The following is a 70,961-nucleotide window of genomic DNA, read 5'->3' on the forward strand; positions in this document are numbered from 1 at the left end:
ATCCATTTTACAGATTGAAAAACCCTAAAAAAATTGACATCCTAACTTATACTGCTAAACATTAGGGAAGTTGGATTTTGTACACTTAATGCTCCTTTCCCCGCCTTTTCTTTGTAGTGGTGTGGCTCAGACTCAGGGCCTTGAACATGCTAGGCAAGTGCTTTATCACTGAGCTATGCCTCCCCTACCCCAAGCCCTGGTGCTGGAGATTAACGCAAGGGTGCTTTACATTGAGCCACATCTCTATCCCTTTCTGCTTTTTACTTTTTTTTTTTTTTTTTTTTGGTGGTACTGGGGATGGAACCCAGGGGCCCTCTACCTCTGGGCTACACTTCCAGACCTATTTTATATTTTATTTGGAGACAGGGTCTCTTAAGCCAGCTGAGGCTGGCTTCGAACCTGCATGATCCTCCTGTCTCAGCCTCCCAGGCGCCGAGGATTACAAGCGTGCACCACCACGCCCGGCTTTTTTTTTTTTTTTTTTTTTTTTTTTTTTTTTTTTTTTTTTAGTTTTTCTGATACTGGGGGTTGAACCCAGGGACATTCTACCTTTTTATTTTGAAACAGGGTCTCACTAAATTGCAGAGGTCCTCACTAAGTAGCTGAGGCTGTACATGAACCTGCAATCTTCCTCTCTGAGCCTCTCAAGTACTGGGATTAAAAGTGTGCACTCTCACACCCAGCTCTTACTTTCTTTTTGGTGCTGGATATTGAACCCAGTGCAACTTAGTGAAACTCTTAACCACTTAGGGAGACCTGTTTCCAAATAAAAACAAACAGGGCTGGGGTACAGCTCAGAGATAGAATGAGTCTGGGTTCAATCCCTGAAATGACAAAAACAAAATAATAAAACAGTATATTCTACTTCTAAGCTATACTACAGCCCACGTTGAGTATCTTTTCATATACTGACCTCAAAACCAGTTTTAATAGAAGCAAACATATTAAACTGCCCATGTGTAATTTGTGTAAACTATCATATATTTATACATACATACATACACAATTTACTAAAGAAAAAAAATTTTTTTTTTTTTTGGTGGTACTGGGGGTTGGAACTCAGAGGCTTTCTACCTCCAGGCTATACTTCCAGACCTTTTTTATATTTTATTTGGAAACAGGGTCTCACTAAGTTGCTGAAAGCCTCACTCAGTAGCTGAGGCTGGCTTTGAACTCGTGCAATCCTCCTGTCTCAGCCTCCCAAGCGCGGGGATAACAAGCGTGCGCCACCAAGCCCGGCTTAAAGAAAAAAAATTTAAGGGCCAACTACTGTGTACTACTATGTACAAGATATTGAAAGATAAACATTAAAGAACAAATCACTACTAAAAAGTACAAAATCAAGCCAGGCCTGGTGGCGCACGCTTGTAATCCCATCATTCGGGAGGCTGAGACCAGAGGATCACAGTTCAGGACAGCCTCAGCTACTTAGTGAGGCTCTCTGCAACTTAGTGAGACCCTGTTTCAAAATAAAGAATAAAAAACAGGGCAAGGGGTGAAGCTTGGAGGTCAAATATCCCTGGGTTCCATCCTCAGACCTGCAAAAAAAATTAAAAACACAAAATCAGGCTAGGTGGCGGTGCACTTACCTGTGCATTAAGTTACTCCGGTGCCTGAGGCAGGAAGGTCACAAGGTTGGAGTTAGCCTTGGCAACTTAGACCCTAAGTCTCAAAAGAAAAAAAAGGAGCTGGGTGGCATACACCTATAATCCCAGTACTTGGGAAGCTGAGACAGGAGGATCACAGGTTGAAGGCCAGTCTCAGCAACTTAGCAAGACCCTGTTTCAAAATAAAAAATAAATAGAACAGGGCTGGTGATGTAGCTCAGAGGTGGAATGCCCTTGGATTCAATCCCTAGTGCCACAAAAAATAAACAAAAAGTTAAATAGGGCTGGGGGTATAGCTTAGAGCTTGAATACTCCTGGGTTCAATCACCAGTAGCACAAATAGATAATAAAGGGGCTGGGTGCAGTGGCACACACCTGTAATCCCAGTACTCTGGAAGCTGACACAGGAGATAGGGAGTAGATTGGCAGAGCGGCTGTGGTGATGCATGCTTACGATCCCAGTACGTGAGGGGCTGAGACAAGAGGATTATAGTTTTGTAGCCAGGCTCACCAACCTTATGAGGCCCTCAACAACTTTGGAACCCTGTTTCCAAATAAAAAATAAAATAGGGAAGGGTGTATGGCTCACAGGTAGAACTCTCTGGGTTTAATCCTCAACACCCCACACACAGTATGTAGAATGGTGGTAGCCAGCTGCCAGGAGGAGGCGAAGTTAGGGGTTTATTTATTAATTTATTTTTTGCGGTATTGGGGATGGGAACCAGGGGCATTCTACCTCCAAGCTACACCCCCCCGGCCCTATTTTTTATTCTTTATTTTGAAACAGGGTCTTCACTGAGTTGAAAAGGGCCTAAGTAGTAGTTGAGGTAGTCCATGAACCGAGATCCTCCTGTCTTTAGCCTCTCAAATGCTGTGATCACAAGTGTGTGCCACCCTGCCTGGTTCAGGATTTTTTTTGTGTGTGTGTGGTACTGGGGGTGAAAGCCCAGGGGCTTTTCTACCTCCGGGCTATACTCCCAGGTCTATTTTATATTTTATTTGGAAACAAGGTCTCACTAAGTTGCTGAGGCTGGCTTCAGACCTATGCAATTTTCTCTCAGCCTTCCAAGCACTGGGATTATAAGTGTGTGCCACCAGGCCCGGTTTATTCTCTATTTTGAAACAGGGTTTCACTGGGTTGCAAAGGGCCTCTCCAAGTAGCTGAGGCTGTCCTTGAATCTCGATCCTCCCATTACAGCCTCCCAAATGCTGGGATTACAAGCGTGCGCCACCACTCCTGGCTAGGGATTTACTTTCAATAGAGTTCAGTTAAAAAAGAAATGAAGCCAGGCTTGGTGGCACGTGCTTGTAATCCTAGCATTAGGGAGGCTGAGATGGGAGGATCAAGGTTCAAGGACAGCCTCAGCTCCTTAGCAAGGCCCTTTGCAACTCAGTGAGACCCTGTTTCAAAATAAAGAATAAAACAAAGTCGGGCGTGGTGGCACACACTTGTAATCCCAGCATTTGGAAGGCTGAGACCAGAGGATCATGGTTCGCAGACAGCCTCAGCTACTTAGTGAGGCCCTCTGCAACTCAGTGAGACCCTTTTTCAAAATAAAGAATAAAAAATTGGGCAGGGGGTGTAGCTCGGAGGTATGCCTCTGGGTTCCATCCCCAGATCCGCCCCCCCAAAAAAAAGAATAAAGAATAAAACATAGGGCTGGGGGTGTCACTCAAAGGTAGAATGCCCCTGGGTTCCATCCCCATCATAAAAAAAAAAAAAAGAGCTGGGCATGGTGGCACACATCTGTAATCATAGTACTTAGGAGGCTGAAACAGGAGAATCGAAGGCTCGAGGGAAGCCTCAGCAATTTTTCCATTTTTGTTGCTTTACTGAGGATTTAACCCAGGAGGATTCTACTTCAGAGTACACCCCAGTCTGATTTCAGTTTTGTTTTTTCTCCCCCCCAGTACTGGGGATGGAACCCAGGGGCATTCTAGCTCTGAGTGACACCTCTAGTTCTATTTATTTTGGAACAGGATCTCACTAGGGCCTCACTAAGTAGCTGAGGCTGTCCACGAACTGCTATCCTCCTGTTTCAGCCTCTTGAATGCTGGTACTACAAGTGTGCGCCACCACGCCCAGCTTCAGTTTTTGTTTTGAAACATAGTCTTGCTAGGTTGTTGAGAGTCTTATGTTGCTGAGGCTGTCCTCAATTCTGCAATCCTCCTGTCTCAGCTTCCCAAGTATTGGGATTATAGGTATGTGCCACCATGCCTAGCTAGCCTTAGCAATTTTGTGAGACTATTTCAATTATTTGTAGCTAAGCCAGGTGTGGTGGCTCACCCTTGTAATCCCAGCATTTGGAAGGCTGAGACACTAAGATCAGGGTTTGCATATAGCCTCAGCTATTTAGTGAAGCCCTTTGCAACTCAGTGGGACCCTGTTTCAAAATAAAGAATAAAACAAGCCAGGCGTGGTTGTGCATGCTTGTAATCCCAGCATTTGGGAAGCTGAGAGAGGAGGATCGCGGTTCACAACCAGACTCAGCTGCTTAGTGAGGCCCTTTGCAACTGAGACCCTGTTTCAAAATAAAGAGTAAAAAATGAGGTTGAGGGTATAGCTTGGAGGTAGAATACCCCTGGGTTCCATCCTCAGTATCGCAAAAAAAAAATTATAGCTATGTCAGCATTTTGAATAGTACCTGGCTAAGTTGATAGTGTATAAATATCTGTTGAATTAGTATATAATATCAATATCACTATGATGGGAGGTTCAAGATTGTGTGAGGATGAAAAGAACAGATTTGTGTGGTGACAGGCTTATCCAGAGAAGGCTTGCAGGAAATGATGAGTAAGTTCTAAAGGAAGAATGAGAGATGAAAAAAGTGATAGTTGAGCCGGGTGGTGGCACACGCCTGTAATCCCAGCATTTGGGAGGCAGATATGGGAGGATCCCAGTTCATGGACAGCCTCAGCTACTTAGTGAGGCCCTTTGGGGTGTAGCGCAGAGGTAGAATGTCCCTGGATTCCATCCCCAGTACCACACACACAAAAAAAGAGTTGTTGCTAAATTGAGGTGACAAGGCTGTCACTGTGGCTTAAGTGCAGGAAGGGGAGGGTTAGAAGGGAGACAGGACCAGGTCATGAAGGACCCATGAGCCATGCTGATAAAGCTGCCTGTTGATGGCATTTTGTTCTTTTCCCCATCTAGGTGGCCCATAAGCTTTTTAATAGCTTGAAGTAAATGTGAAGACTCATTCACTGCAGCCTTCATCGCTGAGCAAAAGGATATTTCCTTGTTTTCAACATGTCATTTGTTTTTAATTTGTGTAACTATAACGTGTGAACCTCATGGATTTTGTCTATAGGCAAGTAACCTAAAGCTACTAAAGTAATTGGCAGTGATTCTATCTTAATAAAGTCCTAGATGATCTTCAGACCTGCCTCCTGTCCTTTTGTGTGTGTGTGTGTGTGTGTGTGTGTGTGTGTGTGTGTGTGTGTGTGTGTGTGTGTGTTACTAGGAATTAAACCCAGGGGTGTTTCTGAGCTACACCCTCAGCCCTATTTTATTTATTTTGAAACAGGATTTCTAGGCCGGGCGTGGTGGCGCATGCTTGTAATCCCCGCGCTTGGGAGGCAGAGACAGGAGGATCGCACAGGTTCGAAGCCAGCCACGTGCGCTGGCTTATGAGACCCTGTTTCCAAATAAAAAAGTATAAAAAATAGGTCTGGGAGTGTAGCCCGGAGGTAGAAGGGCTTCCAGGAACCCCAGTACCACAAAAAAAAAAAAAAGAAAGAAACAGGATTTCACTAGGTTTTGGAGAGTTTAAGTGCATTGAGGCTGTCCTTGAGTCTGTGATTATCTGTCTCACCCTCCCAAGGGTTGAGGTTAAAAAGTTTGCACCACTATGCCTGATCTGGCATTTTTTAATTTAGGAAAAATCTTTTTTCTCTCTTTTTTTTTTTCAGTGCTGGGGACCCTTACCTTGTTTTGTTATTGTTTTCTTTCCATGCTGGGGGATTGAACCCAGGACTTCTTGAATGCTAGGCAATCCCTCTACCAATGAGCTACATTCCTAGACCCTAATTTAGCTTTTGTTTTTTGTTTTGTTGTGGTGCTGGGGATGGAACCCAGGGGCTTTTCTACCTCTAGGCTATACTCCCAGATCTATTTTATACTTATTTGGAAACAGGGTCTCCCTAAGTTGCTGAGAGCCTCACTAAATAGCTGAGGTTGGCTTTGAACCCGTGCAATCCTGTTTTCGGCCTCCCAAGCACTGGGATTACAAACGTGGCCCACCACCACTGGCTGGAACAAAGATTTCTATTTGCTATTCTTAGGAATGTTGACATTTCAGGCTGGACAATTCTTTGTTGTAAGTTGTCCTGTGTTGTTTAGCAGTATCTGTGGCTTCTGCCCTCTTAGATGCCAGAAATACAAAGCAGTTATAACCCAAAATGTTTCCAGCTGTTAAAATGTCCCCTGAGGGATTGATAAATTCACCTCTCCTTAAGAACCACTGCGGGAGCGGGCCCGCGGGGGCGCGACGGGGCTGCGGGCTGGGGCGCCGGGCGAGCGCGGCCACCGGCCGCCGCGGGTCACAGAGACGCAGCGAAGGCGGCAGCGGCCGGGTGGAGATGAGGAAATTGAGGCACAGATTATCTGAACCAGACAGAACATTAAATGGTAGAATTGGGATGCAAACTTGGAAGTCTGGCTCCAGAATCTACACTCTAACCACTATATTTTACTAGCCCTTCAGTAAGTTCCAAAAGATGAGTCGTGGTTATTCAGAAAACAATAATTTCCTGAACAATAACAACCAAATGGTATTGGACATGATCCTTTATCCATTAATTGGAATCCCTCAGACCATCAACTGGGAAACTGTGGCAAGGCTTGTGCCTGGATTAACACCCAAAGAAGTGAAACTATCATATATTTATTTTTCAGAAAAAAAATCTATCCTGATATGGAGTATGGACTCTAGATACCCAAAACGATCTCGAAAAAGAACAAAGCTAGAAGATGTATATTTTCTGATTTCAAACCATATAAAGCTACAATAATTGAAACAATGTAGTACTGTTCTAAAGGCAGATATATAAACCATTGGAGTTAAATAAAAGCCTAGAGCTAAAAAAAAAAAAAAAAAAAGAACCACTGCCCTACCTCAAGAAATTAAATAATCAAAACTTTCCCTGGTATTTACTCCATTCTCTTCACAAAGAAAAACAAAATGCCTAATTCCAGGCCCAATGACTTTAATATCAAATTCTGTTAATCATTTAAGGAAGAAATAATACCAGTCCTATACAAATTCTTTCATAAAAACTGGGACACTTCACAATTTTCTTTTTTAATTTTTACTTTTGTAGTACTGGGGATTAATCCCAGAGGCATTTTGCCTCAGTCCCCCCACCCACCCCCAGCTCTATTTTAAGGGTCATGTTAAGTTGCTGAGGTTAGCTGTAAAACTGACCTTCCTGTCTCAGCTTCCCAAGTACTAGGTTTATAGGCAGGTGCCACTGCACCTGGCTCCAAATTCATTTTATTTTATCCTGTTGACGAAACCAAAGACAAGATGAGAAAATTTAGCCAGGCATGGTGGCGCACACTTGTAATCCCAGCATTTGGGAGACTGAGACAGGAGGATCCGGGTTTGCAGACAGCCTCAGCTACTTAGTGAGACCCTTTACAACTCAGTGAGACCCTGTTTCAAAATAAAGAATAAAAAATGGGGCTGGGGGTGTATCTCGGAGGTAGAATGCCCCTAGGCTCCATCCCCAGTACAAAAAAAAAAAAAGAGAAAACTTAAGGCCAGTACTCTTCATGAACACATGCAAAACTGAATAAGCCAAGCATGTTGGTACACACTTGTAATCCCAGTACTTGGGAGGCTGAGACGGGATCCTGGTTCATGGCCAGGAGGACATAAGCCTCAGCTGCTTATGTCCTCCACAACCTAGAGAAACCCTGTTTCAAAATAAATTTAAAAAATAGGGCTGGGGGTTGGGAGCTCGGAAGTAGAATGCCCCTGGGTTCAATCTCCAGCACTGAAAATAAATAAATAAATAAATAAATAAATAAATAAATAAATAAATAAATAAATAAATAAATATGGGAGCTGGGCATGGTGGTGCACACTTATAATCTCCGCATTTGGGAGGCTGAGACTGAAGGACCGCGGTTTGCAGACAGCCTCAGCTACTTAGTGAGACCCTTTGCAACTCAGTGAGACCCTGTTTTCAAATAAAGAATAAAAAATAGGGCTGGGGGTATTCTTGGAGGGAGAATGCCCCTGGGTTCCATCCCCAGTACTGCAAAAAAAATAAAGTAGGGATGGGTGTGAAGCTTAGAGATAGAATGTCTCTGGGGTCCATCCCCAGTACTGCCAAAAAAAATAAAAAATAGGGCTGGGGCGTGTGTGTGTGTGTGTGTGTGTGTGTGTGTGTGTGTGTGTGTGTGTGTGTGTGTGGTTTTTTTGGGCAGTACTGGGGTTCCTAGAAACCCTTCTACCTCCGGGTTACACCCCCAGACCTATTTTTATATTTTTTTATTTGGAAAACGGGTCTCTTAAGCCAGTAAGGCTGGCTTTGAACCTGCGCGATCCTCCAGTCTCTGCCTCCCAAGCATGGGGATTACAAGCATGTGCCACCATGCCCGGCTCATGGTGCATGCTTTTAATCGCAGTACTTGGGGAGGCTGAGACAGGTTCTCAGCCAGTTTCAGCTACTTAAGGCCCTTAGCAACTTAGTGAGATCCTCTTTGAAAATAGAGAAAATTGGGTTGAAGGTGTAGCTTGGAAGTAGAAAAAAAGGGCTGGAGGTGAATCTCTGAGGTAGAATGCCCTTGGGTTCAATCTCTAGGATTCCCCATACACACACACAAAAGAATTAAACAGTATATAAATATATCATGAGCTAGTGTGTATGTTTATTTTTTAATTAATTAATTTATCTTTGTGGTACTGGGCGTGGAACCCAGGGGCCTTCTACCTATAGGCTACACCCCCAGTCCTACTTTTTATTTATTTGGAAACAGGGTCTGACTAAATTGCTTAGAGTCTAAATTGCTAAGGCTGACTTTGAACCTGCTGTTTCAGCCTCCCAAGTACTGGGAAGGATTACAGGCTTGCACCACCATGCCCAGCTTTAGTATTTTTGTTGTTGTTGGTGGTGGTGGTGGTACTGAGGATTGAACCCAGAGGCTATCTATCTCTAAGCTATACCCTCAGCCTGATTTTTTTCTTATTTGGAAATAAATACAGGTCTCACTACGTTGCTAAACGCCTCGCTAAATTGCCAAGGCTGGCTCTGAACCTGTGACCCTCCTGTCTTTTTTTTTTTTTTTTTTTACAGGAATGCACGATGGTTCCTCATTCAAAAATCAGCCAATATAGCCAGGCATGGTGGCACATGCTTGTAATCCCAGCATTCGGGAGGCTGAGACAGGAGGATTGCAGTTCGTGGACAGCCTCAGCTACTTAGGCCTTCTGCAAACTCAATGAGACCCTGTTTCAAAATAAAGAATAAAAAATTGGGCAGGGGGTGTAGCTCAGAGGTCGAATGCTCCTGGGTTTCATCCCCAGACCCCCCCCCCCACACACACACAAATCAACCAATATGATGCCTGGCATGGTGGCACGCAAGAGGCTGAGGCAGAGCCGGGTGTGGTGGTATACTGGAATCATGGGTTTGAGGCCAGTTTCAGCAACTTAGTGAGGCTCTCAGCAACTTAACAAGATCTGTTTCCAAATATAAAATAGGGCTAAGGGTATAGCTCAGAAGTTGAATAACTCTGGGTTTAATCCCAAGTACTATAAAAATACAATTAAATTGTGAAGTGTCACAGTTTTTTGGGTTTTTTTTTGTTTTTTTTTGTTGTTTTGTTTGTTTTTTGTGGTACTGGGGATGGAACCAGAAGCGTTTTACCTCCGAGCTACACCCCTAGCCCTATTTTTTAGTCTTTTTTTTTGGGGGGGGGTTGGTGGTACTGGGGGTGGAACCTAGAGGCTTTCTACCTCCGGGCTATACTCCCAGACCCATTTATATTTAATTTTGGAAACAGGGTCTCACTAAATTTCTGAGAGCCTTACTAAGTAGCTGAGGCTGGCTTCGAACCTGTGCGATCCTCCTGTCTCGGCCTCCCAAGCACGGGGATTACAAGCGTGCACCACCACGCCCGGCTTTTAGTCTTTATTTTGAAACAGGGTCTCACTGAGTTGCAAAGGGCCTCACTAAGTAGTAGGCTGAGGCTGTCTGTGAACCCGGATCCTCCTGTTTCAGCCTCCTGAATGCTGGGATTACAAGCATGTGCCACCACGCCCAGCTAGTGTCCCAGTTTTTATGAAAGAATTTGTATAGGATTGGTGCTTTTTCTTTCTTAAATGATTGATACAATTCAACATTAAAGTCATTGAACCTGGAATTAAGCATTTTGGTTTTTTCTTTATGGGGAGGATGGAATACAAAGGAATGAAAATATCTTAACTATTGTTCAATTTCTTCAATTGAGATGGCCCAGTGGTTCTCAACCAGAGGTAATTTTCTCTTTGTCTTAGGGGACATTTGTAACATCTAGAGACATTTTGGGTTAATTTAACTGCTCAGTAGCCAGGTGTGGTGGTACACGCTTGTAAACCCAGTACTTATTTGGCTAAGATGGAGGATCGCAGGTTTGAGGCCAGCCTCAGCAACTTAGTGAGGCTCCCAGCAACTTAGTGAGACTGTTTCAAGATAAAAAAATGAAAGAGGACTGGGAGTATAGCTCAGAGGTTGAATGGCCCTGGGTTCAATTCCTAGTACCATATACACACACAAAACAAAAACCTGCTTGATGCTTCTGGCATCTAGTGGGTAGAGGCCAGGGATACTGCTAAACACAACAACACAGGACAGTCCTCCCAACAAGGAATTACCCATTCTGAAATATCCAGCACCATGAAAATATATATATATATACCCACCTCTGAGATCTTAAAAGTTTGATAAGATCAGTAGTTAACCAGGTATAGAGGTACACACCTAGGATCCCAGTACTTGAGAGGCTAAATTGAGGATTATAGGTTTGAGGCCAGCCTCAGTAATTTAGTGAGACCCTCAGCAGTTTAGAGGCCCTGATTAAAAACAAAACATAGGGCTGAAGATACAGCTCAGAGGTGGAATGCCCCTGGGTTTGATCCCCAGGACCTAGAAACAAACAAACAAAAACCAATAACTGGGCATGGTGGTGCATGCCTGTAACCTCAGCACTTGGGCAGCTAAAACAGGAGGATTGCAGGTTCAAGACCAGCCCCAGAAGATTAGGAATACCTTGTTTCAAAATAATAAGATAGAGCTGGGGTGTAGCTCAGTGGTAGAATGTCCTTAAATTCAATCCCCAGCATAAAAATAAAGAGATCCTGTCTCAAAAATAAAAATAAATCACTGAGTGTGGTGATGCATGTCTGTAATCCCAGTACTTGGGAGGCTGAGACAGGAGGACCACAGGTTCAAGGCCAGCCTTAGCAACTTAGTGAGGCCCTCCACAATTTAGTGAGACTCTGTTTCCAAATAAAAATAAAATAGGGCTGGGGGTATAGCTCAGAGGTAGAATGTCCCTGGGTTCAATCCCCAGTACCACAATAAAATAAGATTAAGGGGTGGAGCTAAGAGGTAGAAATTACCTTGGGTTCAATCCCCAGTCCCCTCCCCCCAGAAAAAGATCAGCAGTGATAATAACAAATGTGACTTTGGGGGAGATTGAGGAGGAGATGGTATCTCTGTGTTGTTCAGGTTCATCTGCAACAAGTGTGGGCTCATTCACAGTCCTCCAGCCTCAGCCTCTCAAGTTAGCTGGGACTATAGGCATGTGCCATCATGCCCCACCAAATGGGATTTTTTCTGTAATGGGATTCAACCCAGGTCCTTACACTTGCATTCTTGCCCACTGAGCTACATTTCCAGTCCCCTCCCTTGTTTCTTTTGATTCGGGGCTGTACTGGAGATTGAACCCAGATGGGGTTCTACCTCTTAGCTACACCCTATTTATTTGTTTATTGGTATTGGGGACTGAATCCAGAGGCATTCAACCTCTGATCTACACCCTCAGCCCTATTTTATTTTTATTTGGAAACAGGGCCTTGCTAAATAGCTGAGGCTCGCCTCCCAAGTACTGGGATTATAGGCGAGTGCCACCCACATGGTTTTATTTACTTTTCAGATTTATTTTGAAACAGGATCTCTCTAAATTTAACCTGTTTTCACCTCCACTTGTCATATTTCTGTCAGTCTCCCATACTGGGTTAACAGATGGCTGCCACTGTGCCGGGCTCCAACCCTTTCTTTGTTGGGTACAAGGGATTGGACCCAGGGCTTCATGCAAACTAGGCAAATTATCAACTGAGCCATACCCACAGCCTTTTTCTTTTCTTTTTTTGTACTCGTGATCAAACCCAGGGGCTCTCTACAATTGAGCAATACCCCTAACTTTTTATTTTGAAACAGGGTCTTGCTAAATTGCCCATGCTGGCCTCCAATCTACAATCCTTCTGTCTCAGCTTCTCAAGTACTGGGATTAGAGGACTGTGCCACCATCCACCATGCCCAGCTCCTTTTCCCCTAGTTAATTCCTTCAGTGCTCAACTACCAGCTCCCAGTGCTCTCTGATCCCCCTTTTTCTGTGATAGGGGCTCCCTCAGTTGCCTAGCCTGGTCTCCAACCTGCAGTCCTCCTGCATCAGCTTCCTAAATCGCTGGGATTAATGGCCAGCCCTTTTTTTCTAGTTAACTCCTTCAGAATTTGACTACCAGCTGCCAGTGCTCTCAGATCCTGTAAAAGGATCAGGAGCCTTTTCAGAGTCTTTTTTCTTTCTTTCTTTCTTTTTCTTTTTTCTTTTTTTCAGTACTTGGGATTGAACCCAGGGGCATTCTACCTCTGAGCTACACCCACTGCGCCCTATTTTATTTTTTTAAATTTTGAAACAGGGTCTCACTAAGTTGCAAAGGGCCTCAGTAAATTGCTGAGGCTCGCCTGGAACTTGGCGATCCTCCTGTGACAGCTTCCAAAGTACTGGGTTTACAAACCAGTGCCTCCACGCCCTTTTCAGGGTATTTTTGCAGTGTTCCAAGCATTTAGCCAGAGCCACCATTCCTCTCCTCTCTTCCTCTAGCTTTTTTCAGTACATATCTGGCGGGACTGAGTTTGCACCTGGCGTATGGAAGGGGCGGAGCCCTAGGGAAGTCGGAATGCAGTCTCCTCCCCCTTTCTCTCTCCTGCTCTCCGAAGTGGCGCGCGCTACCTCCCGGAACCCGCGGATCTGCAGCTGTGGTTCCGGTCGGAATTACCCGGCAGCGCACACCGCCATGGCTGCGCCGATACTGAGGCGTGTTAGGGAGCTGCTGAAGCGTGTGGACCTCGCGCGAGTCCCGCAGAGACATCGCCATAAAAAGAAATGGGTAAGGTCTAGCTGGGGACTCAGGTGAGAAGCTCCTCCAGCCTTTGGATTTCCTTTAGGACGCCTCACCCCTCAGGGAGCGTGGCCCCTCGCCTCTGTTACCGCACCCCCTTTGTCCGCCCTTTTTTCGTCATAGGTCTTCAGTTCCTCTTCCTGTTGCGTAAGCACCCTGGCTCCGCCCCCTAAGTTACGTCACCGTCCCTGCATTCTTTCAGCTGTGTCACCACCTTTGTTCTCTCTGGCTCACCTTTTCCTTGGACCCCACTATTCCTTCTTCCTTTCTTCTCCCTCTTTCCCCTCCCTTCCTCCTCCCCTTCCCCTCCCCCTTTTGCCTTTCCCTTCCCTTTCCCCTGCCCCATGGCCTCTTCCCCTTTCCTCCTTGAACTTTCAACCCATTTGCCTTCACGCCGCCCTGAAAAATGCCCTAGCAATCATTCCTTTCCTTCTGGGTCTTCGTCGCCCTGTGAAAAACAATTCAACCCTTTCCTCACTTTCCAGCTGCCTCCTGCGCCCAGCAAAGGCTACAGGGACCAACCTAGTCGTACTGCTGGCCTTTCCCCAAATGCAGGCAAAAGGTGCTCCGACCCCCCAAACCCTGTCGACCCTTTCTCATGCCTCATGGGCAAATCCCCGTGTCTGTCCCCACAAATCCCTTCCCCGCCCCCCCCACCGCCTTCCCCACCCCCAAGAGGGAGGTGTTCTTTTGAACCTTGTTCTCCCTCACTGGGAAGGCCCTACAGCCAGGGGCCCAGACTCTGTGGGTCATCCCCTCCAAGCCCGTGTCTTGACCGGTTGTACCCTGCAGGGTCACCCTCACTCCGTCAGCGGAGTGCTTACTGCAGTTGGATCAGTCCCCCAAGAAGGCAGCGTGTTTGTCCTCCAGTCCCTCACGTGGACCAACACAATTACCGCTCCTACTGTAGTCCAGTAACCTCTTCTACCGGTACTCATCAGACCCCAGCAACCAGTCCAGTGACTTCCTCTCAGGTCACTCATGTGCCCTTGGAAACTGACCCCGTGATTTCACCTCCCCTGAGTCAGGAGTCCCAGAGAACTTGCCCCATGATGTCACCTCCTCTAACTCATAGGCCTCAGGGAACTGGCCTCACATTTTCACCTCTCCTTGTTCACCGGCTAATGGAAACTAGACCTCTGTTTTCCCCTGTCCTTTCTCACAGGGTTTTGGAAACTAGGCCCATGGTTGCCCCTATGTTCTCTAACTGGTCTTCAGGGAGAAGTTATAATGACCCTCCTCTTTCTCCAACTTTTTCCTCACATACTGACAGTTCTTACCAAGGCCACCCTAAGGTTCCAGACTCTTGTGAAGCCAAGCCACAGCCTGACCTGTCCCTTGGGAAAAATTGTGGCTCCCCACTTTCTTATCAGACAGGCACGTCTAGTGATCCCAGCTCAACTCAGGAGAACTCTTTTAGTTATTCTTATCTTTCCTCAGAGGCCCGCATATCTGCTCCTGGAAACCTGTATTGTGCCATCCCTCTAACCCCTGAGAATACTAGCTCATTCCAGTCCCAGGCTTCCAGGACGACTCGCTTTGAGTCCCTTCTCTCCTGGGAGACTGGTCAGCACTCTTACTTACTCATAAACCCAGATACTGTAATTTCTGGACCACCTGGTCCTCCCGAACCACCTCTTCCCCATAATCCTTATTCTACCCTGTATTACCCTTCACCCCTGGGCAACCAGTATATAGGGTCACCTCAGTCAGCTTCCCGCAGAAGTTATAATGAACCAGCTCTTCCTACTCCTCAAGTGAAGTCCCCCAAATCCTCAGAGTTAAGGCAGCCACGTACTCTTCACAGGTGTCGCTCCCTAGTCAATACTCCCCAGCAGACTCCTGCTGGCCAGCCCCAAGCCGCTAAGGTTAGCACCTCTCCTCTTCCTCCCTCCCGCCCCTCTGGCCTCCGTGGTCCATCTTGTATGGAGCCATCCAGCACAGCTTCAAATTCCTGCCCCAAGGAGCTTCCCCCAGGAACTGTCTTACCCACGGTGGGTCCTGGAATCATCAAAACTGTTGCCCCTACTTCTCATCCTCTCTACCTTCCTTGTGATCCCGTCTCACCTAATAGTCATGCAAAGAGCAGTCCCCAAGGAGCCACAATGGCAGCTCCCTGCAATACCCACTTATACTCTGTGCTTCCCCCGACCTCCTATCCTTGCCCACTTTCTTGTTCTTTTAATCATCCTGCAAGCCCTCCCTGTGGCACCTATGGTGCTCCAAGGGGCCCACCTGCACCCCAGTGCAAGCCTGTAGCGCCTCCTTGTTCTACTCACATCTATTCTTTTATACCTCTAAGAACACCCTTTGACCCCCAGTCTTTACCTATTATTCCTCGAACTCGACCCTGCCCTCATACTATCCCTTGTGGCCATCATATCTTCTCTGTGGCTGCTCAAGGCCCTGCCAAAGAGCCACCCCAGATTCCCTATAGCTGCCCTTTGCCTTCATCCAAGAGCTCCAGTAGCAGTCATGGCACCTGTAGTTCAACCATTATTATCAGTCACTGCCAGAGCAGTGAAAGCCAGAGCAAGAGTACCGAAGAAAATGAGAGTCAGAGCAAGAGTCCCAACCGTAGTAGAAGTCGAAGCCAGAGCCAGAGTCCCTCCAGCGGCAGAAGACAGAGCACCAGCCCTCGTCGAAACAAAGTTCAGGTTCAGAGTGAGTGTGCCCGGTCTGACAGAAGTCGGAAACGGAGCAAGAGTCCCCGTGGTCCCCGTGATGACAGAAGTCAGAATAAGAACAAGAATCTCCATCTTGACAAAGATCAGAATAAGAGCAAGAGTCCCCACCATAACAAAAGACATAGCTGGAACAAGAGTCCCCCCAGCAACAAGAAGTGAAGGCCAGAGCACAAGTTCCGACTAGACCAGAATCCTGACCAGAGCAAAAGACAGTAACAAAACAGCCACCATAATGAACATCCTATCTGTGGCAAGTAGGAACAACTTGTGGACTCATCTGAGGTTTTCATTTCTCTTTTAATCTGCCGTTATGCTCTTCAAACCTGACTGGTCCCCATAGCAGTCATCCTAGAAACCTGTTTTGGTTCATGATTCCACCTTCTGTGAACAGTCTTTATTCCACCTTCCTAGGGTCTAGGAACTCTCCCCAAACAACCCTCAACCCTATGATTTTGAGTATTTTGGTACCAGTCACTGCAAGATCTCAGGTAAGTTACCTGCATTTTTCTATCAAATGTGGAAAGTTTATTTATTTTTGTATCCCATGGAGTTCTAATGTTGTAGCATTCACATAACTCAGTAGGCAAGAACAGTTTCTGGAAAATAGCAGAGCTATTTAAAGGAAACAAGTGTTTTTTTTGTTGTTGTTTTTGTTTTTTAACCCAACGTTTTCTCAGAGCCTCCATAGTTTTTTCCACTTTTCTGCAGATTCTCCTCAAGAGTTCTCGCTCTCCTTTTTTTTTTTTTTTTTTTTTTTTTGGCATATGGTACTTGGATTGAATCCAGGGGCATTCTATCTCTAAGCTACATCTTAAGCCCTATTTAAATTTTTGTTTTGAAACAGAATCTTGTTAAGTTAACCGAGTCTTACTACTTGTTGAGGTTGTCCTTGAACTTGTGATCTTCCTGTCTCAGCCTCCTAAGTACTGGGATTACAGGCATGTACCACCATACTCTGATAAGAGACCTCTTTTGAGTGCCCATTCTCTTAAATTTCTCTGACTTCATTCCCCCCCATTCCTGGCAATGTTGGGACTTGAGCCCAGATATGCATGCTGGGCACCCCCTCTAATACTGAGCTACACTCTAGTCCAAGTCCCCCTGCCTTTTTGTGTGTGTGATGTTGGAGATTAAACAAGAGACATTCTACTTCTGAGCTACATCTCCAGCTCTATTTTATTTTTTATTTTGAAACAGTGTCTCACTAAGTTGCAGAGGGCCTCACTAAATTGCTAAGGCCATGAACCTATGATCCTCCTGTCTCAGCCTCCTAAGTACTAGGATTACAGGCATGTACCACCACACCCAGTTTCAAGGCTTCCCTTCTTGATGATCCACACATGGTTACTGTGAGAGTCACAGCTTTCTTTCACAGTCCTGAGATGAGAAGGCTAATTCTTCTCTATTTTTCTTTCCCATACCTATTCTCAAACAGGCAGAGACAGAATGCAAAGGCAGGAGTAGATAGTAGCTGAGTCCAGTTTGTCCCTGGGCTCTGAGTTATTGGTGGGGTCTATCATCCCCTGATAGAAGCGAGATTGAGAAGACTGCCCTTTCTCTTTTAGGCAACCACGGAGCCCAAATTCCCTGCCAGTCGACTGGCTCTGCAGAATTTTGACATGACATACAGTGTGCAGTTTGGAGATCTGTGGCCATCGATCCGTGTCAGTCTCCTTTCAGAGCAGAAGTATGGTGCACTGGTCAATAATTTTGCTGCTTGGGATCATGTGAGTGCCAGACTGGAACAGCTGAATGCCAGGGACTTTGTGAATGAAGCCATCTCCCACTGGCAACTAGAGTCTGAGGGTGGCCACTCAGCAACCCCCTCCCCAGCCTGTAGTCCGAACCTTCGATGCTTCACTTTTGCCAGAGGGGATGTCAGCTGCTTTCCTCCTGCCAGGTAGGATCTGGAGCCATGGCTGAGGTGCCTACCAAGAGTAGAATGAGGATGCTCAGCTCCTGCCCTCTATAACAAGGATCATAATATTGCAAATTTTCTGGTGTGCTTTATAGGCTAGGCCTTTATCTAAGTGTTGTACACATGTTATCACTTTTTGTTCTGTCCAAGAGCCTGATGAAATTTTACTTCTGAGGCACAGAGAAGTAAGATCCTTCAGATAGTAAGTGGTGTAGTTGGTATTTAGTCCCAGGTAGTCTGACCCCAGAACTTGAACTTTGAACCTGTTCTGCTCTGCTGCCTCCTGTAGAAAACAGTTCTCTGATATTTTTAATTAATTAATTAATTAATTTTGTGGTACTGTGGGTAGAACCCAGAGGCTTCCTACCTCCAGGCTATACTCCCAGACCTATTTTCCATTTTATTTGGAAACAGGGTCTCACTAAGTTGCTGATAGCCTCACTAAGTTGCTGAGGCTGGCTTCGAACCTGTGTGATTCTCCTGTATCAGCCTCCCAAACACTGGGATTACAAGCGTGAGCCACCGTGCCGACTAGCTCTTGGATTTGAGCATTCTTTCACTCTCTCCAGTTAAAATGATTCTTATTCACAGCTGTTTTTTTCCATTTCCCCCTCATAGCTACCTATCAAGTAAATAGGACAAGTAAACTCACTGTACTAAAAAAGAAAGTAATCTTTCCTAAGAAATGGGCCTTGCCGACAGGCACAAGTTAATAGCAGCCCTCAAAAAAGATCTCCCGGCATTCAAGAGGCTGAGACCAGAGGATTGTGGTTCGCAGACAGCCTCAGCTATTTAGTGAGGCCCTCCACAACTTCGTGAGACTCTGATTCAAAATAAATAATAAAAATAGGGCAAGTGATATAGCTTGGAGGTCAAATACCCCTGGGTTCCATATTCAGACCAGCAAAAAACAAACAAAAAACTGGGTGTGGTGGTACACCCTTTTAATCTTGGTACTTGGGAGGCTGAGACTGGAGGATAGCAGGTTCGCAGCCAGCCTCAGCAATTTATGAGGCCCTCTGCAACTTAGTGAGACCCAGTTTCAAAATAAAGAATAGCTGGGCATGGTGGTGCAGGCTTGTAATCCCAGTTCTTGGGAGGCTGAGACAGGAGGATTGCAAGTTTGTAGCCAGCCTCATCTATTTAGGCCCTCTAGCAATTTAGTGAAATACTGTTTCAAAATAAAGAATAAAAAATAGGGCTGAGGGTGTAGCTTGAAGGTAGAATGCTCCTGGGTTCAATCTCTAGTACCACACATAATAATAATAATAATAATAATAATAATAATAATAATAATATAAAGTAGGAGTCAGGCGTGGTGGCACACACTTGTAATCCCAGCATTTGAGATGCTGAGACATGAGGATCACAGTTCTCTGACAGCCTCAGTTACTCAGTGCAATTTTGCAACTCAGATGCTGTTTCAAAAAATAGGGCTGGGGGTGTAGCTCAGAGGTAGAATGCCCCTGAATTCCATCCCCAATACTGCAAAAATAAAATAAAAGTAGGACTAAGGGTGTAGCTTGGAGGTTGAATGTCCATGAGTTCAGTCCCCAGTACTACAAATAAAATAGGGCTGGGAAGTGCAGCTCAGAGGCTTGGGCAAGAGGATCCTAAGTTCAAGGACAGCCTGGGCAATTTAGTGAGACACTGTCTCAAAATTTAAAAATGGCCTGAGGCCTGGTGTGGTGGGACATGCTTGTAATTCCAATACTAGGGAGGCTAAGTTAGACAGGAGGATCACAGGTTCAAAGCCAGCTTTGGCTTTTTTTTTTTTTTTTTGCCGGTCTGGGGATGGAATCCAGGGGCATTTGACCTCAGAGCTACATCCACTGCCCTATTTTTTTATTCTTTTTTTGAAACCAGGTCTCATTGAGTTGCAAAGGGCCTCATTAAGTAGCTGAGGCTGTCTGAGGACTGCCTCTGGTCTCAGCCTCCCAAATGCTGGGTTTACAAGCGTGCGCCACCACGCCCGGCTCAGCGTTGGCAATTTAAAGAGGTTTTCAGCAAACTAGTGTGACCTTGTTTCCAAATAAATCAAATCAAACTGGAGGGTGTAGCTTGGAGGTAGAATGTCTCTAGATTCAATCCCTAGTACAAAAAAAAAAAAAAAAAGAGGGGGGCGCCTGGGAGAGGCCCAGTGGCACATGCTTGTAATCTCAGTATTTAGGTGACAGAAACAGGAGGATCACAAGTTTGAGGCCAGTTGGCAGTACTTTAGGAGGCCCTCCGCAATTTAGTAAGATCCTGTTACAAAATAAAAAGGGCTGGTAGAGAATCCCTGAGGTCAATCCCCACTGCCATCAAAAACAAAAACAAAGCCGGTCGTGGTGGATCCCGGTTCACGGAGGATCGGGGTTCGCAGACAGCCTCAGCTACTTAGTGAGGCCCTCTGCAACTCAGTGCGACCCGGTTTCAAAATAAAGAATAAAAAATAGGGCAGGGGGTGTAGCTCAGAGGTCATATGTCCCTGGGTTCCATCCCCAGACCCGTAAACAAACAAACAAACAAAACAAAACAAAACAAAACAAAAAACAAGTGGTGTGATAGCAGTGGTACATGCCTATAATCCCAGTACTTGGGAGGCTAAGATAGGAGGATCCCAGGTTTGAAGACAATCTCAGCAAGTAGAAAGACTCTCTTCAACCTATCGAGACCCTGTTTTCCAAATAAAAATAAAATAGGGCAGAGGGTATAAGTCAAAGGTAGATGACCTCTGGGTTCAGTTCCCAGTGCCCCCCCCACAGCAGGGGGCGCTGGGGATGTAACTCAGTGCAATAACTATAATTATGTTAGGTGCAACATAGGAAAAGTATGAGATGCTGTGAGGTCTTTTTAGGAGTTCTGATCTAGTCTTTTTTTTTTTTTTTTTCAGTTGGGAATGAATTTTTATTTTTGCGGTACTGGGGATGGAACTCGGGGCATTCTACCTCCGAGCTACACTCCCAGCCCTATTTTTTCTTCTTTATTTTGAAACAGGGTCTCATTAAGTTGTAAAGAGTTGTAAAGTAGTAGCTGAGGCTGTCCTCGAACCGTGATCCTCCCGTCTCAGCCTCCCAAATGCTGGGATTACAAGCGTGCACCACTACTCGCAGCAATTTTTTTTTTTAACTAGGTATGAACTCAGGAACATTCTACCTCCGAGCCATACCCTCAGCCCTTTTTATTATTTGTTCTGTTCTGGGATGTTTTGATACTGGGAACTGAAGCCAGGGGTCTTTCAGAGTTACACCCCTAGTTCTTGTGTGTGTGTGTGTGTGTGTGTGTGTGTGTGTGTGTGTGGTACTGGGGTTCCTGGAAGCCTTTCTACCTCTGGGCTACACTCCCAGACCTATTTTATACTTTTTTATTTTTGGAAACAGGGTCTCTTAAGCCAGCTTGGCTGGCTTCGAACCTGCCCGATCCTCTTGTCTCTGTCTCTCAAGCGCGGGGATTACAGGCATGCGCCACCATGCCAGGCTCCCGGCTTTTTTTTTTTTTTTTTTTTTGCTTGCAGTGCTAGAGATTGAACACCCAGGAGCATTCTACCTCTGAGCTACACCTCCAGCCTTATTTTTTATTCTTTATTTTGAAATAGGGATTTACTAAGTTGCAGAGGGCCTCACTAAGTAGCCACGGCCTGTCACAAACCTGCGATCCTCCTGTCTCAACCTCCCAAGTACTGGGATTACAAGCATGCACTACCATACCCAGCTTTTTCTTTTCTTTTTTTTTTTTTTATGGTACTAGGAATTGAACCTAGGGTTGTTCCATCTTTGTCACATCCCAGCCCTATTTTATTTAAGAAACAGGGTCTCACAAAGTTGTTGAGGCTGGCTGCAGACTTGCAATCTTCCTGTTTTAGTCTCTAAGTACTGGGATTACAAGTGTGCATCACCATACTCAGCTTTCATATCTTTTTATTTATTAACTTATTTTTGTGTGGTACTGGGGATTGAAACCAGGGGCATTCTACCTCTGAGCCCCTTGAAACAAGCCTAACTAGATTGATGAGAGTCTTACTTCTCATCAACCTGCTATTCTCAACCTTGCTGAAACTGTCCTCAAACCTGTGATCCTTTTATCTCAGCCTCCCAAGTACAGGGATTACAATCATGCACCACTACACTGGGCTTTGTAATTATTTTAAAATAGGCTCTCACTAAGTTGCTGAGGGTCTTGCTGAATTGCTGAGGCTTACCTCAAACCTACAATCCTTTTGTCTCAGCCTCTCGAGTACCACCGTGCCTGGCTCCTTTTTATTTATTTTTTGAAATGGTCTTGCTAAATTGATAAGGGCCTTGCTAAATTGCTGGGGCTGGCCTCAAACCTACAGTCTTTCTCTTTCAAACTCCTAACTACTGGGATTGCAGGTATGTGCCCAGAAGGTTTTATACTAGGAAATGACACGATGAGATTTGAATTTTTTTTTTCTTTCTGCAGTACTGGGGAATGAACCATGAACCCAGGGGCATTCTACCTCCAAGCTACACCCTTGGCCCTATTTTTATTCTTTCTCTCTCTCTTTTTTGTGCAGTACCAGGGATGGAACTCAGAGGCATTCTACCTCCAAGTGACACCCCTAGCCCTATATTTTTTATTCTTTATTTTGAAACAGGGTCTCACTGAGTTACAAAGGGCCTCACTAAGTAGCTGAGGCTGTCCATGAACCGCAATCCTCCTGTCTCAGCCTCCCCAAGTGCTGGAATTTCAAGTGTGCACCACCACGTATGGCTTTTATTCTTTTGAAATAAGGCCTCACTAAGTTGCAGAGGGCTTTACTGAGTAGCTGAGGCTGGCTGTGAACCTGCAATCCTCCTGACTCAGTTTCCCAAATACTGCGATTACAAGCATGCGCCACCATACCTGGCTCAGTTTTGAAATTTTAAAATATTACTCTGAGCCAGGCTTGGTGCCTCCCTCTTGTGGTCTCAGTATGTATTTGACAGGAGGATCACAGATTTGAGGCCAGGCTCAGTAATTTAGTGAGACCATTAGCAACCTAGTGAGACTTTGTTTTAATAAAATAGGCCATAGGTGTACCTCAGAGGTAGAATGCCCTTGGGTTCAGTACCCCCCCAAAATAAATAAATAAATAAATAAATAAATAAATAAATAAAATTAGACTGTAGTATTGAAAACAGATTAAGCTAGGCATGGTGGTACATGCCTGTAATCCTAGTATTTGGTGCTTGTAATTCTGGTACTTGGGAGGCTTAGACAGAAGGATCACGGGTTCACAGCCAGCCGTAGCTACTTTGAAGGGCTCTTCACAATTTTGTGAGACCCTGATACAAAAAAAAATTTTGGTGGGGGGGGTTGCAGTGTTGAAAATATTAAACCAGGTATTGTGGTGTATACCTGTAATCCCAGTACTTGGGAGGTTGAGACAGGAGAATACAGGTTCCCAGCCCTTTTTTCTTTATTTCTTTATTTCTTTTTTATTTTTTTGTGTGTAGGGGGTGCTGAGGATTGAACCTAGAGATATTCTACATTTGAGCTACTTTCTTATCCTATTTTATTTTTATTTTATTTATTTATTTATTTATTTATTTATTTATTTATTTATTTATTTATTTTTGCGTGTCTGGGGATGGAACCCAGAGGCATTTGACCTCCGAGCTACACCCCCTGCCCAATTTTTTAATCTTTATTTTGAAACAGGGTCTCACTGAGTTGCAGAGGGCCTCACTAAGTAGCTGAGGCTGTCCGTGAACCACGTTCCTCTGGTCTCAGCCTCCTAAATGCTGGGATTACAAGTGTGCACCACCACGTCTGGCTTCTACCCCTATTTTATTTTTTATTTTGAAACAGGGTCTCATTAATTGTGGAGGGCCTCATGAGGTTGCTGAGGCTGGCTGCAAACTTGCATTCCCCCTGTTTCAGCCTCCCAAGTACTGGGATTACAGATATGCACCACCATACCTGGCTGCCTCTTTTTCAGTTTTTAATTTTGAAGTGGGTCTCACCAAATTGCTGAGGCTGGCCTTGAACCTGTGATCCTGCACCACTGACCTTCATCCCCAGCCCCTTGTGGAGTTTGTTCTTTTTTCTTTTTTAATTCTTAATGCATTTGGAAGAGGGTGTGTGTGTGTGTGTGTGTGTGTGTGTGTGTGTGTGTGTGTGTGTTACTGGAGATTGAACCCAGGGCTTTCTACCTCTGACCTATACTCTCAGCCCTATTTTATTTTTATTTTTATTTATTTATTTATTTTTTATTATTTGGTGGTACTGGGGTTCCTGGAAGCCCTTCTACCTTTGGGCTACACTCCCAGACCTATTTTTACATTTTTTTTTTTTTTAATTTGGAAACAGAGTATCCTAAGCCAGTGCACGCGGCTGGCTTCGAACCAGCGCGATCCTCCTGTCTCTGCCTCCCAAGCGCGGGGATTACAAGCATGCACCACCACGCCCAGCTTTATTTTTATTTTGAAGCAGGGTCTTGCTCTCACTACTTCCTGAGGCTGTCCTCAAACCTGCGATCCTCCTGTCTCAGCCTCCCAAGTACTGGGATTACAGGTGTGTGCTACCATATCCAGCTGAGGAATTAGTTTTTTTCTTTTTACTGAGTGAAGGTCAGTGGCCCCTGAAGACATGGACTTAGTAGCCTTGACTAGAGGGAGTCCTGACCTGGAATTTGATAATAAAGTTTTCTCCTCTTTTCTAGACTTGGCAGTCTGGGTCTCATGGACTACTACCTGATGGATGCTGCCTCCTTGCTGCCTGTCCTGGCTCTTGGCCTGCAGCCGGGGGACACTGTGCTTGACCTATGTGCAGCTCCTGGAGGAAAGACACTTGCATTGCTTCAGACTGGCTGTTGTTGTAAGTGAGGAAGGTGATGTCTTGGGTAGGGAGGGCTCCCTGCCTTATCTAGTCAGGGCACACTGAATGTGGTAAAGCTTTTGGCCCCCAAATCAGAGAGGAGATTTTTTTTTTTTTTTTTTTTTTTTGGGCAGTACTGGGGATGGAACCCATGAGCATTCTACCTCCGAGCTACACCCTATTTTTTATTCTTTATTTTGAAACAGGGTCTCACTAAGTTGCAGAGGGCCTCACTAAGTAGCTGAGTCTACAAAGCTGTGATCCTTCCTGTCTTAGCCTCCTGAATACAGGGATTATAAGTGTACGCCACCACACCCAACTCGGGGAGATGGTACTTGCTTGCTAAACTTGTGTATTTTTTGTTTGTGATTATTTCTAGTCTTTCAGTTGGTCAAGGAAGATTGCTAAGACCTCTGAAGGCAGATTAAAGCAAGGTCCAGACAAATCAGTCCTGTAGCATTTGCACCCCTCTGCATCTCTTCCCTTCATCTCCAAGATTAAGGCTCATTTTCTTGGCCTGCCATCGAAATCAGTAAGATTTATAGCTTTATATATCATTCTTCCCAGGCTTTATGTGCCTTAGTCACATTCTGCTACTCTTTGTTTTCCAAAATAAACCTTTGCTGAAGTTACATTGTCTTTAGAATTACCTACACCAAGCTGGATACAGATGCCTAGACCTGTTATCCCAGTACTTGGGAAGCTGAGACAGGAGGATTGCAAGTTTGTGTCTAGCCTCAGCAACTTAGATCTTCTGCAACTTAGTGAGACCCTATTTCAAAATAAATTAAAAATGTGGCTAGGGGTATAGCTTAGAGGTAGAATGCCCCTGGGCTCAATCCCTAGTAACAGACACACACACAGACACAAACACACACACACACACACACACACACACACACACACACACATACACACACACACACACACACACATACACACACAGTCTAAATCCTTTTCCTTTTCAATACACACAAACACACACACACATACATACATACATACATACATACATAATACACACACACACACACACACACACACACACACACACACACACCTGAATTGTCTAAATCCTTTTGATTTCCAATCCTCAACTCAGGTGTGCCAATTCCAGGTCTTCTTTCCTAACTGCTGCTGGCCAATTGAGAAGTGCTTCCTTCCTGCGTTCTCCTATCATGAGCTTCACCCCCCACAACCATTAACATTTTAGCTTTACCTCAGAACTACACTGACTGTGTAGCTTTTCCCTCTTCAAGAGTATGAATTCCAGCTGGGTGTGGTTGCACAGACTTGTCATCCCAGCATTCAGGAGGCTGAGACAGGAAGATTGCAGTTCACTGCCAGCCTCAGCTACTTAGTGAGGTCCTGTGCAACTCAGTGAGACCTTGTTTCAAAATAAAGAATAAACTGGGCAGGCGTGGTGGTGCATGCTTGTAATCCCAGCATTTGGGAGGCTGAAACAGGAGGATCACAGTTCATGGACAGCCTCAGCTACTTAGGCCCTTTGCAACTCAGTGAGACCCTTTTTCAAAATAAAGAATAAAAATAGGGCTGAGGGTATAGCTTGGAGGTAGAATGTCCCTGGATTCCATCCCTAGTATCACACACACACACACACAAAAAAAAAAAAAAAAAAAAAAAAAAGAGAGAGAGAGAGAGAGAATAAAAAATAGGCCTGGGGGTTTAGCTCAGAGGTAGAATGCCCCAGGGTTCAATCCCCAGTACCATAAAAAAATTCAATCAAAATAAAGAATAAAAACTAGGGCTGGCTGTGTAGCTAGGAGGTAGAATGCCCCTGGGTTCAATACCCAGAAAAAAAAAGAATATGAATTCCTTGGAGACAGACCCACATCTTATTTTTCTCAGGAGCATAGGCCAGCCTGACCTTGTGGACTGGCTGATATCCTGTCTTAAAACAGACAGTATTGGTTGGGCATGGTGGCCATGTAATACCAGCATTTGGGAGGCTGAGACAGGAGGATCACAGTTCATTGACAGCCTCAGCTACTTAGTGAGGGCCTTTACAACTCAGTGAGATCCTGTTTCAAAATAAAAAGTAAAGCCAGGCATGGTGGCACATGTTATAATCCCAGCACTTGGGAGGCTGAGACAGGAGGATTGCACAAATTCTAAGCCAGCCTCAGCTACTTAGTGAGGCTGTCAGCAACTTAGTGAGACCCTGTTTCCAAATAAAGTATAAAATAGGTCTGGGAGTATAGCTCAGGTAGGAAAGCCCCTGGGTTCCACCTCCAGTAAGACACACACACACACACACACACACACACACACACACACTAAAAAAAAAAAATAGGGCTGTGTATATAGCTCAAAGACAGAATGCCCCTGAGTTCTATCTCTAGTACCATAAAAATAAATAAATAAATAAATAAATAAATAAATAAATAAAAATAGACAGTATTGCTGTGCATGGTGGCATATACCTGTAATCTCAGTACTTGGAAGGCTCAGTCAGGAGGATCAGAGGTTTGAGGTCAGCCTCAGAACTTTAGGAAGACTGTGTTTCAAAATAAAAAATAAAAATGGCCATCTTCAGTACCCCCCCCAAAAAAAATTGGGCAAATTAGGTATTTTTGCTGGGTATGGTGGCACATACCTATAATCCCAGTACAAGAGGTTCACAGGTTTGAGGACAGCCTCAGCAAGTGGTAAGATTTTCATCAACCTAGGGAGACCCTGTTTCAAAAATAAAAATTAAGCCGGGTGTGGTGGCACACGCTTGTAATCCTTGTGCTTGGGAGGCAGAGAAGGGAGGATCGCACTGGTTTGAACCTAGTCTTGCTGTCTTAAAGAGACCCTGTTTCCAAATAAAAATATAAAATAGGTCTGGGAGTGTAGCCCGGAGAAGGGTTTCCAGGAACCCCAGTACCAACAAAACAAAACAAAACAAAACAAAAATTAAAATTAAAAAATGGCCGGGCGTGGTGGCGCACACTTGTAATCCCCGCGCTTGGGAGGCAGAGACAGGAGGATCGCGCAGGTTCGAAGCCAGCCGCATGCGCTGGCTTAGGAGACCCTGTTTCCAAATAAAAATGTAAAAATAGGTCTGGGAGTGTAGCCCGGAGATAGAAGGGCTTCCAGGAACCCCAGTACCACCAAAAAAAAAATAATAATAATAAAATTAAATTAAATTAAATTAAAAAATGGGACTGGGAGTATAGTTTAGGTGTAGAACACTTTCTGGGTTCAGTCCCCAGTACCACACACACATATATACACACACACACACACACACACACTATCTATCTATATCTATATATAGATATAGATATATTTTTTTTTCCTCTCTTCTGTGGTGCCCTGAAAAATCACCATAAGAGGCTGCAATTCTCACCCCCAACCTGGAGCTCAGCCAAGCTTTTTTGTTGGTGGTGTAATGGGGTATTATTAATAACCCATGGTATTATTCTATTTCTGTGCTATAGCCCCAACTAATTTTTTTTTTAAGGTACTGGGGATGGAATTTAGGAGCATTCTATCTCTGAGCTACACCTCAACCATTTTTTTTAATGCTTTATTTTGAAATGGGGTCTTACTGAATTGCAAAGTACCTCACTAAGTAGCTGGGGCTGTCCACGACCCACAATCCTCCTGTCTCAGCCTCCCAAGTGCGGAGATTACAAGCGTGTGCTACCACGCCTGACTCTTTTTTTTTTTTTTTTTTTTTTTAAGAAAGTCTTGCAGAGTGCAGTGATGCACGCTTGACATCCCAGTACTTGGGAGGCTGAGACAGAAGGCTCGCGCAGGTTTGAAGCCAGCCTCAGCTACTTAGTGAAACCCTCCGCAACTTAGTGAAACCCTGTTTCAAAATAATAAAAAATAGGGCAGGGGGTGTAGCTTGAAGGTCAAATGTCCCTGGGTTTCATCCACAGACCCACAAAAAAAGTAAAAATAAGTAAATAAATAAATATATCTTAAGCCAGGTATGGTAGCACACATTTCTTTCTTTTTTTTTTTTTTTTTTTTTTGGTGTTACTGGGGGTGGAACCCAGAGGCTTTCTACCTCCGGGCTATACTCCCAGACCTATTTTATTTGGAAACAGGGTCTCACTAAGTTGCTGAGAACCTCAATAAGTTGCTGAGGCTGACTTCGAACCTGTACAATCCTCCTGTCTCAGCCTCCCAAGCACAGGGATTACAAGCATGCGCCACCACGCCCGGCAGTGGCACACATTTCTTTTTCTTTCCTTTTTTTTTTTTTTTGGGGGTACTGAGGTTCCTGGAAGCCCTTCTACCTCTGGGCTATACTGTCAGACCTATTTTTTATATTTTTTAATTTAGAAACCGGGTCTCCTAAGCCAGCGCGCGAGGCTGGCTTCGAACCTACGCGATCCTCCTGTCTCCACCTCCCAAGTGCGGGGATTACAAGCGTGCGCCACCACACCCAGCGGTGGCACACATTTCTAATCACATTATTTGGGAGGCTGAGACAGGAGGATCCAGGTTCTCAGCCAGCCTCAGCTACTTAGAGGCTCTCTGCAACTTATTGAGACCCTGTTTCAAAATAAAGAATAAAATATTTGGGTTTGGGGTATAGCTCTGAGGTAGAATGCCCCTGGGTTCAATCCCCAGCACCACACACACACAAAAATAAAATAAATAAAACACATCTAGCTAGGCACATGCCTATAATCCCAGTACTTGGGAGGCTGAGACAGGAGGATCACAGGTTTGGGGCCATCCTCAGCAATATAGCAAGACTAAGCAATTTAGCAAGACCCTGTTTCAGAACTAAGGGTATATTCTGGAGGTAGACTGCCACTGTGTTAAATCCCCAGTACCACAAAAGAGATAAACACATCTTTCCATGCTAAGCATGGTGGTACATGCCTGTAATCCAGGTATTTGGGAGGCTAAGACAGGAGGATTCTAGGTTCAGGGCCGGCCTCACCAACTTAATGAGACCTACAGTAATAAAAAGAGCTGGAGATAGAATCTCCCAGGTTTAATCTCTGGTAACAAACAAACAACCTCCAAAACCCCTACATCTTCCCAGAAATCTCACAGGGTCCTTCTTGCAGCTCATTTAGTTAACTTAGTCATTTAGCTGTATTTAGTTGTAAAAATTATGGCTAGAAAGTTTATTTGCTGGAGACATTTTGTCTCCTCCCGATAAAATTGGGGTTCTATTACTAAGAAATAAGATACCAAGTTTTGGGTGAACACTCTGTAGTATCTACCAAAGATGAAGAGAGCCATGTATGTTAGAACAGTGAATAGCTGGAGGATGCCTGTAGTCCCAGTTATATGGGAGGTTGAAGCGGGAAGGCTGCTTGAAGGTGTGAATTTCAGACCAGGTTAGTGGAAAAGAATAACAGGAAAGAGCATATTTCTTTTTTTTTTCTTTTTTTTTTTTTTTGCAGGTCTGGGGATGGAACCCAGGGGCATTCGACCTTTGAGCTACACTCCGGCCCTATTTTTTTTTATTCTTTATTTTGAAACAGGGTCTCACTAAGTTGCAGAGGGCCTCACTAAGTAGCTGAGGCTGTCTGAGCGCGGTCCTCCAGTCTCAGCCTCCTGAATGCTGGGATTGCAAGCACGAGGCACCACACCCGGCCAGCATATCTCTTTAGAAATAAATATTTTCACTTGGTCTGCTTAATTTTTTACTTAACCTTCTGGCATATGTAGGTGTTAGTCCTTGCAGCCTCCACTCCGAAGCGACTTATGTGGTACCATATACGTAATAAATGTCTTGTTGCTGGGGTTGCATTGATTGGCTGTACCTGGAAATTGGTCAGATTCCATCAGCACCATTGCTGATGTGATGTTTTGTTGGGCCATGGCCTCTGAAGTATCTTTATTTTTACAGGCAACCTTGCTGCCAATGATCTGTCTACTTCCCGAACAGGCAGACTACAGAAGGTCCTTCACAACTATGTGCCTCAAGATATCAGAGAAAGGATTCAAGTCCGAGTCACCTCATTGGATGGCAGAAAGTGGGGAGAACTGGAGGGGGACACTTATGACCGGGTGAGTGATTCCTGTCTTAGGACATCTATTGAGCTAAATCTGGTCTCAGGCTGTGAGAAGGTAGGTCCAGCCCCTATGTTTGAACATTTAAGGCTGTTTCTGGACCCAGTGAGTTCTCCATGGGTGATTTGGAGAAAAAAGGCATCCATAGAGATGTGAGTCTGGCTTCGATGATACACTGCTGTCTTCATTAGAGAGAGTAGGCATCAAAAAGAATTTGAACCAAGGGCCAGGCATGGTGGCACATGCTTGTAATCTCAGCATTTGGGAGGCTGAGACAGGAGAATCATGGGTTTGCGGACAGCCTCAGCTACTTAGTGAGGCTCTTTGCAACTCAATGAGACCCTTTTTCAAATAAAGAATAAAAAATAGGGCTGGGGGTATAGCTCAGAAGTAGAATGCCCCTAGGTTACATCCCCAGTACTGAAAAAAAAAAAAAAAAAAAAAACTTGAACCTAGGCTGGGCGTAGTGGCATACACTTATAATCTCAGTACTTGGGAGGCTGAGACAGGAGGATTGCACATGTTCAAAGCCAGCCACAGCTACTTAGGCACTCAGTAACTTAGTGAGACCCTGTTTCCAAATAAAATATAAAATAGGTCTGTAAGTGTAGCCCAGAGGTAGAAGGCCCCTGAATTCTATCCCTAGTACAAAAGAAAAAAGAAAAAAAAAAAAAAGAATTTGAACCTGACTAGGGAATGTTATTAGACTCATTTTATTTATGAAGTCACTTGGTTGCTCAGACCTCATGAAGGTAAGTATGAATGAGTTTATTTTCCTTCTTTCTTTCTCTCTATCTCTCTCTCTCTCTCTCTCTCTCTCTCTCTCTCTTTTTTTTTTTTTTTTGGTACTGGGGATTGAACCCAGGAGCATTCTACCTCCAAGCTACACTCCCCTATTTTTTTTTTTTTATTCTTTATTTTGAAACAGGGTCTCATTAAGTTGCAGAGGACCTCACTAAGTAGCTGAGGTTGGCAGTGAACCTGCGATCCTCCTGTCTCAGCCTCCAAATACTGGGATTACAAGCGTGAGCCACCATGCTAGGCTCCTATTTTTTTATTCTTTATTTTGAAACGGTTTCACTAAATTATGGAGGGCCTCACTAAGTAGCTGAGGCCAGCTGTGAGCCTACAATTCCCCTGTCTCAGCCTCCCAAGTACTGGGATTACAAGCTCTTGCCAACCATACCCAGCTTTAAGATAATTTAAAATCCTGACCCTGTTATTCAGTATTATCCATAAATTGAGTATTGTATCATCTGTAACTTGGATTTTCTCATCTAAATAGCTAAGGACAAAGCCTCAAAGCACAAAGATTTTTTTCTAGGCTGATATCAATTCTTTAATCGTAGTGTGTCTATGATTACTGTGTGTTGTTGCTTCGATTTAGTGGCCAGCCGTGAATGTTTCTGCATCTCCTGTGTCCCACTCATTACTTCACAGTCATCTTCCAGGTGAAACAGTGACCACCTTGTATTCTTGTTTCCATACATCAAGGACTTTGACAGGGCCGGCCTTCACAGAAAAAAATTAGACATTAACTAAATTGGTTTGCCCAGAGAAGGGCCACTGGAGTGTTCTAGAAACCACATCATAGAAAAAAATATCTTCTATTTCTAGCAGTGTAATATATCAGATGTCCTAAAATAAGAAACTGTCAGTTACTCTGCAGTGGAGGATGGGCGGAGAGAGCATTTCATAAAACCTCCTAGGCGGCCGGGCATGGTGGCGCATGCTTGTAATCCCCGCGCTTGGGAAGCAGAGACAGGAGGATCGCGCAGGTTCAAAGCCAGCCACACGCGCTGGCGTAGGAGACCCTGTTTCCAAATAAAAATGTAAAAATAGGTCTGGGAGTGTAGTCCGGAGGTAGAAGGGCTTCCAGGAACCCCAGTACCACCAAAAAGAAGAAAACCTCCTAGGCCAAGTAGGAAGAGCCTGTAAGGAGCTTTAATATCTTACCTCTAATGCTCTGGACAGGTGCTGGTGGATGTGCCCTGTACCACAGACCGCCACTCCCTTCATGAGGAGGAGAACAACATTTTTCAGCGATCGAGGAAGAAGGAGAGACAGATGTTGCCTATGCTGCAGGTGCAGCTTCTTTCGTGAGTGTGAGATTTATAAAAACTCAAAAGAGTTTGTTTCAGAGTACTCTAGGAATCTATTTACTTGGGAGACTGAGGTTCTGGAAGTTTTTTCTAAGACCATAACCTACCTGGAGGAATCAGACATCATGCAATGAGCCTTTTCTGGAACATAAAAACCGTATTTAAAGCTGGGTGTGGTGGCACACCATTGTAATCCCAGCACTTGAGAGGCTGAGACAGGAGGATTACAGGTTTGCAGCCAGCCTCAGCTACTTAGTGAGGTCTTCTGCAACTTAGGCCCTGTTTCAAAATAAAGAATAAAAAAATAGGGCTGGGTATAGCTTGGAGGTAGAATGCCCTTGGGTTCAATCCCCAGTACCTTCTACAACCCTTCGTAAAACCCTATTTAGCCAGGTGTGGTGGTGCACACTTGTAATCCCAGTACTTGGGAAACTGAGACAGAAGGATTACAGGTTTGCAGCTAGTCCCAGCAACTTAACGAGTCCCTATTTTAAAATAAAAAATGAAATATAGAGCCAGGCATGGTGGCACACGCTTGGGAGCAACTTAATGAGTTCCTATTTCAAAATAAAAAATGAAAAATAGAGCCGGGTGTGGTACATGCTGTCTCCCAAATCCCAGCATTCGGGAGGCTGAGATAGGATGGTTGCGGTTCGCGGACGACCTCAGTTACTTAGTGAGGCCCTCTGCAACTCAGCGAGACCCTGTTTCAAAATAAAGAATAAGCCGGGCGTGGTGGCGCGCGCTTGTAATCCCAGCATTTAGGAGGCTGAGACCGGAGGATTACGGTTCGCGGACAGCCTCAGCTACTTAGTGAGGCCTCTGCAACTCAGTGAGATCTGGTTTTAAAATAAAAGAATAAAAATTAGGGCAGGGGGTGTAGCTTAGAGGTCGAATGCCCCTGGGTTCCATCCCCAGACTTGTAAAAAAAAAAAAAAAAAAAAAAAAAAAAAAAAAATAAATAAATAAAAATAAAGAATAAAAAATAGTGCTGGGGGTTTAGCTTGGAGGTAGAATGCCTCCAGGTTCAATCACCAGTAACACACACACACACACACACACACACACACACACATACACACATACATGCCAGGGCAGGCTGCACAGATTGACTCATGCTTTTTTATCCTTGATATCAGTGACTTAGACATATTTGAAAAATAGCCAGATATGGTAGTGTACACCTATAATCCCAGTATTTGGGAGGCCAAGACAGGAGGATCACAGGTTTGAGGACAGCCTCAGCAACGCAGCGAGTCTCTCAGTAATCTAGTAAGAGTTTCTTTCTTTCTTTCTTTCTTTCTTTCTTTCTTTCTTTCTTTCTTTCTTTCCTTAATTAGTACTGGGGATTTAACCAGGAGACATTGTACCTCTAAACTACACCCCAGCCCTATATTATTTATTTATTTATTTATTTATTTATTTAGTAGTACTGGAGATGGAACCTAGGGTCATTCTACCTCTGAGCTATACCCCCAGCCCTATTTTTTATTCACTTTGAAACAGTATCTCACTGAGTTGCAAACGGCCTCGCTAAGTAGCTGAGGCTGTCTGCTAACTACAGTCTTCCTGTTTTAGCCTCCCAAATGCTTGTATTATGGTATTACAAGCATGCACCACCACGCCTGGCTTCCTTTTTTTTTTTTTTTTTTTTTTTTTTGTAACAGGGTCTTGCTGTGTTGTGGAGGACCTTACAAAATTTCCTAAGCCGTCTTTGAATCTGTGATACTCCCAACTCAGCTTCTTGAGTTGCTGGGAATACAAGCAGGTACCACCACATCCAGAAAAGATCCTGTTTCTAGCCAGGTGTGGTGTTGCATGTTTGTAATCCCAACTTTTTGGAGTCTGAGACTGAAGGATCGTAGTTCACAGACAGCCTTAGCTACTTAGGCTCTTTGCAACTCAGTGAGACTCTTTCAAAATAGAGAATAAAAAATAGGGCTGGAGGTGTAGCTCAAGGGTAGAATGCCCCTGGATTCAATCCCCTGTACTGCCAAAAAAAAAAAAAAAAAAAAAAGACAAAAGACCCTGTTTGAAAACAAAAGGTAGCTGAGCGTAGTAGCACACACTTTTAATCACAGCATTTAGAAGGCTGAGACTGGAGGATCGCGGTTTGCAAACAGCCTACTTAGTGAAGCTCTCCGCAACTTAGTGAGACTGTTTTAAATAAAGAATAAAAAATAGGGCAGAGGGTGTAGCTCAGAGGTAGAATGCCCCTGGGTTCCATCCCCAGTACCACAAAAAAAAAAAAAAAAAAAAAAGAAAGGAAGGAAGGAAGGAAAGAAAGAAAGAAAAAGAAAAAAGAAGAAATCAAGACTCCGTAGGGCTGGGGTAAAGTCTTATTCTACAGCCAGCATCAAGATTAATCCATAGCCAGAGTTGGACTGAACTGAAGGGATTGTTTTAAGAGGCTTCTTAGAGGAGAGCCATGGAGTAAAGTGGGATTATTCTCTGCCTTGAGAATGACATTTTGAGTTGTGTCATCATGAAAGGGACTCCAGAGGCATCTAATCCAGCTGCCCATTGCATAGCTGGCTCTTCTCCCTGTGTTTCCAGCTCCGTGTGTTGCTTCTCCCCTGCTGGCAAGCTCTCTGGAAATTGCTTCTCTCTTTCTTTCTGTTTCAGGGCTGGACTCCTTGCCACCAAACCAGGAGGCCATGTTGTGTATTCCACCTGCTCACTCTCACACCTACAGAATGAGTACGTGGTACAAGGCGCCATCGAGCTTCTGGCCAATCAGTACAGCATTGAGGTTCAGGTGGAAGACCTGTCTCACTTCCAGAAGCTTTTCATGAACACATTCTGTTTCTTCCCTTCCTGCCAGGTTGGGGAGTTGGTAATACCAAACCTCATGGCCAATTTTGGGCCTACGTACTTCTGCAGAATGCGCAGGCTGACATAGTGTCACCTGTCCCTGAAGTGGGAAGACCAAGGATGTACTATGTTGAAGGTACTGGACACTGAGGCCAGCGGCAGATATGCACTCTGGATCCTGTCTCCATCCTGTTCAAGTTTTTCTGCAGATACTTTTAAGCAGTAGAAATAGGAGTTTGTCCTGCTGTCCAATTGTGAAGCATCAGCAGGTTTTGAACTCACGTATAACTCCACCCCTATCTCCAAGTCTATGCTAAAGGTTCCTGTCTTGTTTGGGGTTGGAAGGAGGAACCCACTGAGCAAACCCATATTGTAAGGTGTAAACTTAGGAAGAAGCATTTAACCAATAAATTTATTGAAGCTCCATAGAGTTGGTGCTGTTGTTGGGGTCTTTGTGTCAGTCTATGTACCGTTACAGTTGGGCATGGTGTCATAAACTTGTAATCCTAGTACTTGGGAGGCTGAGACAGGAGGATCACAGGTTTGTGGTGGCCTCAGCAATTTAGCAGGGCTCTCAACAACCTAGTGAGACCCTGTATACAAATAAGAAGTAAAACCGGGCTGAGGTTGTAGCATAGGGGTAGAATGTCTCTGGGTTCAATCCCAGTACCCAAAAAGAAAAGAAAAGAAAAGAAAAGAAAAGAAACACCAAGTACTGTTATACTTTCATTTGTACCAGCTACAGCTGCTGAGCACTAACTCTGAGGCACCCAAGACTGGGACCTGGTTACAGGGCTCCGGTTATAGAGCCCCTGTCACCCTTGAGGTGAGTTCCACCCAATCAGCTGACAGGCCCAGCAAGCCTCCCTGGTTTCTCCATATGGTACATGATCTAATTTAAGTAGCAAGTAACTAAAAATGTTAAGCCAATGCGTGATAATCTGCTTACTTGCATTGAGAAAGCTCTCCTGATAACTCCCGACTGTTCCTTCTCTCAGTAGCTCTGCTGCCCAAACATGCCCAGAGAAGCTGCTCGTGCGGTGATGACGTCATCCTCTTTTGCGCTTCCTTTGCTCATTCACCTAGCAGCAAGTACTCCTAGCTCCTGTATGACAAGTTAGGGAGCTGTTAGAGCTGTCGCAGTTGGCCGGAACGGCAATTGCCACCTCTTGCTTTCTGAGCACCCGTGGGTCTCCTAATGTTTTGTTTTATTCTAGGATTTTTGCTCTTGTTTCCAGTCCGTGGCTGGACTCTTGTGTCTGTTCTTTGTTTCTTTTCTTCTTCTTTTTTTTTTTAACCAGACACACTGAAAACATAGTTTAATTTTTAAACAATCTCATTTGAACCCCAAGATACTATTTCTTTTTTTTTTTCCAGTACTGGAGATGGAACCCAAGGGCATTCTTTTTTTTTTTTTTTTTTTTTTTTTGGTGGTACTGGGGTTCCTGGAAGCCCGTCTATCTCCGGGCTACACTCCCAGACCTATTTTATTTTTGGAAATAGGGTCTCCTAAGCCAGCGCGGCTGGTTTCGAACCTGCGCGATCCTCCTGTCTCTGCCTCCCAAGCGCGGGGATTACAAGCGTGCGCCACCACGCCCGGCAACCTAAGGGCATTCTACCTCTGAGTGACACCCCCAGCCCTATATTTTATTCTTTATTTTGAAATAGGGTCTCACTGAGTTGCAAAGGGCCTCACTAAATTGCTGAGGCTGTCTGTGAACCGTGATCCTCCTGTCTCAGCCTCCTGAATGCTAGGATTACAAGCATGTGCCACCATGCCCAGCTCCAAAATACTATTTCTAATTTTTCTCTTTCCATTCTGGTAACAGAAATGTGCTAAATCCAGATTTAGATTATAGGTGAGATTAATTTTTAACTCAGAACAACTTCTTTAGATGACAACTTTTTATTTTTTTTCCAAAGGAACAGCAGAGTCATAAGCACTAGCAAAGAATGAATTATCCTTGAAATTTCTTATTTGAACCAGATTTGGCTCATACTAATTATAGTCCCTTGTGATTGGTTTTTTCTTTTTCTTAACCTTCAGTTCAACCTAAAATACCAAGTACTGAAAAATCAGAATAATGAATTGAATTGTTTTCATAATTGTGTAGCAAGGTGAGTGTTTGTGAAATACATGGAGTGTCACTTGTGTGGTGCCTGTTCTTTGGCTACCTCCAAACCCCTCAGAACCCTTCACCAGCACAACAGGCTTCACCTCACACCCTCTGTGGGAGGGACAACATTGCATACTTTACTGACTGCCTGCTAGTCATGTTTTTCTAACATTAATCAGAAGAATGTAACATTTATTTGCAGGGATATTAAGAATGGCTTATGGTTACCTGCAGGTAGGTAGGTATGTAGGTAGGTATGTGTGTGTGTGTATGCGTGTGTGCGTGTGTGTGTTTACTGGGAATAGAACCCAGGGGCATTCTACCTCCAAGCTATACTTCCAGCCTTATTTTATTCCTTTTTTATTTGGAAACAGGGCCTCACTAAGTTGCTGAGGCTGGCCACAAACCTGTCATCCTTCTGTCTCAGCCTCTCAAGTACTGGGATTACAAGCATGCACCACCAAACCCAACTCTTCTGCAGATATTTTTTATTAATTTTTTTTCTAAAAATTTTGACCTTGTGTAGAAAAGGGTGAATAACTTTAGAATACCTGAAGGTTTCTTGGCTCTTTCCATTTTCCCTATCCCTCCTCTACCTCTTCCTGCCACTCCTTTGTCCTTTATGCTTTTCCTGCTAATGCTTTCATGGGTGTTACAAGGTGTCAGTTGAGAAGGGCTTTAGCTGAGATTAAGCCTCTCCCTTTTTTACAATTGCATTGTAACTTTGGACCCTGGAAGACCTTCTAGACACCAAATCAAGTAAAGCTAGGAAGACAGCTCCAGAGAGCTTTGCTGGTACTCTTGAGTACCCTGACCATCCTGTATGCATGGTTTTTATTGTTGTTGTTGGTTTGTTTTTTTGTGGTACTGGGGATGGAACCCAGGGGCTTTGTACCTCTGAGCTACACCCCCAGCCCTATTTTTTATTCTTTATTTTGAAACAGGATCTCACTGAGTTGCAAAGGACCTCACTTAGTAGCTGAGGCTGTATTTTTAATTGTTGTTGTTTTGTTTTTGTTTTTGTTTTTTTACAGTACAGGGGATCCTGGCAGCCCTTCTATCTCCGGGCTATACTCCCAGACCTATTTTATATTTTTATTTGGAAACAGGGTCTCTTAAGCCAGCGCAGGTGGCTTCAAACCTGCGGCACCCTCTTGTCTCCACCTCCCAAGCAAGGGGATTACAAGTGTGCGCCACCACGCCCAGCATAAGGCTGTTTTTTGAACTGCACTCCTCCTACCTCAACCTCCCAAATGCTGGGATTACAAGCATGCTCCACCACACTCAGCTTCAGACCTAGTTTTTATATTTTATTTTGCAACAAGTTCTTACTAAGTTGATAAATGCCTCACTAAGTATCCGAGGCTGGCTTCAAGCCTGCGCAATCCTCCTGTCTCCACCTCCCAAGTACTGGGATTATAAAGTGTGGCACCACGCCTAGCTGCATGTGGTTTCTTGTTGTTGTTTACTCTGTACTTAGTATTTGCTGAGGTGAAAGGCCTCTGGAACTTGGTGCTTGTTTGCCATTGGCCTCTTGCATATCCAGCCAACCTGGTGAATACCAAGCAATAATAATTAAAGAGGAAAGGGTTAGGTAAGAACCAGAGAACTATTTTGAAGATAGTTTATCTCATGTAATTGAACATTTACCTACCTTATAAATTGCCAGTTACTCCAAAGCTAGGAATAAATTCTAGAGAAACTCATACATATACACCAGGACACATGTAAAGGATGATCATTGCAGCCCTGTTTTCAAAAGCAGAAGCCAGGCTGGGCATAGTGGCAAATGCTCATAATCCCAGCATTCAGGAGGCGGAGACAGGAAGACTGAGGTTCATGGACAGCCTCAGCTACTTAGTGAGGCCTTCCGCAACTTAGTGAAACGCCATTTTAAGATAAAGAATAGCCAGGGCATGCTTGTAATCCCTGCACTTGGGAGGCTGAGACAGGAGGATAGCACAGGTTCAAAGCCAGCCTCAGCTACTTAGGCTCTTAGCAACTTAGTGAGACCCTGTTTCCAAATAAAGTAAAAAATAAGTCTGGGAGCATAGCCTGGAGGTAAAAAAGCCCCTGGCTTCCACACCCAGTACCACACACACAAAAAAATAAAGAATAAAAAATAGGTCAGGGGGTATAGTTCAGAGGTTAAATGCCCCTGTGTTCCATCCCCAGACCTGCAAAATAATAATGATAATAATAATATTATTATTATAAAAAAATTAAAAAGACTATGGGGTGTAGCTCAGAGGTAGAATGCCCTTGGGTTCAATCCCCAGTACTGCAAAAAAAAAGCAAAAGCCAGAAACTGATCTAAATCATGTGCCATAGAGTGGATGAATAAACTGAAATACACAATGGAATATTATACAGTTGTCTAAACAAATGAACTATAGAGATTCATAACAATATGGATGACTCTTAGCAATAAAATATTAAATGGAAAAAGTTTAATCCCAAAAGAATAAATATGACATGACGCCCTTTTTTGTTTTGTTTGTTTGTGGTTCTGGGGATGAAACTCAGGGAGGGATATTTTACCTCTTGAGCTATATTCCTAGCCTTATTTAATTCAGAAATAGAGTATCTGAACCTGAGAAAGGTCCAGTTTGTTGGAATTTAGAGAGAGGAAAGCGCTGGGCAATCAAGGGTAGAGAAGCAGGCAAAGGCCAACTACATGGGTTCTTGCATGCCATGTAAGGGAAGGAGTATTTATCCAGAGTAACTGGAAGCCATTATTGGGGTTTTAAGCTGGAAAACAAGCTAATCAGATTTCATGGGCCTCCCGCTGGGAATGATTATCAATAGCATTTGCTGAATGAGGAAATTAAATACTTGGCTCAATAGAAAATGCATCCTGTCTTCAAGCTTACTTAGCCTCATCTGTTTCAGTAAATGAGAACTACTGAACTCCAAGCTGCTCAACATATTTTGAGGCTGTACATTAGAAGACACTGGCAAATTTTATTTTATCCTATGGAGGGTGACCAGGGTGGAAAGGAAGTGGGGAGTCCACATTCTGGGAGAAGAACTGGGGAATTGGCAGTATTATACCTGGAGAAAGGCTGACTTAGGGAAGAGAGATTCTGTCTCCAAGTAAGACTGTTCTGAAGTGGGGAGAAGATGCATTTCAAGTTCCCCAGGGACAGCGCTGGGGTCAGCAAAAGGGAGCTATGGCAAGCCAGATTGCAGGTCAATGGAAAAAACTTTGAACTGAGTAGGGGTATAGCTCAGGGATAGCGTACTTGCTTAGCATACACAAGGCCCTTGAGTTTGATTTCCAACACTGCAAAAAATGAAAATAAAAATAAACCTTTTTTGGGGGGGGTACTGGGGATTGGAACCCAGGGGCATTCTACCTCTGAGCAACACCCCCAGCCCTCATTTTTTATTCTTTATTTTTTTTTATTATTCTTTATTTTATTTTATTTTTTGCGGTACTGGGGATGGAACCCAGGGGCATTCTACCTCCAAGCAATACCCTGAGCCCCATTTTTTATTCTTTATTTTAAAACAGGGTCTCACTGAGTTGCAAAGGGCCTCACCAAGGAGCTGAGGCTGGTTTTATTTTTTTATTTTTTGGGGGGGTATGCACAGTATATTTCTGTTTGGTAAAGTTAGATGTGTATCATCATACACACAGCTGATACTGGAGGAACAACATGCCACACTACAGAAAAGCTACACTCTGCTGACAATACTGAGGCCTATGTCACTTTTACTCAAGGGATCTTTTTCGAGCTAGCTATTTACAGAATTAATAATATTACCTTTGAGGCTGTTTACAGGCTTCACTTATATAACAGGACAAAATGAAACACTGCTTTAAAATTCAAGTTATTATAAGTACATTATCATATGTTAATCCAAAGTTAAAAAAACAACTTTAAGGGGAGGGAAATCTTCTATTATTTGGTCATTACACATTGCGTATCTGTAAAAATCCCATTATTTTTTATAATTAGAATTAAAATAAATATAATTTAAAATTGTAAAGATGAACCAAGTTATTGGCATTTTAAAGATTTGGCTGAGCCAAAGAGCATTTCTATCCCTTATTTCTATCCCTTATCCTGCCATAGCTCTAAATTTATTATGATTTATTTATTTTTTATTTTTAGTCTACTTTATTCATTTAGTAAAATATCAAGAACACTTCTCATTTACTAAACAGTATTTATAAGTGGTGTTCTTAAATGTATTTTTTAAATTTATTTTTATTGGTGCATTGCAATCATATATCACATTGGAATACAAGACTTGAGAGGATATACAAGCACACATCATCCAATTAGCCCTCATCCATTTCCCATCCCATTCCCTCCCCCTCCCTCTATCCCATGCTTGTTTGGTGATTAACTTTGATACATATGTTTATGTACCTCCTGCTTTTTTTTTTTTTTTTTTTTTTTTTTTTTTATTATTTTTTTTATTTTTTTTTATTTATTTATTTATTTATTTTTTTTAACAATTTTTTTTATTGAACATAAATAGTATACATTTACACTATATTTGGTGCCCTCTCCCCCCGCCCCCGTTTTCTCCCCCCCCCCACCAATGGTTGGCCAGGTTAACCATGTCTTATTCATAATTTTACACATGTTCAGGTGAAGATGCTCCTTAATCAAGATCGGCCTTTCTCCTCTCCTATCTTTCCATTAAAACTTAGCTAGTATTTCCCCTCTAATATCTGGGGTCCTACTGGTATCCTTTGTGTTTTCTAGTTTGGGCATATTAGAGGAAACATGTGTATCTTCTCCTTCTGTGCTTGGCTGATCTCACTTAACATGATGCTTTCCAGGGCTTTCCATCTTCTTGCAAATGATAAAATTTTGTTCTTCTTTATGGCTGAATAGAATTCCATTGTGTGTATTTCCCACAGTTTTGCTATCCATTCATCTGTTGATGGTGATCTGGGTTGGATCCATATTTTGGCTATTACAAATTGTGCTGCTATGAACATAGGTATGCATATGTTGCTGTATTTCTCTGAATTCAACCCTTTTGGAAAGATACCCAGGAGTGGTATAGCTGGATCATATGGTGGATCTATTCCCACCTTTCTTAGGAATCTCCACACAGATCTCCATAGTGGCTGAACTAGTTTGCACTCCCACCAACAGTGTAAAAGAGTTCCTCTTTCCCCACATCCTCGCCAGCATTTGTTGTTGTTTGATTTCTTTATGCTTGCTACTCTCACTGGGGTTAGATGGAATCTCAGTGTAGTTTTGATTTGCATCTCCCTGATGGCCAGTGATGAAGAACATCTTTTCATGTATCTATTAGCCCTTTGTATCTCTTCTTTTGTGAAGTGTCTATTTAGTTCATTTGCCCATTTCTTGATTGGGTTGTTTGTTTTGTTGGTGTAGAGCCTTTTGAGCTCTTTGTATACTCTGGATATTAGCCCCCTATCAGAATGGTGGCTGGTAAAGATCCTTTCCCATTCTGTAGGCTTCCTCTTTAGGTTATTGATAGTTTCCTTTGATGAGAAGAAACTTTTTAGTTTAATGTTATCCCACTTGTTTATTCTTGCTTTAATTTCCTGAGCTTTGGAGGTTTTGTTGAGAAAGTTACTGCCTGTGCCAATATGTTGTAGTGTTGAACCTATGTTCTCCTCTACTAACTTCACCGTCTCAGGTCTAATTTCTAAGTCTTTGATCCATCTTGAGTTGATTCCTGTGTTAGGTGAGATATAGGGGTTTAGATTCATCTTTTTACAAATGGCTAGCCAGTTCTCCCAGCACCACTTGTTGAAAAGGCTGTCTTTTCTCCAGCGTATGTGTTTGGCCCCTTTGTCAAAGATTAATTGACTAAAGATGTGTGGGTTTGTTTCTGTATCTTCTATTCTAATCCACTGGTCAGTATATCTGTTTTTGTGCCAGTACCATGCTGTTTTTACTACTATTGCTCTATAGTATAGTTTGAAGTCTGGGATTGTAATGCCTCCTGCGTGTTTCTTGTTATTGAGAATTGCTTTGGCTATTCTAGGTCTTTTCTTTCTCCATATGAAGTTCATGATTGATTTTTCTAGGTCTCTGAAGAATGTCACTGGTATTTTAATGGGAATTGCATTGAACCTATAGATCAGTTTTGGCAGAATGGCCATTTTGATGATATTTATTCTGCCTATCCATGAGCACGGGAGATCTTTCCATCTTCCAAGGTCTTCTTCTATTTCTTTCTTTAATGTTTTATAGTTTTTGTTGTAGAGGTCTTTTACATCTTGGGTTAGGTTTATTCCTAGGTATTTTATTGGTTTTGAGGTTATAGTGAATGGAATTGTTGTTTTTGTTTCCTTCATTGTGGATTCGTTGTTGGCATAAAGAAAGGCCACTGATTTCTTTAGGTTGATTTTGTAACCTGCGACTTTGCCGAATTTGTCGATCAGCTCCAGAAGTCTTTTGGTTGAGTTCTTTGGGTCTTCCAGGTAAAGGATCATGTCATCTGCGAATAAGGATAATTTCACTTCCTCTCTTCCTATGTGGATTCCTTTGATTTCCTTCTCTTGTCTGATTGCTGCAGCAAGAGTCTCAAGGACTATATTGAAAAGGAGAGGTGAAAGTGGGCATCCTTGTCTTGTTCCTGACTGTAGCGGAAATTCTTGCAGTTTTTCCCCATTCAATATAATGTTGGCTTTGGGTTTGCAGTATATTGCCTTGATGATGTTGAAGTACTTTCCTTCTATCCCAATTTTTTGCAGTGTTTTTAACATAAATGGGTTTTGGATTTTGTCGAATGCTTTTTCAGCATCTATTGCTATGATGATGTGGTTTTTGTTCTTGGTTCTATTTATGTGGTGAATAACATGTATTGATTTGCGTATGTTGAACCAGCCTTGTTTTTCTGGGATGAAACCGACTTGGTCGTGATGAATTATTCTCTTGATATAGTTTTGAATGCGTATAGCTAGTATTTTGTTTAGAATTTTTGCATCTATGTTCATTAAGGATATTGGTCTGTAGTTTTCCTTTCTTGAGGTATCTTTATTTGGTTTGGGGATTAATGTGATACTGGCCTCATAGAAGGAATTTGGAAGAGTTCCATCTCTTTCAATTTCCCGGAACGTGTTATGAAGTATTGGTATTAGTTGTTCACTGAAGGTTTTGTAGAATTCAGCTGGGAACCCATCTGGGCCTGGGCTTTTCTTTGGTGGAAGAATTTTTATTGCCGTTTCTATTTCTTTGGTTGTTATTGGTTGGTTTAGGCTTGCTATGTCCTCTTGGTTGAGTGTAGGAAGGTTAACTGTGTTTAGAAATCTGTCAATTTCATCCAGGTTTTCAAATCTATTGGAGTATAAATTTTTAAAGTAGTTTCTGATAATGTTTTGAATTTCTTCACTATCAGTGGTGATATCTCCTTTTTCATTTCTAATTTTGGTAATTTGAGTTGATTCTCTTTTTCTTTTGGTTAGGTTGGCCAGGGGTTTATCAATTCTATTAATCTTTTCAAAGAACCAACTTTTTGTTTTATTGATTCTTTGAATTGTTTTTTTGTTCTCTATTTCATTTATTTCTGCTCTAATTTTGATGATTTCTCGTCTTCTGCTGGCTTTGGGAATGGATTGTTGCAGAATTTCTAGATCCTTGAGTTGTTTCATTAGGTTCTTTACTTGGTGGTTCTCCATCCTTTTTATGTGGGCACTCAATGCGATAAACTTTCCTCTTAGTACTGCCTTCATGGTGTCCCATAGGTTTTGGTGGGTTGTGTCTCTGTTTTCGTTTGTTTCCATAAATTTCTTTATTTCTTCCCTAATTTCTGCTCTTACCCATTCGTCATTTAGTAGTGTATCATTCATTCTCCATGAATTTGAATACTTTCTTTCGAGTTTCCTGTTGTTGATTTCTACTTTTATTCCATTGTGGTCTGAAAAGATGCATGGGATTATATTACATTTTTTGAATTTGCTGGTATTTTCTTTGTGTCCCAGGATGTGATCTATTTTGGAGAAGGTTCCATGGGCTGCTGAGAAGAAAGTGTATTCTGTAGTTCCTGGTTGAAATACTCTGAAAACGTCTATTAGGTCCATTTGGTTTATGGTTTCCTTTAGTTCTAAAGCATCTTTACTCATCTTTTGCCTCGAAGATCGATCCAGTGGTGTGAGAGGCGTATTAAAGTCTCCCAGAATTATTGTATTTGGGTCTACTTGGGATCTTATGTCCAGAAGGGTTTGTTTTACGAATGTGGTTGCACCCACATTTGGGGCATAAATATTTACTATCATTATATCTTCTTGGTGTATTGTTCCTTTTAATAAAAGGAAGTGCCCTGATTTGTCTCTTTTGATGTGTTTTATTTTAAAGTCTGTTTTGTTGGATATCAGGGTTGCTACCCCTGCTCTTTTTCGGTCACTGGTGGCATGGTATATCTTTTTCCATCCTTTCACCTTCAACCTGTGAATGTCTTTGGCTGTGAGGTGAGTTTCTTGCAGACAGCATATGTTTGGATTATGTTTCCTAATCCACATTGCCAGTCTATGTCTTTTGATTGGTGAGTTAAGTCCTTTGACATTAAGTGATATTATTGAAATATGCTTTTTGTTTTCTGCCATTTTGTGTTCTGTCTACTCTTGGGTGTTGTGATCTTTCTTCTTTACTTAAATGGCCCACTTATTAACTTCCTCTCTTCTCTGATTCTGGAGTCTGCTTCTTTTTTCTTCCTTATGATTTATTTCTTTAAGAATTTTCTCTAGTGTTGGCTTTGAATTCATGAATTTTTTGAGATTCTGTTTATCCTGAAAGACTTTGACTTCCCCATTGATCTTGAATAGTAGTTTTGCTGGATAGATTAATTTGGGCTGGAAGTTATGTTCTTCCAGGGTCTGAATCACGTCGTACCAGTCTCTCCTAGCATTCCTGACCTGGGTTGTATAGTCTGGGGTGATTCTTATTGTTTTGCCTCTATATGTCACCTGTCCTTTTGTTCTCACTGCTTTTAAGATTCCTTCCTTGGCCTCTATGCTGGTCAATTTGGTTATTATGTGGCGTGGAGTGGTTTTTCTTTGGTCCTGTCTCAGTGGAGTTCTGTATGCCTCCTGTACTTGAAGATTCAAGTCTCTTTCCATATTTGGAAAATTCTCTGAGATTATTTCCTTGAAGATATTACATATGCCCTTGGTCTGTACCTCTATCCCTTCCTCAATGCCTATTATCCGTAAATTAGGGCGCTTCATATTATCCCATAATTGCTGGATGTTTAGGTTTTGTTGCTGTAAAGATTTCTGTATATCGCTGACTGTGTTTTCGGTTTGGGATGTACTGTCTTCTAATATTGATATTCTGTTTTCCATTTCATCTAATCTTCCAGAGTTTCTTTCTATTGCTGTCTTCATTTCACTTATTGCCTCTTTCATTTCATTCCAGACCTCTTTCTGATTCTTTTTTAGTGTTTCTATTTCATCTTTAACCTCCTCTATACTTGTTTTAAAACCTTTCATCATATTGAACAACAAGATTCTGAACTCCCCTTCTTGCATTTCTAGTAGGTCAGTATTCGTGATTTCTGCTGTCTCTTCATAACTCCTGGTTCTCATATTTATAGTGTTCTCTGTCCTGTTTTTCTGATTTCTACCCATCGTTCGTGAGTAATGTGTTTAGTCAAATCTTAATATTAGGAGTTTAGGAGTATCGGCCAGTCAGCTGAGCCTTTCCAGTGTTGAAAGTGGGTGATGTGGGAGGAGCTGGGGTGATGGGTAAAGGAGTCAGATTAGGTGGAGGATATGTTAGGTTGAGAAGGACTTTAAGTATGATAAAGTAATAACTTGCTATGAATGAGAGAGAGTTAACTACTAGGACTCTTGTTGTTAGTAGAGTATTTATGGATATAAAAAATACTTTGAGTTTTAAACCATGAGGTATATTATGGGGAAAAGTTTTGGGGGGGAAATGTATGTAGGTTAGTGTGGGAAGGTTTGTAAATAGGGATGCTGGTAGGAGCAGACAGACATAAAAAAAAAAAAAAAAAAAAAAAAAAAAAAAGAATCCCCTCAAGATACCAAGACTATTATGTAATCCAAGAAAAAGGAAGGTAAACCAATCAAAGGAGGAGAATGAAAGAAAAGGAAGGAAAAGGGAAGAGAGAGGAAAAAGGAAGAGGAATAAAATAAAAGGAACTAGCAGCCGTGTGAAATAAAAAAATAAGGCAAACTATCCAATGTATATATATATAAAACAACAAGTTAAAGTAAGAGAAGTTTGGATTAAAAGAAGAAAAAAAAAAAAAAAGAAAAAAAAGAAATCAGCAATAACCATACTAAAACAAAAGCACTTTAAAAGCAAAAGAAAACATAACATCCACATTAAAAGTAAAACAAACAGTCCTCCTTATTTACGCATATGGGGTCAGGTCCATATAATATGTGCGTATCTGATTGCTTGGTAGCTTTCAGGATACCGTCCAATGTCTCTTAGTTTTCTTTGTACTCTATTTTTATCTTCTTAAGTCACTCTGGGTGTTTGGACACCTTTTTCTCCTTTAGCTGCTTTAGGTTTATGTGTCCGGGTGTCTGGTTTCACTGTTATTTGATTCTGTACAGTTCACAGATTCTGCGAAATTCTAACCTGTGGTCAGCACATCTGCACTCACCACCCTCGCCTCCAGCCTGTGCTTCCCTACAGCAGGGGTGGAGAGTGACTAAAGTGTAATTGGAACTTCCCCCTGAGGTCCTGAGCAGATTTTGTGGCCCGATGGATTTTCTTGTGTCTCTGGAAATTCCAGCTGGGCTAGCCGGTGTGGTCCCAAGATGTGCCCTGGGCAAATGAATGCTGGTTCCTGGGTGGCCACACTTACTGCCAGAGCTCTGCCTATTCCAAGAGTGCAGGCTGGATGCACTGTTAATACTGGACCCTAGTGAGAGTGGGTGCAGCTGTCTATTGCTGCTGGTATGTTCTTCCAAGGTGTATTGAGCTGTGTTCTCACTTATAACTAAGCATCTGGCTACCAGGAGGTTGGGAATACCCCGTGGTGGGCCAGGGGTGCAGGGTAGGTGCTCAAGGGTCCAGTGTGCGGTGTCCAGCAATGGTCTCTGCGTCCCGCGGGACGTAGAGGCTGGGGGTGCCCCAAGGAGATTTCCGGGTCTCCCAGTGCTTTTGCAGCCTGGAGGGTATGCTCTGGCAAGGTGGCAGGGGTTAGCCACAGAAGCAGGCTCCAATTTAGGAGGGCAGTGTACAGGCACTGATTACTAGTAGGGGACAGGCAGGATGCGCGAGGAGAGTGCTCTGAGGCTTGAGCCCGTGGTGGGGGGTTGAGACTGCGACTGCGCACACGCTAGGACCCCAGTTACTAGGGCGCCCTCAGGTACCTGTCTTGGTGCAGGAATCCGTGTGAGTCTCTGTGCCGATGTGATCCGGTCGCTGGTGGGCAGACAGAGTTCTGGTGGGTGCTGCTCGCTGCTTAGGATGCGGTCCTAAGTCCGTTTTTATTCCCGGATTATCTTGCCGTGGAAATATCGGGCAGGCAGCTCCTTGGACAGCTGCCAAAGCAGCCCGCGGCTCAGCGTTCTGGTCCGCGGTCAGATTGTATCTGCAGCAGGTCCCGTGTCCGATCTTTGTTCTTCTTGTTCAAGTTCAGGCCACTTAAGCTAATTTAAAGAGAAAGGATGCCGGGCGTGGTGGCGCACGCTTGTAATCCCAGCATTCGGGAGGCTCAGACAGAAGGATCGCGTTCGCGGACAGCCTCAGCTACTTAGTGAGGCCCTCCGCCACTCGGTGAGACCTGGTTTCAAAATAAAGAATAAAAAATAGGGCAGGGGGTGTAGCTTGGAGGTCAAATGCCCCTGGGTTCCATCCCCAGACCTGACAGGTCACCAAGCTGGCTGTGGTGGCTAGGTCAGTCTTCCCAAGTTTGCTGAGATTTCCCGCAGAGTTAAGCAATTAAATTCCTTCTTTTCCCATCTGGACTCTTCCCTCTCCAATCTTTTAGCTTACAGTCAACCACCTGAGCCGGGCTCCGCCCCCCTCTCCTCGCTGGAGGAGGCGGTGACCCTTCTCGGATCCGACCGGACGAGGCGGTGACCCTTCTCGGATCCGACCAGACGGTGTCTGAGGAGGCGGGAACGTCCAGACTGGCGTCTCCAAGATGGACTTCCTCCCCTTCTGCCCGCCCCTCCACCCGCCCCTCCTTTCGTCCCCCGGGTTCCGTCTGCCGGTTCGCCGCGGCTCTCCGAGAACGCCGCGGCGGCGGCCGACAGTAAACCTACCTCCTGCTTTTTAAAGAGGTTCCATCCTCCCCTATTCCATACCCTCTGATTGGTCACCTTAATTGCTTCACTATAGGGCCCTTTCTATAGCTCGACCACTTCCTGTTGCCCCTTTCCTCCTAGTTATTGCTGATTAGGGGAAGCATCTGGTTTTAATTTTCTGCGCTATTTCTCTGTGCATGCCGCGTTGCAAATACCAATCCCACTCTTGACGGCCCCAGTTGTGGCCTGGCTACCTGGTGGACTGATCCAGACCTCGCTGGCTCAAGCAGTGGCCTTGCCTCATGGGAGGCCCTGATTCTGGTCTCACTGGCCCCGAAACCAGCCTAACCCCTCAGCTGGCTCTGATCCCGGCCTCGAAGGCCCCAGCACCAGCCTTCCTCACGGCAGGCTCCGATGCTTGCTGATGGTCCCGGCATCGGCCTAACCCTTCGGCAGGCTCCGATCCAGGCCTCGGAGGCCTCAATAGCAGCCTTGCTTCACGGAAGGCTCCGATGCCGGCTGCTGGCCCCATCACTGGCCTAACCCCTCGGCAGGCTCTGATCCCGGCCTCCGAGACCCTGGCACCGGCCTTGCCTCGCGGCAGGCTCCAATGCTGGCCGCTGGTCCCGGCATCGGCCTAACCCCTCGGCAGGCTCCGATCCTGGCCTCGGAGGCCTCAATAGCGACCTTGCCTCACAGAAGGCTCCGATGCCGGCCGCTGGCCCCAGCACCGGCCTAACCCCTCGGCAGACTCCAATCCCAGCCTCGGAGGCCCTGGCACCGGCCTTGCCTCATGGCAGGCTCCAATGCAGGCCACTGGTCCTGGCAACAGCCTAACCCCTCAGCAGGCTCTGATCCCGACCTCAGAGGCCCCAGTAGCAACCTTGCCTCATGGCAGGCTCCAATGCCAACCGTTGGGCCCAGCATTGGCCTAACCCCTTGGCAGGCTCCAATCCTGGCCTCGGAGGCCTCAATAGCGGCCTTGCCTCACGGAAGGCTCTGATGCCGGCCACTGGCCCCAGCACCGACCTAACCCCTCTGCAGGCTCCGATCCTGGCCTCAGAGGTCTCAATAACGGCCTTGTGAGGCTGGCTTTAAACCTGTACAATCCTCCTGTCTCAGCCTTCCAAATGCTGGGATTACAAGTGTGCGCCACCATGCCCGGCTTCAGAGGTCTCCTGAGAGCTGTCCCAGGCCAAGATCATTGGCATCTCTCTGCTCTCAACTAGCCTGTCCTTCTCACAACCTCCCGACCCTGTCCAGCAGGAGCTTTGTTCTGTCTTGAAGCATTCCTAATCCCTGTGTTCTTTGACTGTTCAGCAGCAGTTAGCAATGGTGCCATGTTTTTTCCAATCATCTGTGACGTGCAAGCTAGGAATGCTGAACTTTGGGCCCAGGTGACCTGTTGGCACTCAGAATCACAAAGTGACCACCCCATCTGAGCCCTCCATAAAGAAGCTACCCTCACCAATTACCCTGCAGCTAAAGGTGGCTATGGAGGGCAGGAGGAGCATGGCTTCAGATAGGTACAACCAGGCCGCTGTTTCCTGGCCTGCCGCCTCCCGGCTGGACCCCAGCTGAGGCAAGTTGCTTCCATTTTCTGAGCCAGCTTGTTCTCAAGATTGAAGGGTAGAACATTCCTAGAAGTACAGTATAAACTGCAAAACCTTATAGAAACATAAAATGTTAGTAAAAATGAATGGCCAATTAGGTGATTTAATGTCAGTTGTCATTTGTAAAATGGGAATAAACAAACTTCCTACCTCATAGGGCTATTGGGGTGAAAGGAGGAAATATCTGTGATAGGCTTCACATGTAAATCGCTGGGTGAAGGCTCCATGTCACCAAAACGCAGGACAGGATGCCAAGCAGGCACCGGTGGCTGCCGAAGTCTGGGCTTTCAGGACTGCATGTAAAGGGCTGCAGAAAGAAAGGTGGAGGGGGGTAACCAGAGTGGACCACTGTCCCGTGGGCCTGGCTGTGGTCTTCTGTGGGATACTGGGCACTTCACAAGGCAGTCAGAAGGGACACAGATTGCCTATGTGCTGAGGATGGCTGAGTGGCCTGGAGCTATTGCCGCATTTTGAGTTTTGGGTGCCAGCTGTTGCAGAGAAATCTGCCAGGTGTGCAAAGCTGCAGGTGGTGAGCAGCAAGAGGGAGCCCCAGATGCACTCTCCACTCGCAGGGCCTTGGAGCCAGCTGTGTGGTCCCTCGCTGGGACTTTTCTGCATCTCTCCTTCCTTTCTCTCCTTCCAGTTAAGCCAGGAAGGCTCCTCAGGTGAACTTCAGCTGACTTCATTTCATGACCCCACAGGCACGTGTGTTGGTGTACATACACAGATTTCCTCCAGTGACAAAGCCAGGAAGGGTGGTCTGAGGAGGCTGTTTTTGTTGTTTGTTTTGAGGTGCGGAGATCCAACCCAGGGCCACCGCACATCTTGGGCAAGAACCCATCGAGCTACATCCCCAGGCCTATAGAGGCTCAGTTTGATCATGTTCATGCTCCTTTTTAGAGGAAGAGAAAAACTACTTGCTTTGGGGACTCTGCTTTTGATCTAGTGGCTTCTGGGCTGTCAGTATCATAGAAGAATGATTTACACCAACCCCTACATCTTTTATTATTTTATTATTATTATTTTTTGCAGGTCTGGGGATAGAACCCAGGGGCATTTGACCTCTGAGCTACACCCCCTGCCCTATTTTTTATTCTTTATTTTGAAACAAGGTCTCACTAAGTTGTGAAGGACCTCACTAAGTAGCTGAGGCTGTCCATGAACCGCGATCCTCCGGGCTCAGCCTCCCGAAAGCTGGAATTACAAGTGTGCACCACCACGCCTGGAAACCCTACATCTAATAAATGAGCACTGATAGTTAATGAAGGGCAGCAGCTGCCAAAGTAACATACAAATCACTGGGATATAAACTAAGGAGTTGGCCAGGCTTGGTGGCGCATCCTTGTATTCCCAGCATTTGGAAGGCTGAGACAGGAGGATCCCAGCATTTGGGAGGCTAAGACAGGAAGATGGCAATTCACAGACATCCTCAGCTACTTAGGCCCTTTGCAACTCAGTAAGACCCTGTTTCAAAATAAAAAATAAAAAATAGGGCTGGGGGTATAGCTTTGAGGTAGAATGCCCCTGGGTTCAATCCCTAGTACAACAAAAATAAATAAATAAATAAAAAAGGTTGGGGTGTACCTCAGTGGTAGAATGCCCCTGTGTTTTGTCCCCAGTACCACAAAAAATAAATAAGCAAAAACACCCAAACAAATAAATAAAAGGGGTTGGAGGTATAGTTCAGAGGTAGATAAATAAATAAATAAATAAATAAATAAATAAATGGACTGGGGGTACAGCTTGGAGATAGAATGCACCTGGGTTCAATACCCATACCCAAAAAATATTTTACTGAGAAATTAAAAGATACTATTTATAATTTTTGATAATTCAATTTGTGTGTGTGTTTTTGTGTGTTTGGTGCAATGGATTGAACTCAGGGACAATGAGCTACACACTCAGCTCTATTTTATTTTTTAGTTTGAAACATGTTCTCACTAAAATTGTGACGGGAAGGGCCTCACTAAATAGCTGAGGCTGTCCAGGAACCTGCTATCTTCCTGTCTCAGCCTCCCAAATACTGGGATTACAAGCATGCCCTACTATGCCTGGCTAACATGAATGAATTTTAAAATAATTATGCTGAGTGCAAGAAACTAGACCAAAAAAAGAGTATATATTAAATTATTCCTTTTGCATAAAATTCTAGAAAATGCAACCAAAAATAATAATTATTATAAATAACATTTATAATTATTTATACTAATTTATAATAATTATTTTATACTGAGGATTGAACTCAGGAGTGCATTATCTGAGCTATAACCCCAGCCCTTTTGTTTTTTGGTACTGGGGATTGAACCCAGGGGCATTCTACCTCCAAGCTACACTTCTGGCCCTTATTATTTTTATTTTGGAACAGGGTCTCACAAGGTTGCTGGGAGTCTTACTACTTGCTGAGACTGTCCTTGAATCTGTGATCCTACTATCTCAACCTCCCAAATACTCGGATTACTGGTGTGGGCCATCATGTCCAGTTACTCCCAGCCCTTTTTATTTTTTGTTTTGAAAGTGGACCTCACTAGGTTGAGAGTCTCCTCATGTTGCTGAGGATGTCCTTGAACCTGCAATTATCCTGTGTCAGGCTCCCAAGTACTGAGATTACAGGTGTGTGTCAGCATGTCTGATGATTATTATTTTTGCATTGCTGTGCTGGGGTTCAGACCCAGGTCGTCTTGCATGCTAGGCAAGCAGTCTGCCACTGAGCTACATATCAGCCCTCACAATACAACCAATTTATATAGTGATAACAGATCAGTTGTTGCCTAGGGAGGGGAACCATGAGGCAGGAATGGGTTACATAGCACCAACAGGAAACTTGGGTATGATGCCCACTTTAAATATGTGCAGCTCTGGGCCTTAGCACCATCTTAGAAACCTCTGTGCCCTGAGAGACAAGTGGAGGCTGAAGCTCAAAAGAAAGATGATGCAGAGGTCCAAGAAGGTGGTGCATACACCATGAAGAACAAGCAGAAAGAAGGAATGCCAGAGGCCAGGACACTGGTACCAGTTGTTAGACTGCGCGCTCCGCCCAGAAGATATCTCAATGGATCTAGAACGCCCACTGCCATCTCATCACCGAGATCACAATGAGAGAGACACGTCTTTCATAACACACAGCCCTTGTTGGTCCTTCAGCATTCTGGGCTAGTTCTGTTCTCAACTGTGGCCAATGTAACTTGTGTACAACAAATCATCTCTTCTGTATTCCTGAAGAATCATTAAAAAAAAATGTAGACCGGCATGGCGGCATATGCCTGTAATCCCAGTATTCAAGAGGCTAAGACAGGAGGATCATGGGTTTGAGGACAGCCTCAGCAAGTAGTGAAACTTTCAGCAACCTGGTGAGACCCTGTTTCCAAATAAAATAGGGCTGGGGTGTAGCTTAGAGGTAGAATGTACCTGGGCTCAATCCCCAGTCTGTGTCTGTCTGTCTGTCTGTCTGTCTGTCTCTCTCTCTCTCACACACACACACACACACACACACACACACACACACATAAATGTGCAGTTTATTGGTTTATTGTGCATCAATGATATCTTTTTTTTTTTTTGGTGGTACTGGGGTTCCTGGAAACCCTTCTACCTCCGGGCTACACTCCCAGACCTATTTTTACATTTTTATTTGGAAACAGGGTCTCCTAAGCCAGCGCGCGCGGCTGGCTTCGAACCCGCGCGATCCTCCTGTCTCTGCCTCCCAAGCGCGGGGATTACAAGCGTGCGCCACCACGCCTGGCATGATATCTTAATAAGCTATAAAATAATACATATAAGCCGGGTGTGGTGGCACACGCTTGTAATCCCAGCATTCAGGAAGCTGAGACCAGAGGATCGTGGTTTGCGGTCAGCCTCAGCTACTGAGTGAGGTCCTCCACAACTTAGTGAGACCCTGTTTCAAAATAAAGAATAAGGCCGGGCATGGTGGCATATGCTTGTAATCCCCGCACTTGGGAGGCTGAGACAGGAGGATCGCACAGGTTCGAAGCCAGCCTCAGTTACTTAGTGAGGCCCTCAACAACTTAGTGAGACCCTGTTTCCAAATAAAATATAAAATAGGTCTGGGAGTATAGCTTGGAGGTAGAAAGCCTCTGGGTTCCCCCCTCAGTTCCACCAAAAAACATAAAGAAAGAAAGAATAAAAAATAGGGCAGGGGGTATAGCTCAGAGGTCAAATGCCCCTGGGTTCCATCCCCAGAACCACTAAATAAATAAATAAATAAATAAAATATAAAATAGGTCTGGGAGTATAGCCTGGAGGTTAAAAAAAAAGCCCCTGGGTTCCACCCCCAGTACCACAAAAAAATTATATATATATATATATATATATTCTAAGTGTTGCTTATGAGTAGAGAAGGGATAAGACTGGGGAAGAAAGATAAAGGAATAAATAAGTATGGTCAGAGAGTGGCGTACCTACAGCAGTGATGATAATGTGCTGGGAACTGAGGCGTTTGATGAACTCACCCTCTGCGCCTGAGGGAATGAATGAATCATTGGCGTGCATGTCCTCCTTCCCTCACCCGGAGGGCTGACTGGTCAGGTTAGGACTGTGACCTACAAGTGGGCATGAAGCTGGGCATGGTGGCACACACCTGTAATCTCGGTACTGGGAGGCTGGGACAGGAGGATAGCAGGTTCAAGACCAGTCTCAGCAACTTAGCGAGACCTCGTTTCAAATAAATAATAAAATAGGGCTGCAGGTGTAGCTCAGGGGTGGAATCCCCCTGAGTGCAACCCCACACACCACAAAGAAAAAAAGAGTGGGCATTAGGGACTCCTTTACCACCACACTATCACTGCCCTTTTCTCTCTGTTTCTTCTCTGTCCTGGGGAACTAGAGTCACTCAGTTCCTCTCTGTTCTGCTCTTCTCAAGCCCTGGTACATTCAGTGGTTGCCCTTCCCAGGCTGGGGTTCTTTAGAGAGTATTTCTCTAGATTTGGACCAGGACTGTTAACTTTACTGGAGAGGGCGAGGAAAGGACCAGGGCTGTAGAGTCCCAAGCTGTGCTCTGTGCAATCCCATGACTGTCCCCACGGCCCATTTCCTTTTGGACCTTCTCCAGGGTCCCCTGGCTCCCACTGGGGTCTTGAACTGCTTCTCCCTTTCTGTCTTAACATAGTTTTCTGGTTTACCAATAACACTTTCTCTGTTGTTTTGTGTTTTGTGGCTTTTTTGGGGGGGGTTACTGGGGGTTACAGGTGTATTCTACCACTGAGCTACATCCCTAGCTCCCCTCTACTTTTTTTTTATACACAGTATTAAGCCTGGGGGAATTCTACAGATTAGTTACATCCCCAGTCTAATTTTAGTTTTTGTTTGTTTGTTTGTTTTAGTGTTACTTGGGGGCTGAACCTAGAGGTATTATATCACTGAATTACACCCGTGGTCCAATTTTTTATTTTATTTTATTTTATTTTAATTATTTATTTTTATTATTTTGCAGTACTGGGGATGGGACCCAGGGGCATTCTGCCTCTGAGCTACACCCCCAGCCCTATTTTTATTTTTTATTTTGAAACAGGGTCTCACTGAGTTGCAAAGGACCTTACTTAGTAGCTGAGGTTGTCTGCGAACTGCAATCCTCCGGTCTCAGCCTCCCAAATGCTGGGATTACAATCGTGAGCCACCAAGCCCAGCTTATTTTAAATTTATTTTATTATTATTATTATTATTATTATTATTATTATTATTATTAGTGGTGGTGGTACTGGGGTTCCTGGAAGCCCTTCTTCCTCTGGGCTCTACTCCCGGACCTATTTTTACATTTTTATTTGGAAACAGGGTCTCCTAAGCCAGCGCGCGGCTGGCTTCGAACCTGCGCGATCCTCCTGTCTCTGCCTCCCAAGCGCGGGGATTACAAGCGTGTGCCACCACACCCGGCTTATTTTTTATTTTAAAACAGGATCTCACTAAGTTGCAAGGTTACAGAGTGCCTCATTAAGTTGCTGAGGCTGGCTGTGAACCTTTGATCCTCCTGTCTCAGCCTCCCAAATACTGGGATTGCAAGCATACGCCACCACACCTGGCCTAATTTTAGTTTTTATTTTGAAATAAGGATTTATCATGTTGCTGAGATTGGCCTTGAATCTGTCATCCTCCTGTCTCAGCCTCCCAAGTACTGGGGTTTTGGGTATGTGCCACTATGCTTGCCATCCCAAACTCTTGTGTGTGTGTGTGGGGGGGGGGGTACTACAAGGATTGAACCCAGGGGCATTCTACCTCCAAGCTACACTCCCAGTCCTATTTTATTTTTATTTTGAAACAGGGTCTCATTAGATTGATGTCTTTCTTTTTTTCTTTTTTTCTTTTTTTCTTTTTCTTTTTTTTTTTTTTTTTTTTTTTTTTTTGGTGGTACTGGGGTTCCTGGAAGCCCTTCTACCTCCGGGCTACACTCCCAGACCTATTTTTTATATATATTTTTTGAAACAGGGTCTCTTACGCCTGCGCGATCCTCCTGTCTCCGCCTCCCAAACACGGGGATTACGCCACCACACCGAGCAAACCATTTTTATTTTTAATGTTGAGACAAGGTCTTACTGAGTTGCCTAGGCTAGCCTTGAATTTAGGATCCGTCTGGCCAGCCTCCCTAGTAGCTGGGATTAGGGCCTGGGCCACCGCATCTTTCCTCTTTCTTTTTTTCTTAATATGTTCTTCTGTTGCTTTAATGGAGAGTAAATGCATGTGCTTCATCTGCCATCTGGAACCCGAGACCTCTCAACTGGGTCTTGAAGGAATAGTAAAAGTTTGCCAGGCAGTATGTGCTGCAGGATGTGGGTGGTTGGAGGAAGAACATAGAGGAACATCCGAGTTAGAACAGTGTGTTCAAAGGCGCAGAATAATACTAGAGCTAAGAGTGTTTGAGGAAGGCTGAGAAGCATGTCAGGGCCTTCCCTCCTCATACGTGCCAGCCTGCCAGAACCATCAGAGACCTGTGTTCCGCCACTCATAGAAGCAGATGTGGGCATCTGCTGGAACTGTGGGCTGTGTCTCTTTAATGCCTGTTTGTGAAGGATGTTGAAAGTGTGTTGTGGCCAGCTTGGACACACGCCAGAGAGCCTGCAGGCTTGGCAGCTGCATATCTAGATCAGCAGTGAGATACCATCCCACCACTGAGGTTAGCTCCTCCAAATTTTTTTTTTTTTTTTTTTTTTTTTTTTTTTGTACTGGGGATAGAACCCTTCTACCTCTGGACTACACTCCCAGACCTATTTTGTATTTTTTATATGGAAACAGGGTCTCTTAAGCCAGCGAGGTGGCTTTGAACCTGCGTGATCCTCCTGTCTCAACCTTCCAAGCTTGGGGATTACAAGCCATATACTTACACTTACTTTTTATAAATAAAAGTATAAAAGGCTTATACTTCTTTTTTAAAAAAAAAATGAAACAAGATGAGCTGGGCGTGGTGGCTCAGGCTTGTATCCCCCCCCCCCTCCTCTTGGGAGGTGGACACAGGAGGATCGAGCAGGTTCCAAGCCAGCCTTGCTGGCTTAAGAGACTTTGTTTCCAAATAAAAATATAAAATAGGTCTGGGAGTGTAGCCCGGAGGTAGAAGGGTTCCATCCCCAGTACCACAAAAAAGAAAGAAAGAAAGAAAGAGAGAGAGAGAGAGAGAGAGAGAGAGAGAGAGAGAGAGAGAGGAAGAAAGAAAGAATCTGGGCATGGTGGTGCAAGTTTGTAATCTCAGCATTCGGGAGGCTGAGACTGGAGGATCGTGGTTTGTGGACAGCCTCAGCTACTTAGTGAGGCCCTCTGCAACTCAGCAAGATCCTGATTCAAAATAAAGAATAAAAAATAGGGCTGGGGGTGTAGCTCGGAGGTAGAATGCTCCTGGGTTCCATCCCCAGTACTGGAAAAATAAAAGAAAAGAAAAGAAAAAGAAAAAGAAACAAACCCATTGTGGTGGGGCATGCTTGTAAACTCAGTACTTGAGAGGCTGAGACAGGAGGTTCACAGGTTCAAGGCAGCCTCAGCAATGTAGCTAGACTCTCAACCTAGGAGACCTTGTTTTAACACACACACACACACACACACACACACACACACACACACACACACAAATAAAAAGGTATGGGGGAATAACTCAAGGATACAGTGCCCTTGGGTATTGGTATTTCTACTGGTATAATTCCCAGTAGAAAGAAAAAATAAAAAAAGATAGAAAACATAGTGAAAAGACCTCACAACCTTTTGAGGACCTAACAATCCTGTACAGTAGGTTTTATAACCATCCCCTTTTTATAGCTAGGCACAGAATTAGAGTGGTCCAGACAAGCAGGAACCACTCTGGCACACTTTCCCCGTGACAGAGCCTTTTCCTGTAGTGTGTGTGGGGGACCTCACCTCCAGGGGCAGCAGTGGTGGTATTGCTGGATGGCCAAGGGCACAGGCTGAGTTTGAATCCCCACTCAGCCACCAGTGTGACCCACAGAAGTCACTTACCCCATCTTGTCCTCAGTAAAATGAGAGTAAAAACGCCTTTCTCATAGGGCTATTGGAAGAGAGATGAGACAGAGCACATGCAAAATCCTGTGAGAGAGGTCTAGGGGTGTGCGTGAGTGCGCGTGAGAGAGAGAGAGAGAGAGAGAGAGAGAGAGAGAGAGAGAGAGAGAGAGAGAGAGAGAGAGTGTGTGTGCCCGTGCGTGCTGGAGATTTACACCCTCCAGTGAGGGCACCAGGCCCCTCCTGGTCAGGCTTTCCTTCTGCTTGCCGAGTGTCAAATCCAGGAGCCCCCAGACCCAGCAGAGGGTGGGTGGTCCTGGGGAGGGCACTTTGCTGGGAATTGGCCGAGGAAAAGGACAAGTGATGGGCAGTCTGAACCACGAAGAGAGACCAGGAAAAGTGACCCGGGTGTCGGGGTTGGGGAAGAGGGCGGGGGCAACGATGCACACCCCCCACCCCCACACCCCCACACCCCGGCGAGGTGAGCGCCCTCGGTGCAGGGCCAGGGTCCTGGGAAGCGGGCGCCGCAGCGCCGCAGGTGCGTCCTCGGCGGGTCCAGGCGAGGCCGGTGCGAGCTGGCCGCGCCCCCCCTCCCCAGCGGCGGTGCGGATCCCGGCGATCCAGGCCGGGTTTTGCGGCGGAGCGGCGGGGCAGAGCTCGCCGACCGCTCCCCGCCGCCCGGGGCTGCGCTCGGCGGCTGGAGACCATGGTGCTGGACGCGCTGTGGCCCGCGCTGTGCGGCGCGCCCGGGGCGGCGCTGGCCTGCTGCCTCGTGGCGGCGGCCGTGGCCCTGCGCTGGACCCGGCGCCGGGCAGCGCGGGGCGCCGTGGCCCGGGCGCGGGGGAGGCAGCGAGCCGGCCTGCAGACCATGGACCAGGCGGCGCGGCGCTTCCGCCTGCAGGTGACCGCGGCCGGGCCGGGAGCCGAGGTGTCCGCTCGGCCGACCTCGCCCGCCGGGGGTCCCGCAGCCCCGAGCGCGGGGGGCGGGGGGAGCGCGCGTGCGGGGTCGGGGCGGGTCCCGGAGGGCCGCCGCCCCACTGGGTCAAAGGGAGCTCTGGATGGCCCGCGATGAAAACGCTCGGACGCTGGTGCGAGAACCCATGGGACGCTAGGGTTTCGGACTTTGGAATCGCGAAGTAAGGGCTCCGGTATCCGGAGACACCAGAGTTCAACTTCATTAATTTGTGCGCAAAGGTCGTAGGAGGGAGCAGAGACCTGATCAGACGCACCGGGAGGTATTGGCAAAGTCAGTCTAGAAAGAGTGCCTTCGCAGCTCCTACCCACCCAGATTGTGTCTGTAAACCCTGGCCAGCCCTCCCAAGAGTAGATGTGGTCCCAGCCTTTCCCGTGATCTGTCAACAAGCGTTATTTCCCGTGCGCAGCTTGTGGATTACCTCGGTACGGGGGTCGGAGGTAGGGAAGGCGACTGGGAGAGGAGAGGCAGCTAGAAAAGGGGCTTTCTCTCCAGGTGTCTGAAACACTGGCCCTGCTTGGAAGCCAAAGTGCTGAACTCTGGGAAATGTTCACGTGTGCTGTGGGTGTTGCGGGATCTCCCTGGCGCTGAGGACAGGGGGATCGGGAGAGTGTGGGTACTTAGGTAGGAGGCAGAGAGGGAATCATTGAAAATTGCAGGTGCTCAGCTACAGCAGAGCTGGAACTTGAACCTAGGTGCCCAGCAGGACTCTCCAGCTCACTTCAGTGGAGAGGAGAGAGATGGGGAGCCCCGGCCTTGGATGCTAGACCCAGGTTGTGTCTCTGAATGTGGGTGAAGTTGTCTGGCTGCAAATGTTTGCTTTTGCACCACACTATCCCTGAGGCCAGGGCATGTCGTGTGTGTGTGTGTGTGTGTGTGTGTGTGTGTGTGTGTGTAATTGAACCTAGGAGCATTCTACCTCTGAGCTACATCTACGACCCTATTTTTTACAATTTTTAATTTGGAAACAGGGCCTCACTAAGTAGCTGAGGCTGACGGTGAACCTGCAAATCCTCCTGTCTCAACCTCCCAAGTACTGGGATTTCAAGTGTGTGCCACCATGCCTGGTTCTCAGCCCTTATTTTTATTTTATTATTATTATTATTATTTTTTGAGGTACTGGGGATTGAACTCAGGGGACTGTTACCCCTAAGCTATGCCCCAGCCCTGATTTTTATTCTTTATTTGGAAACAGGGTCTCACTAAGTTGCAGAGGGCCTCACTAAATAGCTGAGGTTGGACCCAAACCTGCAATCCTCCTATCTCAGCCTCCAAGTACTGGGATTACAAGTGTGCACCACCATGCCTGGCTCCTTATTTTTAATATTTATTTATTTATGGTACTGGAGATGGAACCCAGGAACCTTCTACCTCTGGATTATACTCTCAGACCTATTTTCTATTTTATTTGGGAACAGTGTCTCACTAAGTTGCAGAGAGCCTCACTAAGTAGCTGAGACTTGATTCAAACCTGCGATCCTCCTGTCTCAGCCTCCCAAGTATTGGGACTGTAAGTGTGTACCTCCATGCCCATCCCAGCCTTTTTTTTTTTTTTTTTTTTTTGGTGGCACAGGGGATGGAACCCAGAGGCAATCTACCTCTGAGCTTCACCCCCAACCTTAATTTTTTTATTCTTTATTTTGAAACCAGGTCTCACTGAGTTGCAAAGGGCCTCACTAAGTAGCTGAGGCTGTCTGTGAACTGTCATCCTCCGGTCTCAGCCTCCTAAATGCTGAGATTACAAGCGTGTGCCACCATGTCCAGTTTAATCCCAGCCCTTTTTTAACATTTTTTTTTAAATTTTGAAACAGGGTCTTACTAAATTGAGGTCATCCTTAAACCTTTGATCCTCAGCCTCCCAAGACTGGGATCATAGGTGTGCATCACCATGCCCAGCTGCCATATCATTTATTTATTTATTTATTTATTTATTTAAGCGAAAATATATCAGGCAGGGTTTAGTGGTACACACTTGTAATCCCAGCATTGAGGAGGCTGAGACGGGAAGATTGTGGTTTGCGGGCAGCTTCAGCTACTTATTGAGGCCTTTACAACTCAGTGAGACCCTGTTTCAAAATAAAGAAAAAAAAATAGGGCTGGGGATGTAGCTCACAGGTAGGATGCTAGAATGCCCTTGGGTTTAATCCCTAGAACTGAAAGAAAAAACAAAAAAAGGAAAAAGGAAAATATGTCAGGTTCCAACTTCCACTTCATCAGTCAATTTTTAGGGTTCTCTCCTCCCAGATTGGTGGGGCCTGGATGTTCAGTCCAACTGGTCACCTTTACCTGAGTAGAATGTTCTTTTCTCGGAAATGCATTCATTAAAGTTACAAACACAGCAGGGCATTGTAGTGCGTGCCTACAATCACAGTAGTTGGAAGACTGAGAGGATTGCAGGTTCAAAACCAGCCTTGGCAACTTAGTCAGACCCTGTTTCCAAATAAAAAAATAAAATAGGGCTAGGGGTAGAATAGCTTGAAGGTAGAATGCCCCTGGGTTCAATTTCCGGTATTGCAAGAAAAAAAGTTACAAGCACACTGAGTCTTTTCCTTGAAGCTCGCTAATCAGGATTAGTGACAGAGCAACCAGAAAAGTGCAGTGAGCTGTGCAAACGGTCTGTCCTGCTGCCGTCAGGCTCCGTGCACTCGGTCCAGGCTTACCAACTGCCTTAGCTTTATCCAAAGGCTAAAGACACAAAAGTCACCTATAAAGACGAAGTTTTTAGAATCGCAGTAACTTCCCAGTGAGTACAAGTCCCACTTTCCCTGTTTCAGGCCCTTCCTTGCGTCCGAGTTCTGCCAGCTCCCTGCTCAGTGTGGGGACCAGGAATCTGCCCACAGTTCCTGCCCACAGGAAGTAGTTGCAGTCACAAGGAATCCCTCTGACTGGCAGGGCTGGGGGTGGCAGGTGATGAGTCTCCTTACATCTCAGCTCCCTGCATCAGCAGTGTTTTTCCTCTGGAGTTGCTGCTCTTCTTTTTTTTTTTTTTTTTTTTTTTTTTTTTAAGAACTGAATCTTCCAGTACAGAAATTTTGGCTCTGAAATACAAGAAGCTGTTTACATACTGTTCCTGAGCAGGAGACTTGGCCTCCAACACTAAAGCTTGGCTCTTTCAAGAGGGAAAATATATTTTCTGAGTTTCTAATGACTGGAAGTCAAAGGGTTCACCAGCTAGGAGACTCTGGTTTTGAGCAATCAGCAAAGATGTGTGTGTGTGTGTGTGTGTGTGTGTGTGTGTGTGTGTGTGTGAGAGAGAGAGAGAGAGAGAGTGTGTGTGTGTGTGTGTGTGTGTGTGTGTGTGTTACTGGGGATTGAACTTGAACTCAGGGGCATTCTGACTCTGACCTACACCCCTTGCACTATTTTATTGTTTATTTTGAAACAGGGTCTCACTAAGTTGCAGTGGGCTCTCTAAGTTGCTGAGGCTGAGAACTTGCAAACCTTTCTCAGCCTCCCAAGAACTAGTATTACAGGCATGCACCACCACCCAGGCTGGGTTGGGTTTTCTTACTTTTTTTTTTTTTTTTTTTTGTGTGTGTGTGTGTGTGGTACTGGGGATGGAACCCAGGGGCATTTACCTCTGAACTACACCCCCAGCCCTATTTTTTATTCTTTATTTTGAAACAGGGTCTCACTGAGTCTCAAAGGGCCTCACTAAGTAGTAGCTAGGGCTGTCCTCCAGTCTCAGCAGCCCAAATGCTGGGATTAGAAGTGTGCACCATGCATGCCCAACTTCCAGTCCTATTTTTTATTTTTTATTTTGAAACAAGGTCTCTCTGAGTTTTATTTTTTTTCCTTTTTTTTTTTTTTTGGTAGTACTGGGGATGGAACCCTTCTACCTCTGGGCTACACTCCCAGACCTATTTTATATTTTATTTGGAAACAGGGTCTCTTAAGCCACCTGGCTTCGAGCCTGTGCAATCCTCCTGTCTCCGCCTCCTAAGCGCGGGGATTACAAGCATGCACCGCTATACCAGGCGGTCTCTGAGTTTTAAAGGGCTGGGCTTGCTTGCTTGCTTTCTTCCTTCTCTTTCCTTCTTTTTCTTTTTTTTTTTTTTTTTTTTTTTTTTTTTTTTTTTCGGTACTGGGGATGGAACCCAGGGACATTCTACCTCCGAGCTACACCCCCAGTCCTATTTTTTATTCTTTATTTTGAAACAAGGTCTCACTGAGTTGCAAAGGGCTTCACTAAGTAGTAGCTGAGGCTGTCTTTTGAACCGCTATCCTCCTATCTCAGCCTTCCAAGTACTGGGATTACAAGCATGCGCTACCATGCCTGGCTCTGATTTTATTTATTATTGAAAACAGGATCTCACTAGGTTGACGAGAATCTCACTACTTGTTGAGGCTATCTTCGAACCTGTGATCCTCTTGTCTCAGCCTCCCAAGTACAGGGATTACAGGCATATATAACCACGCCCAGCCCAATTTTATTTCTTATTTGGAAACAGATAAGAAAAAAGAGACATTGAAACAGTGTCTCTTTTTTCCTCTTACTAAGTTGCAGAGGACCTCACTAAGTTGCTGAGGTGGCTTCAAACCTGCTATCCTCCTGAATGCCAATAATAGGCTGAAAGCCAATAATAGGCTTCCTAAGTACTGGGACCACAAGTATGTGCCAACACACCTCGCTATGGGGTGGGTGTAACCTTGAAATTGAGTCAGGGGTTGCAAAGGAGGCAAAAAAACAGCCAAGTTTTTGTGTGAGACCAGGCCTCTTTAATCAACTGGCTCCTTTGGGTGAGGTCTGCCAACCCTGGGGAAATCGGTCAGCAGAGTCATGGTCAACAGAGTCATGCTGCAGAGAGGAAGTGAGGGTATTTTTGTAGCTGTGGTCTATATAACCCGAACAATCAGTGGGGTTTAGATTTTTTTCTTTTTTTGAGCTGAGGTCTCATTATTGCCTAGGCTGATTTTCAACTTATGGATTCAAGTGATCCTTCAGCCTCTGCCGCCTGAGTGTCTGGGACTACTGGTGTGCAATAGCACACTGGCTAAGGGGTGGGGTCTTGATGAGTGTAGCTTTGTAGGCCTCTAGGTGTGGTAGTGGGGGAATTTCAGCTGAACTCAGCTCAACCTTGGGATCAGCTCCCCTTCTCATGCCTGAGGGGCCTTCCTGCTGGGCTCTGGGTTCCTGGATGAGGGAGATGGGACCTGAGGCTGTCTTAGAAGCCTTCCACGTGGGGCTTTCTCAGTCCAGCCCCCAATAGTAAGGGGGAATTGGGGCTTTCTCAGCCCAGCCCCCAATAGTAAGGGGCACCTGGAAGCGCAGGGACCAGGTAGCCCTGGGGCCTCAGCAGTATAGCACCCCAGTGGGTGCCGGATGAGGCCAGCAGTGGACCAATGAGGTGCTGTGGACCAAGCCATCACAGAATGGCTGATTTCTCCAGAGCAGTTCTAGAGGAAATTATGCAATCTAGAGAAAGCTGTGTTTTGGTAACTGTCAACCATGGGAGGCTTACCTCTAACAACCCTTTACCTGTTTACCCCACCTGCCCCCGAGTGAGTTTCCATAGCCTTTCTAGACTGAAAGCCAATAATAAGCTTTTTAAAAATTATTATCATTATTATTTTGGTATTGGGGATTGGACCTCTGAGTTACACCCCAGCCCTATTCTATTTTTATTTTGAAACAGGGTCTCACTAAGTTGCGGAGGGCCCTGCTAAATTGCTAAGGCTGGCTGAGAACCTGTGATCCTCCTGTCTCAGGCTCCCAAGTACTGGCATTACAAGTGTGTGCCACCATGCCATTCCCAGTTCTTATTTTTTAAAACAGTCTCTCTTGTCTCTCTGTCTTTTTCTCTCTCTCTTTTTAAAATTTTGAAGCAGTTTCTAAGTTGCTGAAAATCTTGCTAAGTTGCTGAGCCTGTCCTCAAACCTGTAATCCTCCTATCTCAGCCTCCCAAGTACTGGGATTACAGGCATATGCCATCACATCTGGTAGTAATAGGCCTTTGAGGCTGGGGGGGAGATGTCACAGGACTCGGTGCCCGCCTCTGCCTTTGCACCAGTAGTTTTGCTGCACCCTGAAAGCTTTTTCCATCTCATGTACCTGCTTAGCAGAGACCCACTGGTCCTACAAATGCCACTTCCTTCAACTGTATCCTGCCTGTGGCTCCATCTCCTGGCTTTCTCCAAGCCTACCTTGCACAGTACTTTGAAACAATTCAGTAGATGAGTGGAAGGGGAGTGTTGTTACTGTTGTTGACACTAGTACCAGCCATCTGGCCAGAAGGAGGAGACATGGTGAATAGATTAAAAGCAATAAAAACCTAGAGGGAAAAGAAAAGGGAACAATCCAGGAGGCCTGAAATGAGGACAATAGATGGTTCAGGAGAAAAAGAAGCAGTTGGAGGAGAGGCAGTGCTTAGAAGATAAGCATAATACCTCTCCCTTGAAACAGTTTCTATGCAGTGGCCCCATGGTTAGAGGTTACCAGGGCAAGCCCCTGCACTCTTCACATGAAATCAGTTTCTCCCCTGGTCACATCACAGATCAACCTCCTTGAGGTCAGACTTAGAGAGTGACTTAGTTGTCTGGTACTAGTTGAAGATTAAAAATAGCTCTGTCGGCTGGGCGTGGTGGTGCACACTTGGAATCCCCGCGCTTGGGAGGTGGAGACAGGAGGATCCCGCAGGTTTGAAGCCAGCCATGCTGGCTTAAGATTCCCTGTTTCCAAATAAAAATATAAATAATAGGTCTGGGACTGTAGCCTGGAGGTAAGAAGGGTTTCCAGGAACCCCAGTACCAACCAAAAAAAAAAAAAAAAGAAAAAGCTACGTTAGCCAGGTGTGGTGGCACACGCTTGTATCTCAGTACTTGAGAGGCTAAGACAGGAAGATTGCAGGTTGAAGGTTGAAGGACAGCCTCAGCAAATAGTGAGACCATAAACCTAGTGAGACCCTGTTTCAAAATAAAAATAAAAATGGGGGGGCATTGTATCTCAGAGATAGATTGCCCTGCATTGGATCCCCAGTATCACAAAAAAGAAAGAATGAAGAAAAAAAAAGGAACTGTGCTAAGTTGCTGAGGCTGTCCTTGGACCTATGATCCTCGTCTCAGCCTCCCAAATACTGGAATTACAGGTGTGTACCACCATGTCTGGATTATATACCTTTTATTTATTTTTAGTTTTTGTGGTGCTAGGGATTGAAGCCAGGGGCATTCTACCTCTGAGCTACACTCCAGCCCAATTTTTTATTCTTTATTTTGAAACAGGGTTTCACTGAGTTGCAGAGCCCTTTTTTCTTTTTTCTTTTTTTTTTTTTTTTTTGGGTCTGGGGATGGAACCCAGGGGCATTTGACCTCTGAGCTACATCCCCTGCCCTATTTTTTTATTCTTTATTTTGAAACAGGGTCTCACTAAGTTGCAGAGGGCCTCACTAAGTAGCTGAGGCTGTCCACGAAACATGATTCTCTGGTCTCAGCCTCCCAAATGCTGGGATTACAAGCGTGTGCCATCATGCCCGGCTTTTTTAAAAATGTAATTAATTAATTAATTTATTTTTGCGGCACTGGGGATGGAACCCAGAAGCATTCTACCTCTGAGCTACACCCCTAGCCCTATTTTTTATTATTTGTTTTTGAAGCAGTGTCTCACTGAGTTGCAAAGGGCCTAAGTAGCTGAGGCTGTCTGGGAACCACCAAAATCTTTCTGTCTCAGCCTTCCGAATGCTGGGATTACAAGTGTGTGCCACCACACCTGGCTATACCTTTTAAAAATATATCAACAGCTGGACGTAGTGGTGTACGCTTGTAATCTCAGTACTTGGGAGGTTGAGACAGAGGATCATGGCTTAGAAACAGCCTCAGCTACTTAGTGAGGCCCTCTGCAACTTAATGAGACCCTATTTCAAAAATAAAGAATAAAAAATAGGGCTGGGGTATAGCTTGGAGGTAGAATACCCCTGGGTTCTACCCAGGGGTGAAAGAGGAGGGACCCTGGGGTGGGGGCCTCACTTGGGTAGTGCTGGATGCAGGATTCTGATGCCATGGGATGGGTGAGGGTGTGGAAAAAGTCCAAGGCCTTTGGACAGGGAGTGGAAACCAGGAAGGCCTTCTCCTGGGTCAGAGAGGGAAGACAAAGGGCCTGGAGGAATCTCTAAGAGGCTGCCTTTCTCTTGCCTCTGGCTCCTTTCCATTCCTCAGAGCACAGCTGAAATATCTGCTCTTCAGCCAGGTCTGCCCAGCTCTGTTTCCAGGACCACATGCTGTTTCTTTGTTTCTCTGTTGTCCTGGTCTATCTACTACTTGGCTTGTTTACTTGTTTGGAAGTGGCTCTCTAAAAGCAGGGACTGTGTCTTGGTTACTTCTAAATTCATAGCTCTCACATGGTCTTTGGCACATAGTAGGTGCCCAGAATGTTTGTTGACTGACTAAAAGAATGAATAATAGCTGGACGTGGTGGTGTGCGCTTGTAATCCCAGCATTCGGGAGACTGAGACCGGAGGATCATGGTTCGCGGACAGCCTCAGCTACTTAGGAGGCCCTTCATAATTCAGTGAGACCTTGTTTCAAAAATAAAAAGACTAAAAACTAGGGCAGAGGGTGTAGCTTGGAGGTACAATGCCCCTGGGTTCCATCACTAGTACTGAAAAAAAAAAAAAAATAGAGGAAGCAGCGGAGAAACCAGGGAAGGTAATGTGTCCAGGTCTAGGAAGAACTGAAGAGAGTCAGATGTGTGGTCTCAATCTCTTCGACTGCTTCAGTGAGATGTGAAGTAAGATAAAGAGTCAAGTGTCTGTAGGCTGTGGCTACAAGGTCTCTGGTGACCTGGGGGGCAGAGGAAAGTGGGGTGAGCACTGGGACTCGGCCACTGGTTGGTCCAATACTCCCGAGGGGAAGCGGGCCTGCAAGGTTTGCAAGCAGGGGCTGACTCCAGAGACCTGGCGCCAGGGTAGTGGAGCCTAAGCAGTGCCCCCTCACCCGGTGCTGCTACTGGCCACGCCATCTTTATCCTCTCACTGAAAAAGAATTCTTCTGAATACCTCTCTGCTCCCCTCCCTACCTCCCTACCTCCCTACCTTTTTGCTCACTGCTGAATCCCCGTCCTGGGTGCAGAGCAGACACCTCACAGTCAGTGGAGTGGATGTAGAAAGCCTCCCTTGCAGGTGCAGCCTCCAGCCACTCGAAGGGCTCTTCTTGCCCTCCCCTGGGTTGGGTGATCAGGTGTCCCTGGACACAGTGGAAACAGAGCCGCCATTTACCTTTATGTGATCCCGGTGCTTGGGAGGCTGAGACAGGAAGATCACAGGTTTGAGATCAGTGTGCAGTAACTTAGCTAGACTCTGTTTGTTTGTTTGTTTGTTTATTTATTTATTTATTTATTTATTGCGGTACTGGGGATAAAACCCAGGGGTATTGTACCTCAGAGATACCCTCAATTCTATTGTTTTAGTCCTTTTTATTTTTTTTTGAAGCAAGGTCTCAAAAAGTTGTGAAGGGCCTCCCTAAGTAGCTGAGGCTGTCCACGAACCGCAATCCCCCGGGTTCAGCCTCCCAAATGCTGGGATTATAAGCCTGCGTCACCACGCCCAACTAGACTCTTTTAAAATAAAAATATAGATGGGTGTGGTGGCAGATGTTTGTAAGCTCAGTACTTGGGAGGCTGAGGCAGGAGGATCATAGGTTTGTGGTCAGCCTCAGTTACTTAGTGAGGCCCTCTGCAACTTAGGGAGACCTCGTTTCAAAGTAAAAGAATAAAAATCAAGCAGAGGGTGTACCTCGGAGGTAGAATGCCCTTGGGTTCCATCCCTAGCACCACAAAAAATAAAAATAAGAATATAATAAAAAGGGCTGTGGGTACAGCTTGGAGGTAGAATGCTCTAGGTTCAATCCCCCCCTACCAAAGAATGCTCTAGGTTCAATCCCTGCACACACACACACACACACACACACACACACACACACACGGCATGCTGGGTAACTTAGCAAGACTCTGTCTCAGACAAACAATCATCAGTGTGGTGCCTGGTGCTCAGGCAGCGTGATGGTCACCAGCCTGGCATGGGCCCCTCTGGGCCGCCCTAGTGGGCTTCTGGAGGAGATATCAGCACTGCCCAAGGGTGGCCAGGGCTTGTCCAGGGAGGGCCCGTCTTTGTTGTTAAAGCTGTGCGTGGGCATATCTGTTTCGGGTTGGCAAGTGGCAGTGGACCTGTGTTTGGGTACCTGGAAGAGGGAGACACACAGGGCTACAGGAGTCTGCTGGGGGCTTGGGGCCTTCAGGGAATGGGGAGCTGATTTCAGTTTGTTCCCCACAGAACCCGGACCTGGACTCAGAGGCACTGCTGGCCCTGCCCCTGGCCCAGCTGGTGCAGAAGTTA

At 45.0% G+C, this 70,961-nt stretch overlaps 3 protein-coding genes across 6 annotated transcripts in view; all 3 read left to right on the forward strand.

Moving 5' to 3' along the window:
• UQCRH (ubiquinol-cytochrome c reductase hinge protein) overlaps positions 1-4,891 on the forward strand; it is a gene marked incomplete at its 5' end in the record, with an annotated part of 11,644 nt that extends 6,753 nt beyond the window's left edge. Inside the window, one exon of the mRNA XM_080692981.1 lies at positions 4,762-4,891. Within this exon, the coding sequence (XP_080549107.1) occupies positions 4,762-4,794 (33 nt within the window). The 3' untranslated portion in view covers positions 4,795-4,891. The remainder of the gene's footprint in view (positions 1-4,761) is intronic.
• An 8,004-nt stretch (positions 4,892-12,895) lies between these two features.
• NSUN4 (NOP2/Sun RNA methyltransferase 4) lies at positions 12,896-35,407 on the forward strand (the record flags this gene model as incomplete). 4 transcript variants are annotated; one of them, XM_080690636.1, is made up of 6 exons in its annotated part: positions 12,896-12,988; positions 17,253-17,587; positions 24,252-24,406; positions 30,240-30,400; positions 32,378-32,502; positions 35,131-35,407. In XM_080690636.1, 6 exons carry the CDS (start codon positions 12,896-12,898, stop codon positions 35,405-35,407), a joined length of 1,146 nt encoding a protein of 381 aa, XP_080546762.1. The 4 variants fall into 4 exon arrangements, with proteins under 4 accessions (XP_080546762.1, XP_080546763.1, XP_080546764.1 ...); XM_080690637.1 differs by having other exon boundaries at positions 24,252-24,403; XM_080690638.1 differs by having other exon boundaries at positions 17,325-17,587.
• A 24,965-nt stretch (positions 35,408-60,372) lies between these two features.
• Positions 60,373-70,961, forward strand: part of FAAH (fatty acid amide hydrolase) — a gene marked incomplete at both ends in the record, with an annotated part of 20,079 nt that continues 9,490 nt past the window's right edge. The window contains 2 exons of the mRNA XM_080693079.1: positions 60,373-60,567; positions 70,899-70,961. The exon at positions 70,899-70,961 is cut by the window's right edge and continues 51 nt beyond it. Of these exons, the coding sequence (XP_080549205.1) occupies positions 60,373-60,567; positions 70,899-70,961 (258 nt within the window). The remainder of the gene's footprint in view (positions 60,568-70,898) is intronic.

Source organism: Muscardinus avellanarius, assembly GCF_963383645.1.
Source record: "Muscardinus avellanarius genome assembly, chromosome: 3".
NCBI lineage: Eukaryota > Metazoa > Chordata > Mammalia > Rodentia > Gliridae > Muscardinus > Muscardinus avellanarius.